Here is a 58,176-nt window from a genome sequence, read left to right on the forward strand (position 1 = left end):
AGTAGGTTGTGGGTTGTAATGGAAGGAAGTGCTCCCTAATAGCATGTCTGCAGATCTCCTGAATTGAAAACAACTGGTATTATGTTATCTGAATCTTTACAGCTGTCAAAAGGATGCATTGTGTGTACTTGTTTGGAAGTACACAAACCATGCATCCTTTCAACATCCACTTCTGCTGCTTGGCTCTAATGAGTTTGAGTGCATAAAAACCCAATGCTAATTAAATTGCTCACTAAAGCCATATCGGATTCATGGAGCAAGAATAAAGGATGCTGAGTTTTTATGGTTTTTTTTGTATAGAGCAGCTGAAATGACACTAAAAGGCAAGTTTAATTTTGTAAAATATTTACTGGAGGAAAGATTTGCCACTCACAGAAAATGCAAGAACTAGGCTGTAACAAAATTGTTTTTGAGTGAACGGAAAACAAACATTTTTGCTTTAAAGATGGTTGATAAAGTTAGCAGGAAAAGCTTTATTTCAAGTGAGATGGTATCTGAAAGATGAGATTAATCTCTGCATTCACAGGGTTGTCTGTTGTGTCCATTACATGTTTGTTCTGCATGTGGCAGCAGAGTTTTGTTTTATTTTTCGCCCTCATCCTTGCCACTCTCCAGTCAAGTATCCTGGGTCTCAGGACGTGTTGTTCTTTGGTGAAAGTAGCATTTTGGAAGCTTCTGTCCTTTTGACAGGTTTACCGGATGGCAGCACAATGAGGGGACCCAGTTGGACAATTTGCTCTGTAAAAACAAATCACATGCCTCAATTAAGAACATGAAAGGTCTCCTTTAGTAGCATAAAACTTCAAATAATGGAAAGAAAAATATCTAGGATAGGATCAAATGAACTGCAGCATCCAGTCAGTTAACCTGTTTGGTGGTCTGTTCCTCTCTTCACTAGCTTAGGTCTGCTGTGTCGGCTCTGGAACGTCCCTGGACGGAAACGGATATACGTGGCTGGACTATGCTCGGCCCTGTTCTGACCTAAGCCTTCTTGTGAAGTGGTGGTGGGCCATGTTCTGGTAATCCCGGTAGTTTTCGGAGATTGTGTGGCTGGAGGCTCCTCATTCCGATAGGACAGATCACAGCTTCTACAAACCTTGTCATTCCCATCGATTGACCGCCATCTGGATAACAAGGAATTAAAAAAAGAAACTGTTAAAAATGGAACTCCATTCTGTGAAATATGTGTGTTATGAGAAGATTTTATATGAGACAAATATTTTTAGATGACATGAGATTCAAAAGGTTCTCATTTTCTGATAACATTAACTACAAGTAAAAGATTTATTATTTTTAAGCAGAGAGGACAGTCCAGGTGAAGCACTCAGGGGATGACTGACCAAGAGAAATTACAGCTCGACTTTTAGTTTTGTTCCAAAAACATTCTGAGAAGCTGTAAAGCTTTTTGAATTGAGTTTTTCCAGTTTCTAGAATCATCTACTTAAAGCCAGGCTAAAGCTCTCGAAGGACAATCTAAAAATATTTCTGAAACCATTTGCTGAAGCTGCTAGTCTTAGTTTACTTTGTTTTTTAAGTTACTCTTTGGCCTTTTTGCCTTTATTGGATAGGTGCAGTGGAGACAGGAAAGGAGGGAGAAGAGTTGGGGGAAGACATGCAAGCAAAGGGCTGTGGGCAAGAATCGAACCCAGGCTGCTTAACCCGTGGAGCTATCCGGACGCCCCATCTTAGTTCACTTTTTACTTAAGAACAATATTTGAAATGAGAAATATTCTTGAACATTACATTTAAATGACATCTTGAAAATGTGTTAGCCAGCATTGTGGGAACATTTTGTGTGCTTTGCTGGGATGTGATTTTGTTACCTTGTTAACACCCCCCCCCCCCCCCCAAATGCCTTCCCGACTGTAATACTTGGAAAAACAGAGCATCACTAAATATAAAATTGCTGCATCATTAGTATAATACCTGTTGTCAATCAAAGAGCAGGCTCTGTTTTGAGAGCTAATAGCCAGCTTGACTGGAACAGCCTTCACGTAGCAGGTTATATAGACCTGCGGAAAAAATATAATCGGATGAAACACAAACATACGACTATTTCTGGTTTCATATAATTATTTAACAGAATCACAATGGAACGTACACTGTAGAAAAGAATCCCTAAAGAATCTGAAATCTGGCAGCAAGGATGTCACATAAAATACGTTAAAGAGTAGAATGCAATGTTTAAAAACTGTAACAGTGAAAATAACTGCAAATATCTTTATAACAATTAGATTTATTAGCCAATTTAATAATAACAAACCAATGTAATTTTACGTTTGTTTTGTTTAACAACCAACATCTCATGTTATGCTTTTTTTGTAATTTTACTAGTTGTTATCTGTAATTTAACATAACATGGAAAATCCATAAATCTTTCAATCTTTTGATTTTGATATCAGTAAAATAATATGTTTTGCCGATTCAAATACACAATAGTGTGATATAGCAGTAAAACATTGTAAAATAACAAATTCTCATTTGCAAAAAATACTGTTTCAGAGAACTACACTTAAAACGGATTAAAATTTTCATTTTTCACATGGTACTTTGCACAGAAACTTAAAATGAAACTCAAAGACAACCTCATTGCTGGGTTCTTGGTAGAACCTGAAGGCATCAAGCTGGAATCTCAGCTTGTGTTCCTCCACTCTTGGTAGGAAACGCGAGTTGGAGTTTGTCAGGTGAGCATCAGCAAGACATCTGTTAGCAGCAAAGGAGGAAAAAAACTGAGCAGTTTCTATGAGTTAAAATGCAAAAGCTATGACTTCACATCAGTTTTCTTTTTATGATTGTTACAGGATGGAAGATTTGATTGTGCAGCTCACCCATGATGCTCAATAAAGTCATATCTTAATGTTGCCTCTGCATCGGGAGTTGCTGTGGCAACACAGTGGTCAACAAACACTCGCAAGGGCATGTGGTTACCAAGAATGGCGGAGACTTCCAAATGAATGGGGTCACCCAGGAAGTATGCATGAGATCCCCTCTCAAACCGCCAATCATCTGCAAAGATGACAAAAATAAAACCGCCAACCATGAAATGAAAACAAAAAAAATAATCTTCGGATGTGCATCCCCCAGTAATGTTGCATATCACTCTTCTGAAGCTGCATGATAACAGAATAAGAAGCTTCATCGATGTCATAGTTTTAATACCGGTCATGAGCAGCAGACTGAAGTCAATCTGATCTTCTGCTGCTGTCATGGAGACAAAAGGAACCCAGGTGGGATGCAGGGACACGCCGTCGACAGAGTACTTCCTGAAAACAGGCACAAACCAGGCTGTTAAACCAGCTCTCAATTCTAAGCACTGATATGCAAAGAACATTAATGCAAATAGGAAAACAGGAAATATAATGTGGCCTCTACACACTTTTAAGAAAAGAAAAAAAATTGTCTCAAAAGTAAATAAAAAGAGTATTGTAAAATAATAGTTTTCTATAATTACAATACAATTTCTAGTCTTTGTGCATCTTAATGGTTATATACATTAAAAAGCAATTGGATAAAGCAATAGATAAATAATATAGTATTAAAACCTGTATTTTGACAGATTAACACATAGATGAATACACTACCAGTCAAAAGTTTGGACACCTTCTCATTTAATGGTTTTTCTTTATTTTCATGACTATTTACACTGTAGATTCTCACTGAAAGCATCAAAACCATGAATGAACATGCATGGAATAATGTAGTAAACAAAAAAGTGTGCAATAAGTCAAAACATATTTTATATTTTAGATTCTTCAAAATAGCCACCCTTTGCTTTGACGACTGCTTTGCACACTCGTAATGAACTTCATGAGGTAGTCACTTGAAATGGTTCCCAACAGTCTTGAAGGAGTTCCAAGAGATGCTGAGCACTTGTTGGTCCTTTTGCTTAAGGAGGCAAGAAAATCCACAAATTAACCTTGACAAGGCACACCTGTGAAGTGAAAACTACTTCAGGTGACTACCTCAAAGTTCATGGAGAGAATGCCAAGAGTGTGCAAAGCAGTAATCAAAGCAAAGGGTGGCTATTTTTGAAAGAATGTAAAATATAAGACAAGTCTTGACTTATTTCACATTTTTGTTTGCTACATAATTCCCTGTGGTCATTCATAGTCTTGATGCCTTCAGTGAGAATCTACAATGCAAATAGTCATGAAAATAAAGAAAAAACATTAAATGAGAAGGTGTGTCTAAACTTCTGACTGGTAGTGTACACTGATGAAAACAATTGTTCAACACCTGTGTTGTGAAAACTTTCATAATTATAGAAAATATGGGGCAAACAAATGCATATGAAAGTACAGGACCACTTCTCCCAGTCGTCATTCACTGAATCTAACTTTGGGGTTAGGTTTGAATTTACAGTAAGTTAGTTGAAATGAACAGTTTTATCTATTGGATTTTTTTTTTTTTAAATAGGGAAACTTGTTCAGTGACAAACTTGCAAACATATTTTAGCAGTCCTTTAATGTCAAAAATATTCTATAAAGTATTACTTTCAAGAATTTACTTTAAAATTATTTCTGAAAAATCTGAAATCCTGATTATTCACAGTTAATGCTTTAAACTATTATTTAACATATAATTCCACTGTCCTTTAAAAAAAAAACATAGATGCTGCCATGCATTAAAAGAAATACTGAAAATTCTTTTCTTTACATTTTTTTTAAAAACACAGTGTACCATGCAAGCCATTTTAAATGTCCAGAACCTACTTTTCATAATGACATTCAACTGGAACAGTGGCTCCATCCAGTCTGAGCAGACCATCAGTCGAAGGTTCAGGTGAGTAGACCAAAACATTGGAATAAATTATCTTCTCCTCTGTCGACTGAAAAAAAAAAGAAAATATTTTAGTCTATAATCAGTTTTACCAACTTAAAAAGACGAAACCCGCAGCAACTACACTTGAGCTGCATCCCTCTAAAACAACCCCATACTTACTGACAGTTCGGTCCCACAGTCGTTGAGCTGGGCCTGGATGGTGAACTCTGCCTCTCCCGACTGAACAGCTCTACATTCACTCCCACCACTCAGAGGACCTGAGCCCAGCCGCAGATGTCCTCCGTCCACCCGGAGGCCTATATAAAACATGTCAGCCTGCACCACCACCTCCATGGAATCAGGATGGCACCGGACCTCCACAGACCGACGACGCACACTGACCTGCGCGCTTGGCTGCTGTTTCAACGCCGTCACCTGAGGCCTGGTGGCATCAGAAATCCCGAAGGAGTTTGTTGGCTGCAGGTTGTAAACCACCCGGCTGTCTGTGAGTCTGCAAACAGAGTAAAACACACAGAAGATAATCCACCAAGGAACGATTCGTTGCCGGTCCATTCTCGTGGCAGGTTTGGAAGGAGTGAGGAGATCCTCCAGCTGCTGGAAATATCACACAGCTGAGAGTGATTGAAGCTCCAACACACCTGGGCGCAGAGTTTGGCTGATAGCAGCTGTTCCTCTGAGCCTGTGGGTTTATTACCTGGAAATGTGTCCACATAAATGCGCCGAGCTGCTTTTAGGTCATGTATTTTATTAACACCATTATGTGGTAACTTCATATGTTTGAGTGTGGTTTATTTTTGGTTTCCCACATTAAATCTCCCACTAGGTGGCACTACAGCTGCATGACTTCAGTAAGTGAACTGGATGAAATAGTTCATGACCCATCCTTAGTTTAGATATATGGGTTCATTTTTGTTTTGACGTTTGTGACAATCACAGCTTTGGCACCTATATTTAGTCATTGCATTTAGGTGGAACCTCTTGGTTTAATAACATTATAAAATGAAATGTTTTAAGTAAATGTAAGCAATCCCTTTTTCTATATCCTAGATAGATAGACATTCTTGCCTACTTTGTAAAGGGTCTTTGAGTGTCTTGAAAAAAAAAAATATATATATATATGTGTGTGTGTGTGTGTGTGTGTGTGTATATATATGTATATATATATATGTGTATATATATATATATATATATATATATATATATATATATATATATATATATATATATATATATATATATATATATATATATATATATATATATACAGGTATGGCATGAATGAACCTATTTAGAGGCAGAGTGGTTTGAAAGCTGTTCTTTCTATTTTGTCTCTGAGGCTACTTTCAGGTTTCTATCTGAAACACTACCAGATCTCTACTAATGAATGTCACTTTTTTCATGCAAATGAAAAGCAACACAAAGTGCTTCACAGAACAAAATGAATTTAAAAAAAACACAATAAAAACAACACTGCACTCCCACCCCAACCCCACTCCACTCGTGCAGACATTATTTTATAAATGAAGAACTGGTTAACAGCAGAGACTGAGGAACTGAGAAAGCATTCATATAAATAAAGAAATGCAATGAGGAAACACCGGAGGCACAATATGTCAAAATTCTGAATAGCAAAGTGAGACAATAATAGAAGAGTGAAGTGATAGAGTCAAGCAAAATGTATGAATGAGTTAAACAAAATGTAAATATAAATACAGAAATTCAAAGGCCATATGAAAAAGTGAATTTACTTTTAAAAACAGCACATGAAGGCATTGATAATATTAACAAATCTTTGTACTCATATGGTGGCTTGAATGGTGTATGCCCACAGATACTCATGTATAATTCTTTCTTTGTTCAAATGATTTGTTATCCCATGTATTCAGGTCTCCTCTTTCTTTCTTGTATTTGTTTCTGGTCCATTTTTGCAGTAAACAGTCTGACATGTTTTTCTGTGAAGTGACTGGTTTTTCTCAACCTCAGCAGCCACAAATGTCAGTTGTACCATTTCCAGCAAACAGGAAGGGAAGCAAATTGAAAGAAAAAGCTAGATTTCACTTTCACTACGGTTTTATGACTAAACAGGACGGTTTACCTGACCTTTCAGGACATCATTACCTGAACAAACCTACGCAACATTCACCTGGCACTGTGGAGCACGAAGAGAGCTGAAGGTGACACAGATGAGTTTGCTCAGTGGAGTCGTAAAATAATGTGTTTACGTGCTCAACAGTATCATGGGTACTTTTTAGATATCGTGTTTATGAGTTGCACATGTAATGCTTGAAACTCAGATAAAAGTTAAAATGTTGATAAGATGCACTTGCAGAATCATGTGCTGACTAAGAAAACTTTATCTGGACATTCCTCAAGGTGGAATATACTGTATGTATGTAGAAATGAATGGCACATGTACTTTACTTCAATCTTTTCTCTATGGGATGCTTTAATTCCGCTACATCTCAGAGAGACATCTGCACTGTTTACTTCACTACATTTATCAGGTAGTTTTACAATTAAAGATTCAGCACACAAAACATTTAAAGAACTTAACTAAGATAACAACTCAGAGCACTTCCAACAGCCTTTCTCACTATAATTTTTTTAATTTCAATTTTTCTTTCTCTTTCTTTTTTTTTTTTTTTTTTTTTTTACAGAACACAATCGAAAATCTGGAAAAATAGTTAATCAATTCTGGAAACAAGTATTAGCTGCAGTTGGATACAAAGTACTTTTAAATTAGTTTCAACTCAACAACGTGCACTAAAAATCAGTTACAGTGCAATAAAATGCCGGTTTGACAGTAATTCAGGAACTTCATGATATAATCCTTTTATTTTTAATAATTAAAGTACATTTTTGTGATAATACTTACATGCTTTTACTAAGGTAATATTTTTAGTTGCAGAGCTTTTACTTGTAACAGAGTACTTTTGCAGTGTGGTATCACTACTTGCTAAAGTAAAGGATGTGAGTATTTCCTCCACCGCTGGATATTCTTCTATTAATTCCTTGCAGGCTGTAAACCTACAGTACAGTGTGAGTTCAGCAGAGTGACTGTGTGCTGCATTTCTATGACTCTAGAGCCAGAGTTCTATGTCAAACCTCAACCAGACAAACATTTCCTGACTGATTTTCACATCCTTCTGAATATCAGAACTCTTTTATTGACATTACTATGGTCAGCCGAGTATTACAGTGGACTTTCCAAATGAAGTGTGAACAAAAACTAGCCACATTCTTGCTGTATTGATCACTTTGCACAGGTTTAATTCAGCAAACTCAGTTTTTCCTGTAAATCACATACTGTATAATGTTATTGTACTTGCTGTTGCTATGAATTGTCTTCAATTGGTACTTCAAACCATCTAATAGTATTTTTTTTTAAATTAAAGTGAAAAAGTAAACAGCCTTGAACAAATAATTGATCAAGCAGCAGGTATTATGCAGGAAAAATGTTTATTTAATGATTCTTAGAACCAAGTAAATTACATCACATATCACAAATAAATAGTTTAAAATAAATAGTCCAGAATAGAACAAATAAATAAATGTCATTTTTGAATACAATTCTTTAAAAAAATGTATTTTTACACATCCACTGGATGTTAAACATTACTTTGGACAGTGACATGAAGATAATAAATATGCACTCTTAAATAATTAGAAAGCAGATTGAAGTGTTTTCTGTCAAAACTAGATTATTTGAACATAGCATGAAGTGTTACTGTAGTTTTTGTCATTTGTATGTAAAGTGGTTCTGCATAGCTTTCAGAAGATTATTGAAAATCATTGTGCTGGAGCTCAGTGTTGATTCACTTAGTGTGTTCACCGGAGTTCATGTATCCAATGACTCGGTTGATGGTAACGGTTCGGACCTGGAAGCCCTTCAGCACCTTGCACAGATTCAGTCTCTGGTCGTAGGTGCTTGCACGGCCTGCAGCAGCCTTGAAAAACCACACAAGCAGATCTGTTCAATTGTCTGTCCTAGTTTTGTTTCTTTCTTTGAAAACTGTTATGAGGAGCATATTTGTTTGTCTCTGTGTGCTACTGTGAAATCAGCCCTCAAAAATCACAAAAAATAATGTAGATTTTAGTAGATCTCTTACCTCCTTTACTTCTCCCGGCAGAGGTAACTGGAAGCAATTCTGTTAAGAGAAAGAAGCATTTTATTTTTTATTAATAATTTAGCAGGATGTGGCAAATGATGGAATTAATTCACTTTTTAAAATATATTACAGATAATTGTACAAGTTCAACATATTTTCATCAGAAATCTAAGCCTGTCGAGTGTGATTTTATTGAAAAGCCGGCGTTCATTTTATTAATACTTGTGTAAATTGTACGAAAATAGCACTGGAGGTAACTGTGTATTGTGACTTACCTCCATGAGTTCTCTGAGGCTGGGCAGAACAGTCTGACCGAGCAAACTGTCTGGGTCTGAATGAGCTGCTAGGAATTTGTAGTAGTGGTTCAAGTCCTTCTTCATGTCTGTCATACATGAATCCTTGATGGAAAAAAACAGCAAAAGCAGCCATTGTTACAACACATGAAAAATGAAAATTAATACAAAACAGGGTACATGTATCCGATGTTGTTTTCAAGATAAGTGGTTTGGCCTGACAGGTTTTTTTCTATGACGTTAAAAACACATTTCGATTGAAATTGTTTGTCATAGAAGCAACAAAATTTACCTCATCAAATTCATGCTTAGTGATTCCAGAGCATGTCGATCCCTGTAGGATGAACACAGTTTAGTAATTAGTGGCACAGCTTCAAAAAATAGAATATTCAGTGTGTGTGGACATAAAATAAGCTGAATGCTGTACTGTTAATTTGTTTTAACAATTTAATTAATGATCTTCCTTTCAGAATATTGGAAATACATCTGGATGAAAAACTTTCAGCGCTTACCTTTGGAAAACACACAGATGGTGTGTTGGTCTCCATGTTCAGCTCCATGTTCTGTGTCATGCAGTCTATTCCACTGAACAGGTTTCTCTGTCATAATGTAAAAGAATGTATGAAAAAAATGTAAGCTGTAAAAAATTCTATCAGTAAAGATATATTCATTAACCCTCATTTAGTTTTGTTTTCTTACCTGGGCATCAGTACTGTTGTGTAGCACTTCAGTGATGCTCCGTAGAAGCGTTTGCGCGTATAAAACACAAGAGTCCGTCATCGGTTCTTTGCCCTTCACTGGCAGAGACTGGCTGAGCTCCCATACAGAGCAGGTGAGCACCACAAGCAGCAGTGCAGGAGCAGAGTCTGGCAACAAAAAGAAAACAAAAACACATAACTTCAGTCTCTTCTACCAAATAACCTCACACAATGATTACATTACAATCATTACGTAAGTTAGTCAGTATGTTACATTATACTCACAGAGCTTGACGAGTGGCATCTTGGATGTCAGGGCTGATTCAGATTCTTTGACTGTGTCTGTCTGAACTCGGACATCCTTAAGTGTTTTATACCCACACTGATGCAGGGATTTCCCTCACAGTGCAGCAATCCGTTGATAACTAACTGTAAACTGAAAGTACACAGTCAAGGTTGAGTAATTTCCTTTTTTTCTCCCCCGATATCGCAAAATGCTTTGGTGAAACTGGAATTAACACAGACATGGTAAAGGTAAAGGCCTGTAGGTGGATCCTGAGGTTACTGTGGTGCATCACATTAATCACTGTTCATTGTTGATATTTCCAAAGAGGGAAAAGTGAAAGATTTTAGGATACTTTATAACTCTAATTCTGTGAAACACTAATTATGACAAACATGTTCAATTTTATCTATCTGTAATATTTATCTGTAAGGATAAAAAATCTTTTGATGGAACACAACATACAGAGTCATCTGGTATTTTTAAAGGATTCTTATTAAATCTTGTATTATACACCAAGGAAAAACATTTGAAATGCTGCATGTTTAATTAGTTACAACATTTGTTGTGATTGTTTTTCAGGTTTGGGCAGGATTTTGGTTTCTAAAAATGTTTTCTCTTTCCTCAGATGTATTTTTATTGTGTTATATAATGTTATTTATTGTGTAACCGTCAGAGGTAAATTATTTAAAACTTCCGAGAAGCTACTGGATATTATTTACTGATTTTACTAGTTCATTGAAGCATGTTTAAAATGTACATTTTAATCAGAATTATCAGATTTTCCCCCCTTTGGTTCTACTACCAGTTCATATTGAAATCTGATACCTGTTATTTTTGTCCCCACACTCAGAGTTGTTTCCCCCTCGCTTGTGGCAGTCCTCCACAAAACTCTAGTTACGTAAGTGTCAATGAGAATCTGAATGCGTGAATGAGCAGAGAAACTCATATGTGCCTTTTGTGCCACAAAAAAAAAGAATATGTTAATAAGACAGAGCTCGGTTATTTGGTTTCAAAGAAAGTGACATCAGTTCATAGAGACTTACGCACAACGTGTACATTTTTGCAGATTCTGAAGAATAAATGCAAATGAAATCAAAGCCAAATATAGGCAAGCTGACACACTTGAAACATTTATTACTGGATTTTTTTTTTTAACAATCATTTTACAGTGCATTTATCAACAAAGCAAAACAATAGAAAAAACAACTTTAACCCTGTGTTAAACAACATTCTTAAAAAGCTGTGAGTGAAAACACTGAAACATAACAAGGCATATTCCTCACCCTTTTAATAAAGTATCTTTTCACATTTACATACTGCATGTCCATAAACCTTTTAAACAGATAAAATAGATATATGCTCAGGCTGTGATTTACTCGTAAATTTGTGTTAGATTTTCTCTGTTTCTCAGCATCAGTAAATTAAGCATAACATAAATGACATTGCATATTTCTATTTAGAGGCTGTTCATGTCGCAACACCTCAGCATTTTCTTTTTCTTTGTGTTAACCCGAAAATAAGTCTGAACTTATATCATTTTGTTTATTGCAATACACTTGATAACGCAAATCTGTCCGAATAAAGTTCAAAATATACTCCACTAAATCTCTAAATATATCTTTAAAGCAGGTGGAAACTGTAGCAGCTACATAGTTCTATCCAATTCTGTCTAAATGATTTTTTATGAGATTTCCGTGAAGCTGCTGCAGCATATTTGTCATTTACTATTACAACAGCCCAGATAATACATGTGTGATAGTGAATACCGACAAGGACACAGTGCTCTTAGTGAAATAAATGATATGCAGGTGAACTGAGATACCCTCTCGATATTATAGAAACAAACTAATTTAACTGTTTATGGAGACAACTTTACCCCTTTGTGATACCAAGGAAAAACAAGGTGAGCTGGTGCTCTCTCCAAACCAGCATTTACATAAATGAGTGTACTGTCCAAAATCACACGGAGGTTGAAACAGATCAGGGGTGAAATAAAGTCAAGAGGATTCCCCTAATTCTATGAAACACGGCATTAATCATAGAAAGAGAAAGTGAAAAACCTGCACAAACTCAACTGCGTCCACACTGAAATCTGTGATCTTTTTCTTTTAGCCGTCTTCTCGGGCAGCCTCACGGTGGTGCAATATAATATGTGCGTGTTGATACTAAATGCTGTGTTCATTTCTCCAGAAACAGTCACCACAGATGGAGTTTCATTAGCAACACTAGTGACAGTGTGTGGTGTGGGAGGTTGGACGGCGTGCAGACAGAAACACGTGTAGACGGGGGTGTTTATTTAGACATAGCCTTCTCTGCCAGGTGCCGCTGATGGCTGTGTGCATGCCTGTCACAACAGAGACAAGAAGCGCATCAAAGTGAGCACAGGACATGCTGTCCAGCTCCAAACGCAGCTGATTTTCACTGCTCCTCTCTGACAGCATTTGAGATAAATTCGACACATATTATGGACAGGAGAGAAAGTGATAGGAGAGAATGGAGATTCACCTGGTGAGGTCCTCTATGTCCACTAGCATAGCGTCCTGCTCCACATGCAGCTCGTCCCTCATCAGCAGCAACTGCACCAGCTCCTCATTTAGACCTGTATTAGATTAGAGATGGAATATACTGCTGAGGGGTTCTGGAAGAGGTGAATTTATGTGCATCATCTGTAAATAATACCTAGAAAATTCTTTTATTTTGAACTGTAACTTTGGTTTGATATTTCATAAAGCCCAGTTTAGAGTTTAAACATGTGACAACCAGTGCACACTATAAGATGACTCTTGAGAAGCATTATCAGCATAGTTGATTTAAAAACATTTTATTTGATTGATGTAGGCCTTGATCGTTGGATTTAACTATTTTGAAAATACTTTGGATAAGTTAAATTGTATTTTCCATTAAACTGGGAGGATGTCCCCATTCTGTTGGACCACCAGGAGTTTTTTTTTTCTTTTGCATTTTCCAAATACTTGCATTGATGCTTGTGTCTCACATGTGCGTACGTGATTTACTCACTCTGAATCTGTGAGTGTAAGTCATTCGTGATGACTTGCAGTTGTCCCAGACTCATGTCTCTCATGTCTCCTTGCCTCAGATTCCTCTTCATTAAGCCTTCGCTGATGTGGGGCAGATGTGGAAGCTGCATATACAAACGTGCACAGACAGGAAATTGCTGCATGTCAAAATGTGCAAAGCATCTTTGAATGTGATTGAAGACTAAAATAGTGTTTTTCTCAACGTTGATCAAAGTGAACTGGATCTGTCTATGTGCATTTGCAGTTGCTGGTTGTGCAATAACAGTGGGACAAACTTGCGATGCTTCTGTTTACCAGTTTCAGGGGCTTTTTCATGGTCTCATACATGAACACACATAAAAACCTCACCACTGACCTTCAGTCACTCCACGTCTCTTACGTAATGTTTATTGTTTTGTGGTTACTGTAACACTGGCTTTCAGTCGTTGTGTTCTAGCTTTATTTTTCCTTCACACTTTGATCTTTTATTGTCCTGAATCCTCTCTTAAATTGCATTTCTTTATAAAATGAAGAATGAAGAGCTTCACACAATAACCCCCCTGTTCTCTGTCTCTCTGACTAACCAGGTCAGCCACAGGGGATCGTCTGTGCAGTTGGATTTGTCTCTCCACCTCCACCTGCATTCGGGCCATAGGTCGAGCCAGAGCCAGCGCCACCCGGGCCTCCTCCTGCAACCTTCGCTGCACCCGCCAAAACCCACCGCAGTCATCTAACGGATCCGAGTCCTCCTCTGCAGTGTCCCGGTCTGATAGCGACGAGCTCTGTTTGCTCTGGAGAGGAAGTGAGGTACAATTATGATGAGTTATGATGCAACAGCCACTGTGGTTCTCTCATGTGATGATTACACATGAGAACAGTGGGACATGACAGAAACACACATTTAACACCTGCACAGCAACACACTGAGACTAGGTCAGGATGCATACCACAGGGGACAGCGGTGTGTCCAGGCTGGTCTCCGTCCTGCTGTCCTCAGCATCACTGTCTTTGTCACTGCTGCTGTCATTAACAAAACACACCTGCAGGTTCACCCCACTCTGCAGCCTGAGAGGAAAAACGTGGCGTTTAGAGTCATTAAAAGTGTTTTTTTGGCAAAATGAAACCTGTGCAGAAAAAAGGGAAATTACTTTTTGTATTACAACACAACATATTGTGTTGTACGGTGTTTTCTTTGCACATAAGTGAAAGAAGTTACAATGTGCAGGAATTTTAGTCATTATATCCTCAGCAAGATGATCCAAGAAAGAAAATTTAAATAACTGTACAGTTCCATTAATGAAAAAAAAATCTAACAGAAGCGGAAATGCCAGGAAACGTTTGGATGAGGAGTTCAAGTAGTTACAGAATTCTCATGATGAACAGTAACTTTAATTCAGGTAACTGATGTTATTCCCACAAAAACGTACAACTATTGTCAAAAAGTTTGAAGGCTGCCTGTAGTGGATTATACATCATGTGTCAGGTTCGCTGGGTTGTCAGTGTAGTTTTTACATCAAAGCACAGGAAAAGCACTGGTGTTTTTTCACGGCAAAAGAATGTTGCCAGCTAAGGAAATTTTAATGCTGTTGCATCTCACATGATTATACGTCATGGTGCCATGGTGTGCTCCCAACTTTCCAAGTTTTACACTCTATGAAGAAGACTCTTCACTGTTCAGGTTCTTAATAAATGGTCTTGTGAGTTGGTGATTAAGAACCTGACTGGCCAGCACAGAGCAGTGACCTTAACTCGATCTAAATTAACCAAACTAATGTTCCTTTCTCTGCAAAGAGGTTACAAAATCTTAGAAATGGCCTTCTGAGAAGAAAGAAAGCAGTAAACTAATGACCGTAGTTTCAAAATCACATGTTAAGAAATTATTTTGGGTGTTCCGTTTAAGTGTCTGTATAGCTGTTTTGATGTCAGTAACATCACAAGCTGTGACATAATTGTGGGAAGCGGAAAGAAAAGTAAATGAAACTTTAAATGGAACAATAAAAGTCAATCAGGCTCCTCACAGCAGTTACAGAAAAACCTTAACCTCAGCTTTTCCAAAAGCTCAAAATGCCATTCATTCAATTCCAGATCATGACTGAAAAAACCTAACAACCCAAAGTGCACTCCCACCTCATGCTAGGAGAACAATTATTACTTGTAAAACATCTCAGTAACTGGACAGAGCGGTGGTGGAATTTCCACCTCAAACTAAACCCCAGAGGGTGCACCTTTACCTCCGGTGGCAGTCATGTGACTCACATTCACCAGTCACAGCTGTGGACTCATATAAGGCCTCACTTCTCCTTTCAGGAGCTGACAGAACTGCACTTCCTCAAACAGCAGCCAGTAGTGAGGGGGCAGCCCCATACTTTGATCTAAGGTAAAGGGCTTTAATTGGAAAATGTTAAAGAGCCAGAAAGCTAGTGAAGGTCAAAGCTGTCATCACAAGAGAGATGTGCAGAGCTGAACGTAGAGTGGCTTTGGTTAACCATCTTGTGTCTGATGTAATGCAATTCTGTTGTATTACAACAAAACAAAACTACACTGACAAATATGAAATATCACTTTCATGAGAACATGTATTTCCTTTTGTTTGCATGTCAAATCTGTGTGACGTATTCTCTCTCTCTCTCTCTCTCTCTCTCTCTCTCTCTCTCTCTCTCTATATATATATATATATATATATATATATATATATAGTAGTTTTTGTATAAATATTTTCAGATTTTCAGATTTAAAAAAAAAACTTAAGTAAAAAATTTGTTACATTTTTTTCTTTTCTTTCTTTACTTGTATTGCCACTTTTATATCAGGTTAGGTAATTAGACAAGGTGATAAAAAGGGGACATAATAACCCACATATTTTAAGACAATCTACCGTAAGAGTTTAAAAAAACAAATCAAAACATTTGAAGATCAGAAGTTGCACATTATATTAACACTTAATGCTTTTCTAAGAAGTCTGGTGTCACAGCTGTAAATGGGATTTATAAGACATTCCCCAAATTTGTCTGACTCATGAAGCTAAGTTTCTGTCTTAGCAACTTGTCATGAAACAGGTTAACCACGGTGCCCCGTCCTTTGTGCCCACTCTTTCCATACATGCTTTGTTGTGCTGCTGATAGTATACAGTATTAGCTAGTATTCAGTCCAACGTCAGACTGACTGTAAACATGACTGTGGCTTTTCTGGAAACCTTTCTCTTTCTTTCTGCATGTCTGTGATTTAAATGACTCACTGTCTTCCTCTGTTTGTAGCCACAACAGCACAAGACACATGATAATTTTATTTATCTACTAGACCTCTTTTATTGCACCATGCAGAATTTGAGTCACTGTCTCTCAATTGACACCTATGAACCAACAAGCCAAAACCAACAGTTCATCTTTATGAAGGTGTTTGTTTAAAGTTACAGTTTACATTTCTTAGCTAAGAGATAATGTAAACTGTCAAACTGCACCGTCTCCTGGCTAATAATGTCTTAACTTCCCATCCTTGAGGTGACTGTTTTCATTTGGGATCTAAAAGCGTTCATTACCTGGAGAACGTTATGTTTTTGTTCTATTAAAAACACGTCTCTATCTAATAAACGCAGTCCATTTTCAGCTTTGTGAGAACTGAGCATTTTTCAGATAAACCAGTTGGTTTTCTTTTTTTTCTTTTTTTTTTTTTTTTAAATTTTAACAATTTAAAAAGAACCAAATTTCCTTAACCCATAACAATTTTTTGTTTGTCTGAAATATCCAAAATCATCAAATAATTTAGGTCCACAGGTTGTCACTATCAGACTGATATTTATACAGTGGTTTGCCAACATCATGGGCAGGTATTGAATTAAATATGTTGTATTTTTCAGTCAACTTCCAGGAGTTAAAGTCTACAACACCTATATTTAGACTTTGCTTTTCAGTTTTGAAATGAGATTCAAAAATAAAACTGTTTTGCATGGAACAATAATTACTTGAATCTAGGGCATATCAATGTTTCGCTCCTACTCATCAAAGAATAAAATCAGAGAAAAGATATAAAGACCTAAACTGCCAGCTGTCAGCAGCTACAGCACCATAATATTGATGTCAGCCTTCAAAAGGCTACATTGATCAAACCCTCTCACACACATATTGAGACCCACCGGGAGGACGAGCCGTTCTTGCTGCAGCTGGTGTAGATGACTGGCTCGTCGTCATAGAAACTGCCAAGGGCAAGTTTCTGCCTGATGGACTCTCTCTCATTCCTCTGGGCCTGCCAGAAAACAAGAAAAATACATGAACACAAAGAGCATTAATAGTGCAGCGCCTGTATTTGCCATCTCTGCTTGATTGATCAAGCAGGTCGCGTATTCGCAGTAAGAATGATTAAACTGAGCATGTGGACTGGTATTCAAATTACAGCCCTAAATACTTGAACTAGCTCAAAAATGAGAGCTCTCTTTGGTTCACAAATCAGTCATTTTCTTCTGTAACTTGAAATAATGTGTACAGCAGACACTCATCTCATAATACTCTTAATAAATACATTTGCAGTCCGAATAAGAAGGCAGATCTGGCAGATTCAGGTGCTCTGATTTCCCCTCACAGTTCAGAGACATACAGAGAAGCTCAACATTTGCTCCCATGTATGAATGTGAGTGTTAATACATTTATTCTGTCTATGTGTCAGCCCTGTTATAGACCGACTACCTGCTGACAACCTGTCCTGGATGGCACCTTATGCATTCTGGCCCCTAAGAGAATACAAAATGGATGTGTGAACAAATCTGCAGCATCTATCCTCATGAGCAGTGCCCAGGTAACACTGTGTTTCAACATGGAAGGAAAGAACAAAGAAGGTTTTTTGGTTTTAACCTTTTAAGTCCATACCACAGACGTAAAAAGACTAAATATCTAAATAGGAAATAGAGATAGCAATTGCATCTTTTTTTTTTACATCTTTTTCTTTTCTTTTAATTACTCCAGTCAGCACGGCCTAGAGGACTTTAATGGCTAAACATCATCAATAATGGCCTTCTTTCGCTATTGTGCTGATTTATATTCCATCATTAAGACTGCTAATATCTGAAATGGTTAAAGATTCCATTCCATCCCTTTTAGTGCTGCTGCTTTAAAATGCCACGTCATTCTGCATCGGTGTTTCACAATTTATCTATAGATGGCTAATGTCTCCTGACCGACATTTTCCCTGTATTCATTACTGTTTGATCAAAAATACTGGTTCCTTTGTCTCGGCATTTTTTGTCCAATTTTCCCCATTCTCTTCCCTTTTTTTTCTTTTCAGTTGACATCCTTCCCTCTATCATCTATCTTCTTTTTCACTTTATCTGAGCTTCCTCTCTGTAGCTACCTTTAGATCTAGTTTCTTCTGTCTGGGGCGCTCACACTTGTGGTCTTATTTTAGAAAAAATATCAAACAAAATGCTTCAGTCTAGCATGATTTTGTACTCTTGCATGATTCAGAAAGTATTTTTACATGATGGGATGGTGCTAAACACTCTCGTCTCCTAAGGCTGCTTACGTTTGTGTGTTCTTGTGACACACAGAGACTCTCAGCACCAACAACCTCCTAAATTAGGGATGTTTCTCTTATGTGTCACTGTTCTTGCTCTAAATAACCACACACACACACACACCCTCTTTTTTTGTGACGCATCAGTAGATGACGCTGTGATGTAAGAGCATAAATCAGTTGATTGCCTTCAATCTCCAAACCAACACTCCGCCTCCTGCTACGCCACTTCAGACAACCGGATGTCCTCCTTATGTGCAGACTGTCTACACACACACACACAAATTCACACAAAACCTGTTTTAGGTATGTGGTACAGGAAATGAAGATCAGAGTCGCTGCAAATGATCTGGAGTGATTTAATTTCTGAAAATCTTAACACAGCATATTATATGATTATACGGATATTAACCGTATGAGATGATAAATTATTTCAAATTTCACTGAAGATATGTAAAGGAACACAGAGATGTACAGGTAGGAATCGCATAGGAACACACCCACTCCCTTTACAATCACACATCCTCTCATCCAGTATGGCTGATTTGTCTACGACAGCACACCCATGATGGACACCTATCATGCATACCTGCCAACATCACACCGCATATTCTCCTCAGAGTAACATGACGGCACAGAGAAACACAAATCCACACACCTGGTAAACGCGTTTCTCCTGGTGCACCATCCTTCAGCGCATCGTACTAAAACAGCCGTCCTGCCCTCCTCTACACTGCAGTGAAGCTAGACCCAGGAGACCCTCTCATATACCGCAGCTCCGTGCAGGAGAGTGAGGGTGGGAGGGAGGGAGGAGAGAGCAGGGATGGAGAGGAGGGGAGAGGCAGCAGTAGATAAATGGAGAGAGAGAGAGAGAGGGAGGAGGAGGGAGAATGTGGGAGCAGGAGAGGAAAGAGTGGGAAGAGACGGAAGCAGAGGAGGAGAGAGGAACGATGGAGGGAGGGCAGAGAGAGCTGCTCAGTGCTGCCACTGCTTCCCTGATCTGCTATCTGTTCCTCCATCTTCCTCTTGGCTGCTCCTCTTCGTCTTTAGTTTGTTGGAGGTAAAGGAGCAAATGCTATGAATCTTTCTCTGATAGTAGTAAACAGACGTTATGTATTTACATGAATAAGAGGTAAAGGCAAGGTGAGCAATAAGGCCAGGCCAAATGTAGCCCAATGAATGAGAATACAACACCAGAATATGAAACACTCAGCGAGGGCAGGGCTGATTTGTAAAATCTCCTCTAATAAATGTCAGCACTTGTAAGCAGCATGGCACGGCGTCTGCATCTGGTCCCTAAGCAGTGATGGGAATTCTTAATTACACATTTTCTGTTTGTTTTGTCTCCTGAAGGAGTCTCCCCCAGCCTCATTCCACATCACAGATTTAAGTGTGATGAGCCGTTAGAGAGGCGAGGAAGCACATGGTGCATGTGCCCACACGTGCATACGCAAACACACACACACGTAAATACAAGCACACATGCTCGCGGTTAGTTCCCACAGTGCCGTGTCACAATGCAGCAATGGGCTGATTAAACAACACTACATTCTGAGTCATCTTTCATCAGCGTCAGCATCAGCATCCCGGACAAATATACTCAGCCTTTCCGTGCCAGGAACTTCTCTCAGGGCCAATGCCAATATAATAGTTTTTAACTAACAAGGGCCACACCATCAATGACACTTCTGAACTTCAGATATAATTATTGTTTTACCTCCATTTATTCAGAAAAACTTGGATTTGTGTAGAATGGCACAACCTCGTATACCTTGGGGGAATTAGTAGCCTAAATATTCCCAGAAGGAGACTCGTGGCTCATAAACTTCAGGTTATGAATCCTAGACCGGGAGAAAGATATGGATGGGTAAGTAGTAATTCCTCCTTCCACTAATTAATAATTAATGAACAGTTTGAATTCACGCTTATAGTCTTTGTGTAAAGGGATCATTTGATTCTTCCCCGCTGTTTTATTGTGGTTCAAGGGCCCTTAATATGCTAAAAAAAAAAAAAAAATTCATTATCTGTGAGTCGCAGTGTATCTAAAGAGCTAGAAAATATGAGAAAAGATCAAATCCTTATTATCTATTATTTCTCCAAAGATCAGAAAGTGTGTGTAAGTGAAGTGTTTAGGTTTTCAGCCTGTTGTGATGCCACAACGGGATAAGCACCACCCCCATCTGACTCCTCCTCCTATAGGCTGCTCTCTGCCAATCGCTGAACAGAGTAGATCCAAAGAGAGGTGTGCCTACTGCCCTACTCCTGAAAGAGGTGTCAACACCAGCAGCTCAGTTTGATTTAAAGCTACAGACACTGAAACAGCCAATCGACAACAGGGCTTAAACCAGGAGTTTTATGGGCATGTCAGAATTAACAATCTGCAAAATATTTCAAGCTGAACCTTGAAATGCTCCTTCTAGAGTCACGTGAGATTGACACTAACCTGTTAGAACTGAGTGTAATATGGGACCTTTAAAAGATTTAGTGGGAATCATCGGCAAAAAATGTGCTCATTCAATTACTGTACAGTTTAAACAAGACAGAAAGTCAACTACTCACAGAGATGCTGGACAGTCTGGTCCGTCCTCCTCTGCAACAGTCCTCTGATTGGGGTACAAAGATATCCTGGAGCTCCTCGGCCCAACTGCGGCTGTTGACCATGCAGCCTCTTCCCATTTTCTTCTGTTGTATGTCACAGCTGCCATCGCAGTCCTCCCACCAGTGGCCTGTTGTGGCCTTTCTGCTCAATACTACTCCCTCCTCTTCCTCATCCATGTACACATCATAGTCCTCCATAAGGACAAACGGTGGTGGGCGAAGGAAATGTCAGGGATGGAGGAGGGGCTAAGTGCTCTGGCTGGGAATATGGCCAGACAGAGACAGACAGAGGTGGGATATAGATCTCTGCAAAATCAGCTGCTTGAATGACGGTTGTTCCAGTCTGTTTAGTTTACATGGCATCCTTATGTCTCCTGTGATAGCATGGATGGAAGAAAGAGGTTTAATTTTTTTTTTTAAAGAGGGCACATGAAATCACTGCAACATTCTTTGTCATAATATTTCACATGTAGATACTATGCTCCGATATGAATATCAGCGTCACATCCTAAATGCGTCACCTGTAAATCAAAAGGTCAAATCTTATTTACCACATGTATACGTAAGACTCACCTTTATTGTAGAGGTGCAACTGCTCCTTAAGATGGAATAAAAATTCAAAATAGCAACTGTTACAAAACAGACAAGAGCACAGCGTTCCATGAACGGTCAATTTTAGGATTTCTTGCCATCGTAAAGAACATCTTTGGAGTTCAGTGCCCTGTACAATCCCACCAGTACAAGTGACAGTCCAGAATAGTAAATGAACAGGGCAAAAACATAGACGAGCATCTCTTATTCCAGAGAGAGCAGCGTTACATGGCTCTCAGTTGTCACGTGCGTGAGTTTCAGTGATGTGTGTAGATCTGTTTGTGCACAAGCGCATCATCATAGGGTGCCCAAGGGTGAGAGAGCGCACCATGTGGAAATATAGGAACAGACAGAATGGGGTGTATGTGTGTGCATGCATTGGACAAGTGTATGCAGAAGTGGGAGAATAAGAAAATGGGTATAGAAGCTAAGACTGTAAAAAAGGCAAATGTTGATGTGGGTCACTTTATTCTAGAAAAGTCAAATCGAAGACTTTTCTTCATGCGTCTATGGTATAGAACGCATTCCAAGATGGTAGAAAAAAAAACAGCTTAAAAATAGAGAATGAGGCAACCAATAGTAACAACTAGAATTAAAATTGATCTTAAAGGAGTCATCCAAGGACATAATTTTGATGAAATCCCCCGTTTCCTGCATGACAAGAGATCCAAGATAAACATTTGCAGAACAGATGAAGCAAAAAATGAGGCCAAGTTCTAAATAAAAATGTTTATTTTGCGTTATAAACACCACAGGACACTTGAAAGAAAGACAGGTATGGTTTACAAATTTTGCACTTCATATCAGTTTAACCAGTCACAGTTAACAGGTGATCCTTACCACTTGAGGTTTGACATCAGGTTGTGGATGTTTTTAGTCAAATTGATAATTGCCTTGATCTGCTGACTGAGGAAACCAGGGAACAGACTCCCAGTGAAAGCCTGAAAGTACTGGATCCTGGAATCCAGATTCAGGCATATATTTTTGGTTCTCCAGGAATTGGCCAGCCCTCGGAAAATGTGATATTGGTACAGGAAAGGGAAGCTTGTGAAAAGAAGTGTCTTGACGAATTTGGCCTGGATACTCAGTAATGGCGGGTTTTCCACGGGAGCACTTTTTAGTTGTAGTAGCAGGTGTAGTAGCAGGTGTAGTGGGGGAAGCTGTGGTACTGCAAGGCCGGGCAGGTTTCAACGGTGTCGATGGGAAAGGTTTGTAGGGGTAGTTGGGGCTATTAATGTAATATGGATTGTACGGATAATAGGGAGGAGGCGCAGGAGTGTTGGGTTTTGAGAACTCTGCCACATATATGTAGTACGGACAGGAATAATATGACAGATAATGAGGGTCACAGATGGGAGGCCATCCTATATGTCGTTTAGAACGACGACGGCTATTGGACCCAGGAGAAAAAGAAACTTCCCAGGGCTGTTGCAAAGGCTCAGAGGCAGTTGAACCAGGTGTTGAATCAGGACTTGGCAACATGGGGCAGGCAAATTTAACTGGAGTCTCTTGCAATCTCATTTGCAACACGTATCGTCCATTCTGAAACAAGATTGAACAAGCAGCCAAGCTGGTTATACCCTGATTTCAACCTGGTTTTAAACATTTCTGACTTAGACGAGACAAAATTTTAAACTACCATGAAAGAGGTTACCTTCAGAATTCTAATGGTTTGTTCATTTGCAATCATGAAACTCCCTTTACCCAGTTCATTTATTAGTAGCAAAGACATACCTCTTGTATCACATTGCAGCCATCATAAGGAACAATTAAATCAAGGCCCAGCTCATTCTGCTGCATCAAGTAGTCACAAGTTTCCAGCACCTGCATCAGAGGCAAGGGAGGTGCATTGCCTGAGAGAGGGACAAAAAGACCAATATTCAATGACAAATACTGTCATGTGCTTACAGCTTTAATACAATCTTAGAGTTGAACTTTGGAGAAGTTACACTAGATTTTCCTACCCATGTCCAGTTGTAAGTCAGCAGCACCAAGTCCTGTGAACATTAGCTTCATCTTGTCAAGACCACAGTGTAGTGAAGAGGTCAAGCGCTTCCATTCTGCTTTATTAGAGAAGTCCTTCTCCAGCTCCAACATCTCTTTAGGAATAAAGATGTTCCAACATAGAGTCAATTGCAACATCCTTGGGTTTTGTATCATACTGTACATAACATATCAAATAAGTAGATAATCAAACAAGTCTTACCTGTGCTGTCTGATGGATCCAAGTCAACACGTAGCAGTTCATTTCCTGGAGCAGAAGCAGATCCTGACTGGAAGTTAAGCTCTTTCCCATTAATGCCAATGCTTCCTGTCTTTACATCAATGGCTGGTGCTTCATTACCTCCCTTGTCTTCTTTAACTGCTTTGCTCAACCCTTGCAAGCTAAGAGAAGTGGAATTTGGGACTAAAGAGCACAGGAGCAAAATGACGGCCACAATGTGACGTGCTCTACGTCTCCCTCCAGCTTCACATTCCATAATGGAGATGCACACCTGAACCAGATGGAAAGCACTGTGCTATGAAGCAGAGCAACTGAATCGCAGCCTTTAATACTGGCATTTCAGCTACCACTTGCACATGTGTTAATTAGGGTCACAACAGGTGAGCTCATTAAGATCCTTTGTCGTCTCATTCCAGGTTTGTACTCAAGCAAAATAAGTCAACTCTGACCATCTATCACATGGCATTAAACAATACACATGCTGTTTTTGCCAGCTATTTTTGCTGTCAAGTTTTATTTTAACTAATAAGTGCTTGGTTGATTACTCCTCGTGAGCAGCAGAACCTACAGACAAGAATAATAAAGACCCACCTGAGATATGCATGGTCTGCCCATAGCACAAACAAGCTTCCATAACGTGCCCCTTTGTAACAAATTAATGCAAGTTTCACATGTCATCACAGTGGGTTTTCAATGGTACAGCTTAAAATACTGCAAAGATGGGTTTTTTCAACATGACTGCATGACCTCTGATTTCAGCTGTTTTAAACGGGCCCCTTCCTAAAGAACCATGTCTCTGCAGCTGTGACTGATAGCTGAGCAAAACATTTGCCCAGATGGCTTCTGACAATAGGAAGCGTATGTGAGAACATGTCTAACACTTCTATCTGAGTGATATTTTTCCAAGGACATATTGTCAAATTCACAGCACAGCTATTGTTGTATAGGGAGTTTGCCAAATGGCACAGGTATAAAATTTGTAGTTTAGCAGTGCGCAGTAGCAACTTGGAAATTAATCTGAAGTGACAATCCGTTAACGTGGTTTAACTTGACTGTGTTTCAGTCAATACTTCATACTTGTTCTGACAACAGAAACACATGCAAATGAAAACAGCTGTATTATAATGCAGCACAGATGTAAACAGCATCTGAGTTTAGCTTGCACTGACGGACAAGCAACATGAAAACACAATAACCCAGTCCTTGTTTGTTGGTCTCAAAATCAGTCTTAAAGTTTTTACCATCCGAGTGTCTCAAGAGCTCTGATGTGTGGGCAGTCAAAGCTAATTGTAGTGTACTGTGGATGTTATCTTCTCAGAATGAGGAGGTTGTTCTCACTTTCAAAAACACTTTGTTGCAACTTCTGCTAGTATTAAACCATAATTGAAGACAGCTGCCAGTCAGTTCAATCACCAGTCCCTCCACATGCCAAAGTGTCCCTGGGCAAGACTGTGAACCCCAAGTTGCGCCCAACGGCAGGTCTATCACCACCGGTGTGTGAATGCAAAACACTTAACATAACTAGGTAAAATGGTGTCATTTAAATCCTTTTACAAGCAACCATGTTGGCAGATGGTTACAAATAAAAGTGTTACATCAAAATCAAAAATAGCCAGAAAAGATACATGTAGCTGTGGTGAGTTTCCTTTTGTATTCAAGTTGTTTTGACCTTTTCACTGGGAAAGCAAGGGAAAGAAAAAAATACAAAAGTTGCACACTTTAAAATTAGAAAGTTTATTGTAGTTTGAGAACAGAATATTTCCTCATGTAGATCATTTACCGCTGCTACACAGTCACCTTCACTGCTTCATAAATCCAAGAGTGCCAAACTTTTTATGTTTAACAGCCAAACTCAAAGAACTTCAACAACTGACAGTCACTTATTTAAACCATTTATTACAACAGTTTCAGCAGACTAGCGTTAAGGAAGGGGGAATTGCGTCAATTGAATGTGGTCGCCATGTGAATGGGGTTTCTGGCCATGTGGAGGATAGTGCGGATGGCCGTGTGGATGGCCATGTGGAGGATAGTGTGGATGGTCATGTGGAGGATAGTGTGGATGGTCATGTGGAGGATAGTGCGGATGGCCATGTGGATGGCCATGTGGAGGATAGTGTGGATGGCCATGTGGAGGATAGTACAGGTGTGGAGGAGTCACCGTGGGTTCCACTGGTGCCTCAGTTGTAGTAGTCACATCCAGCACAGGATGTTTTGGATACTGTGGCTGGTAAAAGTGAGGAAAATGAGGCAACATAGGAATGTCGAGCACCTGGGGTTTGGCTGGGACAGTAAGGTGACCAGCTGATTGCTGAGACCCATGGTAATGCTGGGGATAATGTAGAGGGACGTTTTGATAGAGAGGAAAAGGAAACAAATGGGAATGAGCAAAGTTATGCACACTGGCAGTGGGCAAAGCTGTTTTTGGAGGGTGAGGCAAGTACTGATAATAGGGAGTCCAATGGTGGTATAGTGGGTATTTAGGCAATTCTGGCTTGTGTACATGATCTGGCAGAACTACTGGGTACTTTGGATATGGAAAGAAATACAGTGGGGGGAGTTTGAGGTTGGGATGGCTTGGAGGGTGTCCAGGTACAATGTATTGTGGGGCAGGAGTTGTATAAGCAGGTTTGGGACACAAGAGTGACACTGGATAGCCTTTCCAGCTCATTGGCACCACATAACTTCCACCCTTCGGACAAGAAAGCAAAAAAAAATAAAAAATCAGAACAAGGCCTCATGAAGCAAAAGTTGCATTTAAAATGACTGTCCAGTTGCTGTGTAAATTAGGTCAATAGTCAGGTAAGGGTTAAATGTTTTGTTTGGTCATATCCAAAGAGTCCAAAAACAGGGGCTCTACAATTCCAGACAATAAAAAGCATAAAATTCTCATGCAGCCGATGTTTGGCTTTTTGCTCAAACAATTGGATCAGTCATTTGATTTTGAGAAGTCATTTGCAATCAGATCTTGGCTGCATGACAACCTTAAAAAAATGTACTACCAATTATCAAATTTTTACTCTTCCCATCACTCTAAAATGCAAAATGCTGCATTTCTGTAACTAAAGTTACCTTCTGATACACATTGCAGCCATTAAAAGGGATCAACATAACAAGTGCCATGGAGTTCTTCTGCACATTGTAGCCACAGCTGGGAGGGATGTGGGACAGTGGTATTGGTGGTGCATATCCTGTGTGTTTAGGGCAGAAATTTCTCAGTCACAATGCAAGCACTGGTGTAAAGGCATTATAAAAAGCATAACATTGCTTTACCTCGGTCCAACAAAAGCTGTGAAGCTGCTGGGCCAACAGCTCTGAACTTCATCTGATCCTTCAGACACTGCAGGGTAGGTGACAAGCGCTTCCATTCTGCTTCTTTGGAACCGATATCGTGTATATGCCCTTTTTCCCAGCCTGACAAGAAACCATAGGAGTACCAATCACCATCCATATTGTTGCAGTTGTCTCTTTGTGTCATTTGTGATTGTTACAACAATGCTTGCTGCTCTCTTGGTCACATTGCTCTTGAAAAACATTTTCCAGGCTACATAAAGCATAAAATCAAACATGTGAGAACATTTAAATTAAGAGATTTTAAACTTACCAATAAAGTCTGCTTGATAAGAAGTTTCATCCTCCACAGAGCCATTCGAAGAAGCCCTCCTGGTCCCATCGACGATGTATGACTCAAGGCCTGACCCTATCTGAAACGCTTTCCCAAACACAATTATCCCCTCCGGAACACCTGTCGTCGTGGCTGCTTCGGCTTCGTGCCGTGTTTCTGTTTTCTTCAGTCGATAACAGTCTGTCGTTTGGACTAAACAACACGTCAGAAGAACAGCTTCAGCTAAGCGAACAGTAGCACTCTTCCTTTTTTTACACATTTTTTTGTTCTGTGTGACTCCTGGAAACGTTAAGAGCTGTGAACTGCTGTTCAGTCTAGGCTATTTGTGTTGTAAAGTTGTCTGGCAGCAAGTAAATCAGGTGCTGCAACAACCAATCAGGAGGGGCAGCAGGTAGAGTAGCTGATAGTTCTCTAATTACCTGTGATTGGTGACAGCTGGGCAAAATTGAAAGGTTACTGAAAGGTCAGGAGACAGAGCAGGAAGATTTTATCGTCACTGGAGGAGTTTTTCAATTCAGAACAAGACTAATTTCAAGGATAAAATTTGGAGACACCCAAACCTGTTTCTGATTAAATACTGAAGCTTGTCTTTATTAACTAATCAAAGCAGCCTCTCAGAGACGCTCATCATGACCCAGATAACCACATAAAAGAATGCACAACCACTGTGCCATTTTATGGAGAGAAGGCATTAGAACATATTACTGGACAGCAAAAATGAGTGTAAAATAAATTGGTTTAAAAAGACATACAATTTTAATACACAGACAACTACTACACTTTTATTCTATGAATTTTACACTGTATTTAGGGTAATCACTACATCAATGTTTATTCTTTACCCATGAAAACCCAGTAACAGCTACAAAATGGGCCTTAAAGGACAACTGTTTTGGCAACTGCTTTTTCCAAAGTTAGGAATAAACTTTGGAGCTCAGAAAATGTTTTAAATTCAAACATCTACAATTCCATGACAACTGGGCAAACTCCATCTGTTGATGAGGCTCCAGAAAACCTTAAGGTGAGACTGTTGTCAATTTTATGGTTTATTTCTTGTTTCCAAATTTCACAAACTCTGTCCTTTAGATCTTTTGCATCATCTAGACTATTTATACAAGAACTGCTGGATTAGCAAATGCACATATTAAAAGAATTCAGAAATATTCAAAAATAAGCCCAGATTCAGTCTATCATGGTTTGGCAATTTGAAATTGTATCTTTTTTAAAATACTGGAGCCTTGACATAACATGTACATCAGATTTTAGGACATTCAATCCTGGAGTCAAGTTTGCACAATATTATACGAATATTAGAAATGTATATCATAATGTTTGTGTGCATTATAACTAGTGGGCCGGCAGCATAAAATTAGGCAGGCTGTTATGTTTGCACATCGCCATACAACTGTTTCATCTCCTAGGTTACTAACAACACCAGCAAGTGTGAAGCACTGCTAAATACGTGACTGCTGCTCTGGTGAGTGCATTACATTGTGTTTTTTTGTAAATATGCCATTTTCATTATAATATATTCCAGTTAAATTAAAATTACAGTCATTTATTAACCTTATTACTTTACCATGCTGCACTAAATCAATTCAACTTGACTGTAATTGTGTGTGATAGACTGTACTGTCTATTCTCTGTGCTTTATATATTTATTAAACAGCAGAGAAGCTGAGAGCATACAGCAGTGACTGTGCTGTTTCATCCTGGGAGAAATGCACTGAACACCTACTACGGTCAACAGGATGGACATAAAGAGGAAGTCCAGCTTTTCCTGTGAGTGTGTTTCAAACCCATTCAAAATGCTTCAAAAAAGTAAATATATTAAACTGCAATTTGACCTTCAAATGTTTCTTTTGTTTACGCCTAAAATGACTCAAATCACTGACTTTTGTTTGACATTAGATGCTGCTGCTCCACTAAAACACAATCCGCTGTGTATCCTGGATGACCATGTAAGGCAGATGATGTAGTGGACAGAAAATGCATCTATTTTAATCAGATAATGTCTCACTCTCAGATCTTCGAATAGTGACTTATTTCCTTTGTATGTATTTTTTCTCTCTGGTAAGAGTGTACAAGAGGAATATCCTCCACAGTGTGTCAGTGACCCATCCACCTATTGTACCATAGCTGCAGGAGTTCTGACGTACAATCGCGAGTCTGACAACCACAGGCTGAACCTAACAACCATTCTCCCAGTGGTACCAAGCTCAAATGTCTACCTACGGTGTAAAATTTCCATCTACAACTACATTATGTTACTGATTAGTCTAATGTTGTCCAGTCGCAGCCTCCAATTGAATTCCCAGTCAAATGTGAGCACTGTGGGAAACAGGCCACACCTTCACTGGATACAACATGGATACAGGAGCTTGAGGTGCGGCGGATAACAAATAATCAAAACCAAATTCTCCACATGTAGCTTTTGCACGACTGACCTCCTTGCATCCTGTTTTGTATTCATTGTAGAAAACTCCAACCTTCTGTTGTCTCCAGCGACAGCAGCTGTGTGAGACGCTGCTGAAGCAAAGAGTTTTGTTTGGGGGGAGATGGAGGCACAGAAATCAGACATCAGTGAAAGACACACCAGCGAAACAGACAGACGAGGTGCTCGTGCAAGGCAGGGAGTTGAAAGATCACAAGAAGTTTGTAATGGACTTATCAAGTGGGCTTGGGTACATATTTGCACTTTAAAATGCTTGTATTTATGAAGACTGAATGATAGAAAAGCATTGAAACATGATAAGTAGAAGAGTGACAGTAGTATTAATGTTAAAAGGAATGTTATTTGTATTTTTAACAGAACACAATCAGAACAGAGAACCTACAAGGATTACTCTATTAATCTACAGGCAGCAGCGACCTGTGAGTAACTCCTCAGCAAGCGACAAATTCACTGACAACATTAAATCTGTAAATCTGTCACACATGTCTGTGCTACTTTTGTGTTTCTGTTCAACTAATTTGTGAAAAACAGCATTTTGACTGAAAGCGACTGGTTTGTTGTGTGCTATTTTTTAGTTTCCTCATCATCACAAGCCCTCATTTTCCAGCTCTCTTGTGCTCCAGCAAAAGGATTCTGGACAGTACATTCCAGTAGCACAACTGAAAACTGCTTGAAAATAAAGGAGGAAGAGGAGCAGGTGTCGCTCCCCTTTTGTGATCACGAGCCAATTCACTTTGGAATATGTCATCATCAGGTACCCACAAATGACTACTACTGTTTTTGTTGTTTTATTAGATTACAAATATCTGAATAGTTTTTTTCTTGCCAAGGTACACTGTATCATATACAGTTTGTAAATTATTTTTGTAGAAGCCAAAGAAATCTGCATCATACTGTGTCTTAATCTTTGTACAAGTATATATAGTGCCACCATGTGGTCACACTGTGGGTAATTAATGCATAAAACCTTGGTATCACTTAACAAATGTAAGATTTTTGTTAAATATTGGCAAAATGTCCATGATTATCATATTGCAACTGAAATGTTACTTCACTGATTTAAGATTGTGCTTAAAGCAGAATATCGGAGGACAGGTTAGGTGACAGGAGACACTTTAAAGAACGACACAGCAGGTCATATTTAGTCCCGTTTATACATCAGGCCCTAAAATTATCTAAATGCAGAGTCTGCAATTTCCATAATGCAACTCTCAAAAATAATGTTTCCTAGTCTTTTCCTCATAAACACCCACATCGGTTCATTAAGGAGGCAGAGTTATGAATATTTAATCTCCAAACTCCAACCAATCACCAAGGTTACTTTTTCTGACTTCACACCCCAAGAAAACATTATAAAAGCATTTTTTCAGACTGCATAGTGGTTGTAATGATGAGTGATTTGTACAGTTGTTGGGGCATTCTTGCAACATGCAACATGAGATGTATATATGCACTCAAATTCATTTAATCAATATTTTTGACATTATTAATCTCCTATGCATTCACAGAAGGAGAGTGGATTTCTACAGAAGTATTATTCTGATGGTGTGAGGTTTCTTACTGTGTTCCCTGATGGCTCTGCTGAGGTCTTGTATCCACTCAGATGGAATTTATTGTGAATGGATTTTTATTATGTTATGAGGTTTTCTCTGGAGTTGTGACATGGAGACCAATAAAAGTACAGTACAGTTTATTCACACTGCACGAGAAATGCAATATGGACGCTACAGTGGGTATTCCCATCCTTATCGTCATGGTTACAGTTATCCCTCAGGCCACTTGGCTCTCATTGTTGTGGTAACTGAACGAAATGGACGAGTCTGTATCGTGTATGATGACAGCGGTGCTCCCAAACAGCCAATCAGAGCCGTGTTCCAGTCTGATGGCAGGGCGGCATGTTATCACAGCAATGGAAACATATGGTAAAAAAAAAAAACTATGTGTTTATCAAATATTAAATTAATAATTATTCTAATAATTATTATTCTAGTTGTGATAAATACTTTTTAGTAGAGATAATTTAATAGTTAATCCTGAAATGTAAATCTGGCTACCAAATGTCTTCATATGTCTTCTTATTAATAGCAGCATGCTCATGTATGGTATAAAGATAAAGGGGCTGAAATATAATAATTTCATATATCCACGGACTGGTGCTGAAAATCAGTGACAATGAGCTATAATGTGTGTATGTGTATATATGTGAGTATGTGTTCACGTTGCAGGTTGGTCGTAAACAAATCAGGTGGCCAGTGTTTAAATGATGCAGGTGCCAGGACTTGTGGATGGAGCTGGGGCAGTCTGAGTGTGACTCCCACTCCCCTGCACCCCATCTTCCTGTCCCTCAACAAAGCCATCGGAGTCCGAGTGCTCGGGAACAAACAAGTGTTTGTCTCCTTCTTGGCGAGAGGCCAACAGGCCAAGCTCAGTGTGGGTGCCTGCTGTGCTCAGGTAAAACTGAAGCATTGTTTCCTATTTTTAACCAACATATTTCTTCAAAGCAGAATAGAAATAATAAACCCCGAGAGATTGTTGTTGCGTATCTTCACAAGCACTTGGTTTATTTTTTTCTGTCCACGTCCTTATCAGATGGAAGAACTTCCGTCTCTGCAGTACAAACAGAAATCCTATTTTATTCTTTTTTTATGGTTTCTAGAGAGGAATATGTAGGCAATGTGCCTTAAACCTCTTAAACATATGTTCTTACTAGTGCCAGTTAATGTCTGCTTGTTCAAATACTTCGCTTCAGCTTGATTATATTCATATTTACTGTAACAATAAATTCTGAGATGCTGTTTCTTATGATGCATTACATGAGACCGGTGTTATCGTTGACATTTTACATTTGCTATCTGTAGAAACTATGGCATCTTGACACAAACGAAAGCAAACATTTAATCAAATCAAAATGTAAAGTGCTTTATTAATGTGAGCAAAAACATTTTTTCTTTTTAGTGTGAATATAAAACACCTACTTCAAGATCATCAGCATCGAAAGAGGAGCTGTTGGTGTCGGCAGCGAAGATAAGGATCAACCAGGCCGTCCAGCATCTTCACCAGAACCTGATGAAGACGTCTCACCACCAACCACCAACCACCACAGTCGCCCCTCGACTCCAAGCAGCTGCCCAAAGGATTCTGGACAACAGTGCTGATGTAGTGATGAGTGAGAGTGATAGAGCCTTCATCCATAGGTGCCTTAAGGACTGTTTAATGTGCCTGCAATAAAGAATACTGACACAAAGGCAGAATCAAACTCTACTTATCTGATTTTACCAATTAAAAATGCACTCAAAGCAGGAATTTTAAAGACAGCGCTCCAAAACCACGCCCAAATTTAACTGAGGCTTTCTGTGACCTTTAACCACCTGTTGACCCAGTCTGATGGAATTTCTGAAACCGTTTCCTCAAGTGTAGCTTATCTTGGTGAAGAATTAAACTATCAAATGTGGGTGTTACATAAGAACTCCTAATGAAATGTGACCTTTGTCATCATGGAGTATACAAAACTCAAACATGTTGTTCAAGCTGTATATTTACACTGCACTGTACTCAAATCTCATCAATTTAGCTTCATCGGATCAGTGTAGAGCCTGAAGACTTCCTAATGACATTAGGTTGAACAGATGGCAAAAAGACCTGCACTCATAACCTGACTGCTGTCCGTTTAGGTTTTCTTTACCTAAAGTGACTGCAACCTGGTTGACGACAGCTGATAATGGTTATAAACTATGGGCGGAAATTTGCTCAACTTTAACATTTGTATTAAAACATTTAATCTTATTTGAATTTATTAGATTGAAACTGTATTGCATTTAACTTGAAATTGAATGTATATTTTCAAACTGAATTCAGTTGCTTGATTCTCACAGAAATTCAACTCTCCACATTTAGTTTACACAATTCTATTACTGATAAGCTCACAAAACACAAACTTACCCAAAAAACTGCAATGGTCCTTCAGTCTCAGCGAAGAACTCAGTACTACAGCTCAGTCAGCAGCAACTGGATCCAGGAGATTTCGGCTTCACTTCTGTGAAGGTGCTGGATGATCAAACAAATCTTTTTCCGGGATCTGCTACCGACTACTCTTCCTTAATGACCTCCGATGTTGTGCACGGTAACTGAATCTGAATTCTAACAACTGAATTTGAATTGTGAAAACTCAACACCAAGTGCTGACTTTTCTTATGAGGATCAAATTTAATTTCACAGCAACTGAAATCAATTTCAAAATATTACATTCAGTTCCAACTTCACTGGATTACAGTTTCGATTAAATAAATTCCAATTATAAGTTTTAAATTCAAGTTACAATTATTTAAATTCAGCAAATTCAGATTCAGTTTGCAGTGGCACAACTTTCTGCCGATCATCAACACTATATTCCATAACATCAGTCAGGAAACCTCAACAACAGACAGCAGCTTCACAGAAAAATAGTTACAATATGTTTTATTAATCTTCTTAGCTTCCTCCAAGGTATGTAAATATAAAAATTATTCAGAAATCATACCAAGAAACACTTTCCCAATAGTAATTTCCACAACAGTGATGACAGATTTTAAGTGTTGCATTTTTCTACTTGATGAACTACTTTTGGAACAATAAACTTAAAATTTTACATATGGCTCAGTGGTACAAATGACACGTTTGTTTTTTTTAATTCACATAGATCAATTATATGTAACAAGTTAAAGACTACAAGAATCAATGTTAAATCTCTTGTCATGGGACCACTAATATCACCTGGATGAAATCTGCAGTAGTATGAATAGTACAAGAAAATGACAGAATGGCCAGGACTGTTGCCATGGATCCCACTCTGGCGTCGGGGGCAGGATATCTCTAAGTGGCATGGTGAAGAGTGATGAGGGCATCCAGTCTGTGCTAGCAGTCTCCCTGCCTTCAGCGCAGACGTTCATAAACATCACTTCACAGCCCAGTGAGAAACCCACCTCAAACCTAGACAGCAAGACCACATTAAACGGCATGAACATTTACACTGGGCAGAACGGCTTCGAAGAAAGAAAAAGAAAGTCTTTGGTGTATTTGATTTGGTGAAACCAGTGCTATGAACGCTACTGCACTTACATGGAGGGACTTTAAGCTCCAGCCAGGAATGGAATAATAGGGTTAAGAGTGGTGGTGTGGTCTTGTGCTCATGTGAACGTTCATCTTCATCTCATTGTCCAGGATTTGCACAAGCTGCTGCATGGAGGGCAGGTGACCTGACTCCAGCTTTGACCACACTGGCACATCTATGAAAAAGACAATACTTCCACTTAACTTACTGGATTATCTTCCACTGCCTCTCAACTTTATTAATATTGCAAGGATTTTTTTTCGTTATGATGTAATATAATATTACAAGTTGTTCTAAATACTATAACTATCGAGAAAAAAAGCACTGGTCTCCAAAACATGAAATGGCGGCCAAATGAAATCAAACTGACACCAAAACCACTGGGTTCAGTTAGTAAGTTCATGCTGTTGAACCAGAGACTCACCGTTTAACGTGATTTCAAATGCTCCTGTTGACATTAACTGGTTTTCAATCATATTACTGAGGAAGAACACCATCATGCAGGCATATATCTGAAAGAACAATGACAGAAATTTGAGTCAGATGTTCTGCACCTTTTTTTTTTTTTTTTTTTTACAGTCATTAATGTTTCCACACAACAAAAAGGACAAAAGCCTGTAGGATAAATGTGGAACACTTCTGACAGGTGGAATGTTGGGGAAACAGCTGCTAATTAGGTTTGGGCATAGCTGATACACTACATGCATTCAGTTAATACACAAATCTGGTAATTCCATTCAGCAGTCACATGCGTCATCACATTTCAGCGACTGCAGATAAGCCGTTACTAGAACTTACTTGGTGTAGAAACGGGTGACTACTATGAGAATGTTTATATACACCGTTATCAGATTTTTTTCTTTTCTCTCAATACAGATATCTGCCTAGAGTAATACATACTGCTTGGGAATTATTTGTTCAAATATTTTTCTTCACACAGATTAGACGCTACTGAAGGAACACTTCTGTTACCAAACCCTGGTTAACCTACTGACCTTGATGAATGAGTAAATAAATTAAGTCACTTATAAACAAGTTTTCAGTGTCTGTGTTGCACCTCTTTCAAGTTTGTCTTTCTCTCTGCACTTGTGAAGAATTGTGCATGTGTGACATAGGGACATCCTCTTATACCGAGCTCTCCTTATTGGGGGATAAGATTAGCGTAGTAAGATTACACACTAGTAAATTGAAGTCATTGGTGCAGACAGTGAAACCGGATGTCTTATTTCAAGGGTTTTGACTTACTGACAGAAGTCAAGATAGAAGGAATTTATCATTACCACAAACAGAATTACTGCAGGTTTAAGCACATACACATTGCTGGAGACCCTGAGGCTCTCTATTATCAGTCAGATGCTGCTTAGGTAATATTTTACAAACAGCACATTTACTAGCAAAACATGGCCAAATGCTGAATCTTTATCTAGTCTGTACACAAATGCAAGGTTTTCTGGTAATTATCAGTTTGCCACAAAACGTTACTTATGAGCCTCTTCTTGAGCTTTTGTTAAACATAAGAATATTCATTAATGAAAGAGTGTATTTGCACATAGTTCATGTCTGAAGTCAACCGCCTTTCTCCCTCTGAGTCTTTAGCAGGTTTGTAACCCTGGGGATAGTGGATCCAAGCCAAACAATACTTAACACATCCTTAAGCCTGTGAATGAGCACCTAATGAAATCCTGTGGGTTTGACCTGTTCTGAGCAGTGTGTACATGTACGTGTGCACACAAATGTCTTAGAAACACACCCAAGTACAGCGCATCTTCCTCCATTTCTGTATTCTACCCATGCTTTTGTGTGATATCTGTGATAACCTGCAAAAACAAATGTGCAGCAGCAGCATACAGACAATCCTGACTCCAGCCTTTAACACACTGTTACACATGAACACTACAGTGGAAACTCTGGATCAAAGCTTGAAAACATTTTTAATTCCAGGAAACCTTACCTTATTTCCCTGGCCCCACTCCCAGATGCCTGGGGCTTGCATACCAAAGAGTGCGAAAGGGTCCCTGCCGATAATAATCAGCCCAATCACCAGTAGTTTGAACACAGACAGGAAGGAAGCAATGTGTCTGAAGAAGGAAAACAAACAAAACAAAAATAACAGATTTTTGAAACGGTTGCTACTTATGGCAACATGAAGCAGACAAGCTTTATTATAGATGTCAAATCTGTCCAAAAATGTAAAAATGATCATGACAGAGTTAAAGCCTGCACACAGTTTATCTAAGTTAACATGTAATGCTTGGGTATCAAAATATGCATTTTATTTGAGGTTTAATAAAATAAAGAATATTTTCACATGTGCAATGTCAAAATAAAATTCATCTTAACATGTTTTTTTAATATGACCAACAGGGCCTATATTCTATTTACTCCTGTGTGTAACATGTGGAACAGGTCGAGCTGCAACCCATGAGTGGACATATATTGGTCCAGTGACTGAGCAAGAGACAAACATTGCAAGAATTCAAGCATAACACTGGATGAAGAATCTGAAACCCAGGGTGTGATACTGTCTCCTGCCTTGATGGGGCTACTCTCTGGTGTATTCATTAAGCGTTCACAAGATGAGGACCTGAGAGTCGCAGTAGTGCCACTCCTTTAACTACACCCGGGACTGCTGCACAAACCAGAGTCACACTGAGGCTAGCGATGCAAATATATCCTAATTCCCAGGGCAATTAGGATTAACAACCTGACTGACGTAATTAGACAAAAATAAGACAATTACAGTTTAATAAGAATCCAAATTATCATTAACAGCACACAAAACAGAAACAGTTAATGGACAATTCCAGACTGGGGTGAGAAATACACTGAAGAATAGTTTTTAACAGATATATATTAGTCTGTGTATAATCAGTCATTGTGTTGATCGTTTGTGTCTAAAAAATGCCAGATAGGTGAAATGCTTTCCATAACCCAGGTAAAAACTTCAGTCAGGATATTTTCAAAGTAAAAGTCCTGAAACCAAATACATTTAAGACATGATCGAAGCTGTATCCAACAACATCTATGAAATGTTGCTTTCCCTAAATTGCTAATAATTATTTAAACAGCTACTAGTTAACACAACAGTGAAGGTAAAATTTGCAGCAGTACTACTGCTGTACAGCGATAAGTTTTAACTAGGCACACCTAATAAACTGGTAAATCCCCCATTACATGAAATGAAATCAAAATATGGACAGGAAATTGGTGGTAGCTCAAATATTTCACTTCAAAGCATGCAAATATTTATTCTGATATTCCACACTAAATACCATGATGCACTTTTGCCTCTTAAAAGGGCAAACACTTTAATCTACGTCTGCTAAACATTTAACTACCAAAAACTAGAAGGCAGAAAAGCCTGTGGATGAGAATTCCACTTCTTTGGTCAAATCACAGCTAATCCCAGGGAGATTTCAGGCTGCTTTAATAAAGCTGGACATAATCCACTTGTAACAAGGCGGACAATCTCTCCCTCTTACCGATAGATGGGTATAGGAAGATAGTTCTCCCCTTCAATGCGGATGTCTGGGTACCGCTGGTACAAGGCCTGCGTGTACTCCTCAAACACCCGCTTGTACCCTCAGGAAATGCTGTGTGAGGACAAACACAATGTTAGGAAGACATACAGAGTGTACAGTTGCAAGAAAAAAAAAAGACAGTCACAAAAGCACAGTGTCTGACAACTTAGCCTTGAGATCTGAATTTCCAAACTTATCTGTAGGCTGCTTGCTGACAGGTGTGAAATTCCATTTAGCTGCAGCAAATTCAATATGTTGTACTCCAACAAACATATGCCCGTTTGTGGCAAATATCATGTTATTGTTTATCTCAGTCATATTTACCAGCTAATGACACTGTATAACCATGAGACATTATTATTTGCGAAACACATTAAAGATGAATGTGTGATCTTGTCAACATTTTCAATCAGCGATGTTGGGATTCAAAAGACCAGACTGAGAGGCGCATCAGGTTTGTCTGGTTTATACACATCTCAGCTGCTTTTATCAGGATCAGAGTCGAAACGTCCAAACACACCTTATGTGGCATGTCTTTTCCTATAACCAAATAATTGGAGTTTACAGTGTAATGACGCATAACATTCAGGATGATTACAGTCAAAATATTGCATTGTTTCCAGTGTTTAGGCTGTGTGTGTTTGGCAAATTTGCCATTAGTTTGTTTTAAGATAGGGTTTTATATACTAAATAAAGAAATGATGTCTTCTGCAATCAGACTAGGGGGTATAATCTTTAAATTATGACCCTCAAGAATGTAGTCATTATGATGTATAAATAAGATTTCACTTGCAATATAAAAGCTACATTGCAGGTGTAAAACTGCATTATCTGAGTTGAATTGCTCCTTTTAAACTATTACAACTGATAAAATGTAATGGATTTCATGCAGGACACGAAGCAGATATCTTATCTGCTTCGTGTTCTGCATTAAATCCAATACAGTTATGAGGATAATTTAATTGTGGCAAAGCACCAGATTAACTATAAAACTAAAGGCAAACTGTTTAAACAGCATTCAATGGTATCCTTTGCAGGGATCTGAAATAATCCGCTCATCAGTACGATACAACGAACAAGTTAATCTAATTTACGGACGCTCCTGAAGGCTTTAATATCATCCGCATGTTTGACAGCGGAAGTGAGGCCATATTTCGACTAAATGTTTACGAAAACTGGCAAATATCACTAACTTCCATTAGATGTTTTCTCTCTATGAATTCTGGCGTCAGTTTATTACTTTCCCTGATAAATTAAAACAGCAAGTTTCTTCCCCCGAGACTTGTTAACGTAAACTGACAAACCGCTAGCTAGCTAGCTTATATCGATTTTCGGCCTACGACGCCGTTAGCCAGGGAGTTTAGCGTGCAATGACTCGCCAGATTTTCGCCCGTTTTTACCTACCAAATCTGAAACTTGAGCAGAGGTCCCGTCGCAAACTGCATCTTCATCTTCTTCACGCCGCTGCTGTCACCAGACGTGGCGCAGCAAAGCGAGAAAACCCCCAAGACGAGGAGCGAAAACCGAAGCCACTTCATCGCCATCCGTTCCGGGGTTAGTTTCCTCACTCGGTCGTAGAGAGGCAGGTTAATCTGTACACTTCCTCACTGGTTGGTCCCTCCTTTTCCTCTCGCTTCAAACTGGGATTTTAAACACGGCCGCCACCTCCATCGGCGTCCCCTACCGGCCTGGATGTTCAACTGAATAACAGCGCACCGTGAATATTTTGGTGATTCATTTAAGACAACTCTTAAACACGCTCATTTGTGTTCAAAAGTTAACTGACTCAGTGTTAACAGTTTTAAACATGACTTTTTGCTACTAGTTTTGTTCATGCAAGTGGATATGTTGACATTTGCTAGTTAACTAGTAAACATTTTGAGCCTCACTAGTGAGCTAATAAGGTCAAAATAGACTTAATAGTTAAGTAGTCTGGGTTTCTGCATTCACTAGTCAACATGTAGCCTATAATAGGCAGCTTCTAGTTAAGTTACTGCAATTCCTCAGGGCAACTTGTCAACTAGCGTAAAACATGCAAATGAATTAGGTGGGATAATGACAAAATCTGAATCTGATTGGTGTATTTTAACTGAAGAGCCAATAGGAATCCTGGATGCACGCATTCTCCCCCACTTCCCTCATTAGTTTTTTGTATAACTAGTTAACTAGTGAGCACTTTGACATTCACTAGTTCTTCTAGTGAACAATTTGGACTTCACTAGTTGAACTAGTTCAGTCAAATTGTCTTACTAGTGTAACTAGTGGATATTTGGGGCATCACTAGTTAACTAGTACAACTTTTGAGCCTCACAAGTTAAATATTTAGACTTCAAGAGGCTTTCACGAGTTAACTAGTCAGTATTTTGGCCTCCACTAGTTAACTAGTGGGGGTTTTGGTTCTTACTAGTTCACTAGTGAAGGAAATCATAGGTCACTAGTTAACTAGTGAGGAGAATCCATGTTTGTTTAGTTAACATGTTGCTGAAAATGAGTGACTAGTCAGATTTTTTGTGCAACTAGTACGGCAAAGTGCATAACTAGTGTGGCTGAATGTCCAACTAGTGCTGACAAAGACCGAACTACTGAAGAAAGCCAATGTCCGATATCAAGGAGATGGAATAAATGCTCAAAGGGCTTTCCATAAAACACTGCAGGTCAAGCACCAGGGATCCAGGTGGCTTCTTTTTTTGGACAATATTTCTCTAGCTCCTTGGAACACAACAGACACTTCACCTTTTAAAATACCAGAAAAAAAAATTAGAACAAGCGGTGTGTGGTGTTTTCGTAGTTATTCATATTACACTTCACTTGTTATGTGCCTACTTTATTAGGAGAAATCAGGTCAAAGTGTTCCCTAGTGATGGTCCTCTGATACCCGAGGCTTCGACACATGCGCTGTAGCTCATGAAGCAAACGTATCGAGCCACTGTGCCGAGGCGTGGTTTGGTCACGTGACTCGTGACGTTTGAATCACTTCAGTGACGTTTGAAGCACTCAACTGGTTCGAATCACCTGATTGGTTCGGTTTGTTATGTGAATCACTCAGCGGGATCGAGTGTTCCGGGATAGGAGATCCCTATTTAGTGTTGTTCATTTGAATTGTTTTTCGCAGAATAGATTGTTTTTTTTGCTGTTGTTTTTGCTTTGAGAGTTAGTAGTATGTCAGATTTCACATTTCGTAGAGAATAGATAGATAGATAGATAGATTATATATATATATATATATATATATATATATATATATATATATATATATATTCCCAACTCACCACCCCCATGCCACAACACCTGGCACAGAACCTTGTCAGGTGCTTAGCTGACAGACTACAAACCAAAGAAAAGAACAGTTCACTGACTGTTGCTACACTTGTGGCTCTGCAGTTCAAAACTTTTGGATTCACCAATCAGAGTGGCAGCCAGTGTGAAAGAACGTTTAATAACAGAATGCACAACAATTAACATAAAGAATACCAAGCAGCAGTCATCTACATCACAAGCACCACCGCAGCCTCGTCCTCCACCACCAGCAGCACCTTCCACAGGTATTTTTTTTTCTCTTCTGAATAGGGAATGACTGACATTTCTGGTGATGATGATGATGATGATCTTCAATATTTTTCAGTTCAACTGTGGAGCCTATTAGACGAAGACGCAAGTAGAGCCTGGCAAATGCAAAGCGCCTCAGCGAATGCAATTGTAGAAAGAACGGCAGACCCACTGGCTTACTGGGCAACCCACAAAACTGTTTACCCAAACTTGTACAATGGAGCCAAACATTTCCTGTGTACCTCAGCCTCATCTGTGCCGTGTGAACAGGTTTTTTTTTCTAAGGCTGGGGAGATAGTGAGTAAAAGAAGGAACTGCTTGAGTCCCAAACAATGTTCCCTGTAATTTTTCCTGAGTCTGAGCAAACACACAAACTCCCTGAGCGTCCCTTGGACCACTGTGAGCAACATCAGACGTGTGCACTGTGGTCACACCAGCATCACATCCATTCAAGTTACATGGTTCATTAAAAGAATCAAATTACAGCATTTACATTTCTGTTAAAACACTTTGTCAACAGGAGCCAGTTGAAGGCTGCAGTGATTTTAGTGACACTACAATGTATAAGAGTGAAGTTATTGAATATTTGTCTCTCTTTACTGTTGCAGTGGTTTTGCAAATTGCAGACGGACCCTGTTCACTCCACAGACACCATGTTATTCCTGTAGCTTGAAAGACAGCTACTTTTGATAAAACTGGGCTTGTAGCACATTGTCTGCCTTGCAACAATGGGAAAGAGGCACTGTTTATGTTTTGACAACCTATAGCTAATGAGTTATTGATGCTGGAAGCCCGAATCTGTGAATATCTTTCCAACTTTACTGAACTTGGGGCCACTACCACCTAAGGAGTGATATATTAATTTTGAAAAAAGCATTTAGCCATACTTAAAGCTTTAAGTGCTTTATTAACACGGACCTAAAAATTTTGTATTGTTTTATTATCACAGGTTCTGTCTGAAAAGAGGTGGCATCATTTTAAACAGTGAAATCAAACTAATAAAATGTAACGACCAACCAGTGAGTAATACTGGATTCTGCAAAAACATAAACAACTTTTTTAAAATCTAAATCTCATCTTAACACAGTTAATGTATTAACTTATTTTTGTGTGTATGCATGTATTTATTGATTTATTTAGTACTGTTAACATATCAGAGTTCTGAGTGAATTTTTCTTAAGATAGGCAAAGGCCATTTATTGATTACATATAGGCTGTTAAATGTTTATTAAAAACTAAAAAGCATTTTAAAAAAAAACAACTTAGGCATTTATTGAGTCACTAAAATACTGTAGAGTACAGACCACATCAGCATGATTATAAGCATCCTCTGGTAAATGAACAACCAGATACTGATGTCTCTCACCATATGGACTTCAGGAGATGACTGGGGGATGATAAACTGTGACCTACTGGTTGGGTTCTCTCTGTTCTCATGTTTCTTACATGTTTGTCCCCTGACAGCCGGGTCCTAATGTTTTTTGAGCAACACACCATACTATGACATTTTTACAATGATGGTTCTACTATGGAACCAGTTTGACATGTTCAGGCGTTCTTTGTGTGAAAACTCAGAGATTTCAGGTATCAGAAGGTGGTTTTCAACTTTCTGTTAGCTTTCTGCTTCAACTTTAAATTAAATTTCCTTCACTAACCCAGCCCTCTGGACTTCCAGGAAGCTGTGTTCCTATTGGCTGTCCAGGTGGCTGCTTGGTGTTATCAGGAACACCTGAGCAGCTTGGTGTTATCAGGAACACCTGAGCAGCTCAGTATCTTCCTGCTTTATTTAGCTGCAGACAAACATTTCCTCTGCTTCTCTCCACTGAACCGGGTTTGACTCTGTTGCTGTAGTTTGTTCTTTAGGCGTTGGCTTGCAGCTTCCAGCAGTAAAATCGTCTTTAATGTGTTTCTTTGTGTGTTTTAGGGCTTTGTACTGGATTGTTGTCTTGGTAAATGTGGTTCTTTAGCCACAGTTAGCACATGGTGCTAATATGTGCAATGATTAGTGGATTTGGTGCAGCTGAGTTGTGTCTTTATCTTGGCTGTAGTGAGTCTTTAGAGGTTTTTGGTCAGACACAATCTGTATTCTTGTTTGAGAACCAATGTTTGTTGTCCAGAAGGTAAGAGTTCCTGTCCTGATTCTCTGTTCTCAGAGGTTCTCTGGTAGGCTGCAGGAGACTTTAGCGTTTGGGTTGTGCTAGTTTGGTTTTTGTATGGTTTCATTTGGACGACTATCTTGAGGCCCCTCCATGTGGTTTAGTGAGGTTTTCTGGAACAGTTCTACAAAGCAATCTGCAGCAGAAGAGACTTTGAGAGTTTTTAGGAAGTTCTAGAGATCAGACTTTAGAGCAGCAGCAACATTTGTCAGCAGTTTGAGCAAGAGAAGGTGAGCTTCAGAGTAGAAATGAGACAGAAACCTTCTTGACCCGTGTGGTGAGGTCCTGTACCAAGAGTTTGAGCAGGTTGTGAAGAGTCTGTAGTTCTTTGGTCTGAAAGCACAAAAAGAGTCGACTCATTAAAGGAGAAAACAGGAGATATTGTTGGTTCTTCTGTCGCTCTGCAGTTTCCTTAGACTGAATATCAAGTTTATATTTTAAATGATTTCCCATGTGAGCCCAAGAAGACTTCAATAAACTCCTTCCATCCCCTGGACACAACATATTTTATTACCATGTTCAATGTTTTTTTTTTTTTTTTTAATGTTTGTGAGTTTTAATCATATTTTTTTTCTCTTTGCTTGTTTAGTTTTGTCATCTGTGTAAAAGGTGCTAAACAAATAAAGTTGAATTGATAAACTGAATAATTGACTAACTCATGATTGTGACAACAGAAGTATTTTCATTGTGATTTAAGGGTTTATTTCATTTTTAAGGTTGGGGTTAAAGTCTTGACAGAAAAAGAAGATTAAAGAAATAAACCACATAACAAAAAGCAATTAAATCACAGGAAAAAATTAATACAATAAAACTTTTAAAAAGTTTGATTATTAAAAAGATTTAAGAAATTTAAGATGTAATTTTCTAATTAATTAATTAGTTTTGTCTTTTTAAAGGTTTAATAATCTAATTAAATATTTAGCATTTTTAAAAAATGTTTAATATTCTTGTTTAATTGTATTTTTTAAATGTTTAACGATGGAAAATATTTTATCTGTAATTTTTAATATTTGTATTTTCAAAATTTTGTTTACTTTCATAATGACATGCATTGTATCTTGTTGAATTATCTAATTCAATATTTTGTCTTTAATAGAGTTAAACATTAATTACAATTAAATTATATATACATATACCACCTTTTAATGTTTAGTTTTCTTTTTAAATGCTTCATTGTATTTTCTGTTTAATTCCTATTTGAAGTTTTATTGTCTTTAAGATGTAATTTTCTATGTAAACATTTAATTTTTTAATTAAATGTTTGTCTTCTTAGAGGTTTAATAATCTAATTAAGAAATTTAAGATGTAATTTTCTAATTAAACATTTAATTTTGTAATTAAATGTTTTGTCTTTTTAAAGGTTTAATGATCTAATTAAATGTTTTGCTTTTTTTAAAAATGTTCAATGGTGTTCTTGTTTAATTGTATTTTTTTTTAAATGTTTCATGATGGAAAGTATTTCATCTGTAATTTGTAATATTTGTATATTAAAAATTTTGTTTAATTTCATACTGACATGTATTGTATCGTGTTGAATGATCTCATTCAATATTTTGTCTGTTTAATAGAGTAAACATTAAATTACATTAAATTATATTAAACAGACAAAATATTGAATGAGATCATTCAACACGATACAATACATGTCAGTATGAAATTAAACAAAATTTTTAATATACAAATATTACAAATTACAGATGAAATACTTTCCATCATGAAACATTTAAAAAAAAATACAATTAAACAAGAACACCATTGAACATTTTTAAAAAAAGCAAAACATTTAATTAGATCATTAAACCTTTAAAAAGACAAAACGTGGGTGCCCGTATAGCTCAACGGGTTAAGTGGGTGACCCATGTACAGGGGCTGGTCCCCGACGCAGCGGCCTGGGTTCGAGTCCCGCTAGTGGCCCTTTTCTGCATGTATTCCCATGACTCTTCTCCCCCGTTTCCTGTCTGTCTCTCACTACGCCTATCCAATAAAAAGCTGGAAAAGGCCAAAAAAGAAAAAACAAAACATTTAATTAAAAAATTTTATGTTTAATTAGAAAATTACATCTTAAAGACAATAAAACTTCAAATAGGAATTACACAGAAAATACAATGAAGCATTTAAAAAGAAAATTAAACATTAAAAGGTGGTAAAACATTTAAAAAGAAAAACCTTAAAGATTTAATCGAAACATTAAATATTACGAAAGAAAAAGAAACTCAAACAAGCCGATAAAACATTTGCAAAAACAATTAAACATTAAAAAGACAAAACATTTGGAAATCAAATCAGACATTAGACAAGAATAAAAGGTGAGAAAAGAGCAAAACTAAACATTTAAGAAGAATCAAACTAAAGAGGAAACATTTCAAAAGACACCAGTTAGACTTTAGAAGATCAAGTTAAACAGAAGAGACAATAAAACGATCAAAAAGAGCAAAAACAGATAAAGGTCTGAAAACGTTTTCTAGTCTGAAACGAAAACATCAAGTTGTTTCTTCAAACATTTCCTCTTTCTATGTTCTTGGTTTGATTGTGGACAGATTTATTAAGAACTCATTTCAGAAAACTGCTTTCCAGATAAAGTCTACTAGTAGTTGAAGGCATGGATCAAACTAATGTTACCTTCTGATCTCCACAAACTTTACTGTTCAGTGAAGAGAATCACAGTTTTTTCCGGATTTCTAAAAAACCCACAGGTGAAGGTCTGAGAAGAACTCAGATGGATGGTCTAAATGTGAAGTCAAGACTCATGGTCACAAGTTTTAAGGCTTCTGTTAACCAGAAAGTTCAAACTAACAGAGAAGTACTGAGAAACTTTTAAAATTTCAGTCCTCAGACTGTCTGAAGGTTCAAACTAACAGAGAACTACTCAAGAACTTTTAAGATTTCAGTCCTCAGACTGTCTGAAGGTTCAAACTAACAGAGAAGTACTCAGGAACTTAGAAGATATCAGTCCTTGGACTGTCTGGAAGTTCAATCTAACAGAGAACTACTGTGGGACTTAGAAAATTTCAGCCCTCAGACTGTGTGAAAGCTCAGGTCCTGAGGACTCGGGAGGTCTGGAGGCTTTGAAAGTCTTGGAACTGAGGGTTCAACCCTCCAGCACAAAGGCTAAAGTCCAACCTCCTGAGAAAAACGATCGAGTCGAGATTCAAGTTAAAAAAAACTCGAAAATGGCAAAAAAAAATAGATGATAAATGCGCAAAAAAAAAAAAAAAAAGTATCTGAGTGAGTAGCTCAGGGGGTAAGAAGAGAAACGTGCTCTTCAATAGTTATTGTCATTATTATTACTAGTAATATTATTTTTGTGTCCACTACAACCCATACAATCATCTAGTGTAGTCAAACAGGAATGTGTGCATTAGGGTGATGACTTTTTGACTTTTTTTTCTCAAAAATTATTTCCTGTAGCACTAATGAATTAACTTTTTATTAATGATTAAAATGACATTTATTCTGTTGAAATATTGAAAAAGGTCACGTACAAACCACTTTGAAAAAATCACTATTACTATCAATGGGACTAAATTCGTTAAGCCCAATGACATTAATGTGACCAACTGACTTCTTTTTGTGTTTGGTGACCCTATGTAAAGTTAAATATATCACTTGTGTTCAATTTTTACTTTGCTTCCAGTGACTTCAAATTCTGGCCAAAAAGCTGATAATTAAAATTTTTAAAATCATTTTGTGCGTGAGGTTTTTTTTTATCAAATCACCTTAAAAGTAAGATTTTATCTAATCTTTAATAAAAGTTCATCAAATTATGATACAGGGATATGAGGTTGTAAAAAAGTCATCACCCTAGTGTGCATGGCGAATCAAATCCAAAACAATCCATGAACCAACGACCACGTCTTGATTGCACTTCATATTATTGACCACTAGATGTCCTACTCGAGCACTGTGTGTCATTGAGGCCTCGAGTAATGAACCATGTTTTGAATGAAGTGTCGAAGCTTCAACAAAGCCTCAATCAGCCATCACTAGTGTTCCCAGACAGGGGAGAATCTTCTCTTTCTGGCTGGTTCTATAAAAAAAAAAGAGTCTCAAACCGATTGAATGCAAAGATACAGCAGGTAAAAATCCAACAAATGTGAACGGGGAATCCATTGCGTTTCGCTGCACCTTATATTTTGAATTGCACGTCAAACCTGCGAACCACTTCCTGAACCAGTCACGCGGCACGACCGGCTTGCGAGGATTCGAACGTCATCATTTTGGCTCCTCCCCTAAATGAAGCAAGCCTCGATACGCGCTTCGTGGACACACCCCCTCCATTACTCTACACACGCTTCGAAGCCTCGGCAGATCTCGTAACATCACTATCTGGTAGCATCTCTGGCTGCTGTTGACATTGTTTTTGGAGTAAAACACGGTAAGAAGATAAATACTTCTAACCTGTAGCGTTATTTTGCTGTACGTTAAGTCAGCGACTTGTGATAAGTTGTGTTTTGTCGTGTTTGAGCAGTTGGTCCGGACGCGTTAGCTAGCTAAGCGGCTAAGTTAGCTAGCGGGCTAATTAACACAGGTGGCTAACTTACCTCTGAACACCTGTGTTAGTTGCTGCCACAGCTGTCCATTATAAGAAGGAACTTCTCAACCTGTATTTCTCTGCTGTGTATTTTAGCTTTTAAAAAAGTTGTTTCACTTTAAGGTTAACTGAAACCCGTTGAGCTGCTTTTGTTTAACATTCAGCTGGTTTGAATTAAACCGCGCTTAACTTAACATTGCGCAACATTACCTCTCTGAATCGCCATAATTTCATTAAATTCCTTCTCTCTTCCACTGCTCAAGTTCAATCCAGTATATACAATGACATTAATAGTGAATAAACTAACAACCAGCCATTGTATTTATTTATTACTGCATGTATTTGTAGTAAAACATGAGTTGAAACATCCTACTTTTGGATCTAGAACTGCACAAGCCGTTCATTTTCAGTCACCTGATGAGTTAAACTCCCCTTTTTATGTGAGGTTGAAGCAGAAAGTCTGAGTTAACAAAGAAACTTCTTTATAATTTGCGATACCTGTTATCTGTGACTGAGGCTTTAGTTTTTGTTGAGCTGATTTACACGTAGAAACTTTGTTCAGGAAAATTTCTCAGTAGCTCAGAGGACAGGCTGCTTTTTACACAACCTTGTAAGAGAATGTCTGTCAGTGCTTTCAGCAGAATTTAGAAACACAACACTTCCTAAACAGATATTTTGAGGCTGTGAGGTTGAATGTTTGAGAGTATATCAGTGTGTTTGTTTGTGGTGTTTCTGTTTCTAGGTGGAAGCTGAATTAGTGAGGATGACTCCTGCTCCTGTCATCTCTAAGCTCCTCACACATCTTTACCTGCACATGAGGAAAATTACTGCTGTAGAATGCAGGTATATTTGTCATTATTATAAAAAGATGTTGCCTGGTGACCTGTCAGAAACCCATTATACAGAGTCAGCCAAAATAATGTTTACACACATCAGGAAAAGAAAAACTTGCATAAATATTTCAATTCCAAATTTATTCAGACATCACGAGATTAATAAAAGTTATCTTTGGTCTCTACAATTACAAGAGGTGCTCAAAGTGGTGGCCACTGGCTTCCAGACATTTCTGTTGTGTTGTAGACGTTACTTGTTGATGCTCCATTCATGAGGGTAGCGCCATCTGTTGGGAAAACATCGTACAACAGGACACAGAGTTATCGTGATGTGATCAAACTTAGAAAGAGGTATCTATATGTATAGAAGTACTTATACAAATGAAATATTTATAAAAGTTTTTCTTTTCCTGATGTATGTACATTATTTTGGCTGACTCTGAACTTAATGAGAACAAAACTGTCATTTAATTGTTGCTTTGAAAGCTTCTTTAGTGAAAACCAGCTGGTGTTCTGCTTTGAAACAAACTGCTGTTGAGGTCTGTGTTTTTAGGTTTAACCCCACAGTTTCTGAATGAACTGATAGTTTTTTTTTTTCCTGATCAATGTGGACGTTATAATTGATGGTAACATTTACTGATCATATAATCAGCATGACAATATGACAGTATAACATTATGACCACCTGAATAATACTGTGTTGGTCCCTTTATGCTGCTAAAACTCCTCTGACCCAGTGGTTCATCAGAACCTCTGGGGATGTCCTGTGGATTCTGTGGATCCTGTGGGTTGCAGGGTGGGTCCTACCGAGACCAGGCTGATCCTGGACCATCCCACAGATGCTCCATCAGATCTGGATGTGGGGAGTGTGGAACTCAGGTGAACAGCTTAGCTCTGTCGTGTTCCTCGGACCACTCCTGAGCTGTTTTAATTTGTCCTGCTGAGGGAGGCAGCTGGCATCAAGGACTGCTGTTGCCATGGAGACTAGGGGGTTGTTTGTCCTGCAGTGTTTAGGTGGTGGTTCATGTCAAACACCCACATGAACATCAAGGTTTCCCAGCAGAACGTTGCATTAGAACAAGATGATGGATGTTGTTCTCTTCAGCTGTCAGTGGTCAGAATGTTGTGGCTGATCGGTGGATCTGTCTGCCTTTACTCTGACATCCAGAGTTATACAAAAGTGTAGTATGTGTGCAGTGCAGAAGAGACTTACTTTATTGTATGCATTTTAAGGGAGAGCATTTTTTTTATCCACCTGAAGAAGACCTAATCTTTCCCTTCAAAGGATAGTTAATAGTTACTACGGCTTCCATAGAGGTCCCATCAGAGAAAATCATATCCATATACAGATTTTTATTAATTCTAGGGCTGGTTCAGTAAAGATTATAGTAATAACTACATCACATCATCATTGGTCACAGTTGGAATTTTGCAGCCTGAGAGACGGTTGAGAAGGTTTGTTGTTTTAGCAATATGTTATAATAGAAGATCTTTATTGTCATTGTACATGAAATGATCTGCAAACCAGCAAAATGTATCAGTCTGAGGTATCTAAAAATAAATAAGTAAAGAAAAATGCTTCTAAAGCCAATAATAAACAGAATATTTTTGAGGGAATATTCTAAAAAGGAAAGAAAAGCTCCATTCTCACTCCTCTCAGGATAAACTGTCATTAAAATTGACTTTAAATTTAGCTTCAACACAAGATAAAAAACATTTATTTTCATTACTGATGTCAAGTTTTAATAAAGTTCATGCTACTTTTATAAAATGATGAAAGTGAATAAATTGTATTTCTGTGATCTGTGTTTGATTTCTGTCTTTCCTCCTGTCATCCAGATGTTCAGAGGGAGATGATGCCACATCTGGTTCAGCTGATGGAAGGTCTTGAAGTTCTCTGACTGGCCTCGACTGAAGACGGTCGTCTCACTGGATTTAAGGTTCAGATGCTCAGTAACAAACTCCACCAATGAGCCAACAGGGAAGCTTTAGGTTTATTAAATGTTGCTATGAAGGTATCGCTGTTTTTCTTTGTGAATGCAATGTGCTCCAACTGAAACTTGAATTAGAACTTAGAAGTAAATCCTTCCATCTGAAAGGATTTAGTTGCATTAATAACCTCATAACATTCTAATTTTTATTCCAGTCTTGGTTGAAAATAGAATCTCTGTATCGATTCAGGTAAAAGCTGAACTTCACATCATGTTGAAGCAAAACAACCAGATGAAAACTGTGATGGTGTTGGATTGTCAGACCGTAATGTTGCAGCTCAAAGCAGCTTTTCTAGCTCAGTTCATTCTGACATTCAGCTATAAATCAACACAGCAGATGGTGATCCATGCTGTGGAAGTCTCACATCTCCTGATTTAATGGAGCTGCTTTGCACTTTTTACACTGTTTATTCACCAACACTTTATTTAATAAAAGTCCCATCTAGTTTTTATGAGGAATGTGATGTTTTAAGGGGCTGCATAGTGGTGTAGTGGTTAGCACTTTCGCCTTGCAGCGAGAAGGTCCCTGGTTCGCGTCCCGGCTTTCCCGGGATCTTTCTGCATGGAGTTTGCATGTTCTCCCTGTGCATGCGTGGGTTTTCTCCGGGTACTCCGGCTTCCTCCCACAGTCCAAAAATATGCTGAGGTTAATTGATTATTCTAAATTGCCCGTAGGTGTGAATGTGAGAGTGCTTGTTTGTCTTTGTATGTGGCCCTGCGACAGACTGGCGACCTGTCTAGGGTGTCCCCTGCCTTCACCTGAGTCAGCTGGGATAGGCTCCAGCCCCCCCCGCGACCCTAGTGAGGATTAAGCGGTGTATAGATGATGGGTGATGTTTTAATTTCTCTGTGAATAACTGCAGTCTAATGCAACAGCTGGAGTTGTAACATCTGTCCTGATATTGATCATGAAGTATTGATCAGAATACTTATGGTTAGCAGTCATCCCTGAAGTTTTACATTAAAATCTTTACTTGTGTTGTGAACTTTGGTAAGAAGCAGAAACGTTAGCGTTGCCATGGATACATGAGTGTTAAATTCTGTCCATGTTTTTATTTTGGGAAATGCAGTCCAGTTCCAGAATGTGGAGGAATTTAGTCTCACAATCACAGACAATAAATATTATCTGAAAGTCGGGTTATTGTTGTTTATCAGCACAATACAAAAAGATTAATGTTAGAAATATTCCAGTTAAGACTCTAGAATATCATGATTTATGTAAATTTACCTCAGTAATATGAATATTCAGGTTAAGATTGTACGGTGATATTTATTGTGTAAGTTTAGCTGATTAAAGTTTATGACTCTGCACTAAAATATTATTTAAATTGACATCATTATTATAATATTTAGGGTCAGACCCTACAGTATTGAAATTAAGAAATCAAATATTCTATAAAATGTAAATAAACTGAACTCATTTGGATATATTTAAGTGAGACTCTACAATATTATTTGACACAAATCTATCTAAATCAAAATTTTAATAATTTTCATGCCAAACATTTACTGGACTGATTTAAATATTAAAATCACTCCTTTCTAATCCTCTGCTGTACGTTCAAACCTGAGGCCTGAAATAGAAACACACAAGTATCAGTTTGAAGGAACTTCTGCAGAGTCCTGGTTCCAGAACATGATGATAGAATTATAGACAAACTTTAACAAAAGCTGCCTGAGAGTTTACAGGTTTTTATGCTGGATTTCTTCAGTAATTTAATGAGAGTTATCAGCAAAAAGTCAAGTGTTCATTTGATGACCTTCATTTCCTAAAACATACAGAATTGGAGCTCATATCTTTGGCAGCTGTAAAGTTTCTGCTCCTTCAAAGTTCACAACACAATGAATGAATTCCTAAAACACTCTCAATGCTGGAAAGCGTTTGTGATGCTGAAGCAGTGACCAGTTTTTCTGTTTCTTCTCTGGAGATGCACAATGAGGGACGTCTGCAGAGACTGAGAAAGAGTCTCACCACATCCTTACATGAGGAAAAAGACTTTATTGAAGACTACAATGAGAAAAACTATCAGACAGCAGACGGCTGCATTCAAGGTGAGATCTGAACATTTGATCTGGAACAGGAATTCAATAACGGCAGCATGAGCTTCATTTCAGTCTGTAGCTGCTGAATTCATGGATGAATCATCTGGCACGAGAGAAGAAGACCATCAAACATCCACGTCAGCTGATGGAGGTCCAAGAGTCTCACCAAACAACCAACCTACAGAGTGAAGACCTCAAATCTGATTGGATGGCCTCCTGTTCAGCCACATGTATGAACAAATGCCTCTAAGCTGATTTGTTTTCTAAAATAAATCTAGTTTGAGTCCTAATCTATGCCTGTGTGTTTGCTTCTTTACACCACTGTTAACAGTTTAGGCTGTTAGATTGTTCCAGATAAGACAAGTACAAGATTCTTCAGAGCAGTTCTACCAAGAGCCTGACAGGAAGAACTCCAACAGCTACTGAATGTTCCTGTGGTTCCCTCAAGGCTACAGGAGGAGTCCTACAAGGACAAGCCGGTCCACCTGATGGTGGCCAGTCGCTGCGGTTCAAAGCCAACACCGACTACGTGGACTTCTACTGGACCACACGGAGGCCTTCAAACCGGACCAACAAGTTCACCGACTCCCCGACTCGTGGGTCTGAGGACGCCGCCGAGCCTCGGCCCAGCCGGCCTCCTGTCTGTGGGTGTTTGAGTGCTGAGAGGTTTGTGGATGCATGTGAACATGTCTGTGTTGAAACAGCAGCGTTTGACTCACTAATGCTGGGAAAAACCAAGAGCTCCTTTATTTGTGACTTCCACTAAAAAACTGATGAAAATAAGTTTGCCAATGACTGATAACAGATTACTAAATAATGAAAATAATCATTTAAATATTCCTTTAAACAATCCTTTTATGTCTACATTTCCTTTACATTGACTTCTTGGTATATGTATAAGTATTTTGGGTGGAATATACCATTAAGCCTGATGTTCAAGGGTTCTTCTGGGAATATACCATTAAACCAACCTTTTAGGTAAATGTTCCAGGATGTTGGGTAGAATATACCATCAGATCAACCTTTTAGGTTTACATTGGAAGATATTAGAGTAGAATATTACTCCAAACCACTGTTCCCTCTAAGCTGCGCGCATGCGCAATTTCACACTGCTGACACGGTCTCCGCACACAGAAAATCTGCGCTGCGCACAAAAAAAAAATCCAACCTAAATTGTAAATAAAATAAACATGTAACAATTCATTCTGTGCTATTTTTCAATGTGAGTCAGCGAGTGACCGGTGACTGGCTGCTGCAGCCAATGATGCGATTCACATACGTATTTACCATAGACTGTATATAATGGTATTTACGCAGCTAATCAACGTCAGGCGTCCTTATGTGCAGCTACCGTTGTTCTCATAGATATGAATGAGTAGATAGGACACGCCCCTTTGAACTGCGTGCTACGACGAGCGGTTAGCCACTAGCAAAACACTAAGGCGAGCTAGCAGCTTTGAAAGCAAATACCAGATGATTAATAGTAGCTGTAGTATAGTTGTACAAGCAGTAGTAGTAATACTAAAAGTACAAGCAGTAGTAGTATAAAATAGCTGTTAGAGTCATAGAAGTAGTATCAGCATTTGTAATAATATTACAATTTGTAGTAGCAGTGCCAGTATCAGCAGCAGTAGTGAGTGTAAGACTACTACTACTAGTAGTAGTCACATTGCTATTACTACCACCAATACTACCAATAGTAGTTATAAAGCCTAACTCATATATATCCAGATTACCATCTATGTTCTTCCTCCAAACCCGTTTTATGATTGGGATTACAGGCAGTTCTTTAGGACTGCTCTCAAATAATTGAAATGTTACTAAACAAGGTTATACTTATCAAATTAAATAGCTCTGGTCTCCAGTATATTGGCAAATTCGGTTCTTTGTATTTAATTTATTAGCATGATTTCTTTTTAATATGTTGTGTACAGACTTAATTACTTCTCTGTCTACTTTTCTTACTCTATGTAGGTTTCCCAGAGACTATGGGTTGAGGAGGAATTGGAAGTTTGTCGGCTTAGACCTGGTGTCATTCCATCAGTGTTAAACTTCCCAGCTCATCTTGGAAGAGTACGTGCCAGAAAGACCACGACCAAGCAGCCTTGAGATCTTAGGCAGCGTCTCCCTGAGGTGGGTGTCAACGGTGTTCACGGTCAGGTCTGTGGTAATCCTGTCAAAAAACAAAACAGAAAAAAATCTAGATTATAAATCAACATGTAACCAAAGCACTCTGTGTATAACGCCATAGTATAGGATGTAGTTCAGAAAACATGAAAGTATAGTATGCTTTACTCAAGAATAACATAGTATGGCCTGTAGTTCATAGTACAGCATGTTGGCAAGAAAAACCCCATAGATTATTATGTGGTTCAAAAATTGCAAAATGATAGGATGTTGCCTAAAATTGTCATGTATGATATGTGGTTCAAAAAATGTCATAGTGCAGTATATTGTCAAAATAGTATGTAATTCAAGAAAACATCAGAGTATAATATGTCATCTAAAACATGCCATAGAATAATAATTTCATTGCACAAGTAAAAGTATAGTAAGTTTTAAAACTGTTCAAATTCTTACGTTGCTAAAAAACAACAAAAAGTCAGTAATATGTCAATTAAAAAAGCCTATAGTATAGTGTCGCCCAACAAACATCATAGTATAGCATGTCGCTCTAAAAACGTCACAGTATAGCCTTTAGTCCACAGCTGTCAGTAGGTGAGGAGCAACACAAAAACAGTCCAAACGCTGGTTTTCAGAGGGTTAGACGAGTATTTATTTGAAAGAGGAAGTTTACAACAACACAACATGTGAGGGGGTTAAAAGCAAATGGGTGTTAGTAAAATAAAAATAAATAAACAGAACTAAAAGTGAACTTCATGTTGACATTGATGGGCATTCCAACCAGGAACAAAGTAAAAGATAATCAATACGAAAAAAAACTCTTCCTGTTCACCTCTTAAAACCCAAAAACACACCGCAGTAGCACCCTAAACTAAAACTACCAATGGGTTTCCTGTTTTCCTTTCTGAACAATTCAAAGGTCCCTCTCTATCTCCCCACACATCCACCAACCACTGGAACACATCTCCAAAGTTCTGACGGGCCAGCTCAGCTTCCCCTCAGAAGAAGTGCCGCCACCTGCCAGATGAAGGAGCCTTTTGAGAGGCAGCTGGCATCGTGATTGGACTGTACTTTGGTCTGTTCCAATCCAGCTTCAGCTCCAGAGACGGCAGGCGGGACGAGTCAACGGAGGCCGGGTGGACGAAGGCATGCAGCTGAGTACAATCCAGAAAACAACAGAGGAGGAGTGCAGGGCCAGAACAAGCAGAGTAGCATCGTATGTCTCTTAGAAAACATCATAGTATAGCCTTTGGGATGAAAAAACGGCATAATATACATCGTATATTGTACAAATAACAAGTCAAAGGAAAGAGACATCGACTGTAGAATTGTAGTAATTGTGGGCTGACTGATTTACTGATTATCAATATTTTATTTTTTACTGATTTACAGTAATAAATACATTTAAAAATGGTGCTACTTTGGCTCTGTACCTTTATCTACCTGTGATCGCATTGTCTTCTGGAGTGATTTGATTGGTTATACGTCACGAATAAAACTCCTTTAACATCTGTAAACAAAACAAAAACGTATCAACAAAGTTTTCTGTTAGAGTTTGTGTTCTTCTAAGTTTAACCCCAAGATTTTAAATACTTTCATTTACTGCAAATGAATATCTACTCCAAATGTCTCACTAATAATCATTATCAGCCTTAAAAACCCACAAAACACCCCTCTATACTCGACCACACTTAGTACAGTCTGGTTCCCCCTTCTATAAATCTGCTTGGAATCGTCCACTTCCTGTTTGTCAAAGTGGCCTTCTACCTGGGCAGGTTTTGTTGGAGCTCATGCAGCAAACATTTTGGGTAACTGCACTTTAATATTGATGGATGACACTGAATTAGAGTCAGTTTTAATGAGACTGAGTTAAGATGTGTAGCTGTGTCGTTAAATAGGAAATTATTTCTCAGAATTCACAGAGAAAAGTCTGAAATGTTTGCTTGGTTAGCGTCCCACATGTTCTTTGGCTCAGCTGAAGCTAACTCTCTTCAACTTCTGGATCTCTTGAATTACTTGTTAAAATATCTTGCTATAGGTGCCGAAGCTCAGAAAGTCTGAGATGTTTGTTCAAAATAAGCTCATTCTCAAGTCTCATCTGAACTGTCCTCTTTTGTTTGAACTTTCCCTAAACTTAGGAGTTAATGACAGAGCAGCACATCCAGACTCAG

The 58,176-nt window shown here is 38.4% G+C and overlaps 7 protein-coding genes across 9 annotated transcripts; 1 reads left to right on the plus strand and 6 right to left on the minus strand.

Annotated features, from left to right (window-relative positions):
- Window positions 1-327: 327 nt before the first annotated feature.
- LOC111572750 (zona pellucida sperm-binding protein 3-like) lies at window positions 328-5,384 on the minus strand. Its single transcript, XM_023276553.3, has 8 exons — window positions 4,942-5,384; window positions 4,713-4,828; window positions 3,160-3,263; window positions 2,829-3,006; window positions 2,586-2,703; window positions 1,927-2,012; window positions 868-1,124; window positions 328-738 (listed from the first exon to the last, which is right to left on the minus strand). The coding sequence occupies exons 1-8, from the start codon at window positions 5,332-5,334 to the stop codon at window positions 632-634; spliced, it is 1,359 nt and encodes a 452-aa protein (XP_023132321.2). The 5' UTR covers window positions 5,335-5,384; the 3' UTR covers window positions 328-631.
- A 2,816-nt stretch (window positions 5,385-8,200) lies between these two features.
- On the minus strand, window positions 8,201-11,172 carry zmp:0000001127 (interleukin-12 subunit alpha). Its single transcript, XM_055014880.1, has 6 exons — window positions 9,884-11,172; window positions 9,697-9,783; window positions 9,477-9,518; window positions 9,167-9,289; window positions 8,892-8,930; window positions 8,201-8,729 (listed from the first exon to the last, which is right to left on the minus strand). Exons 1-6 carry the CDS (start codon window positions 9,962-9,964, stop codon window positions 8,598-8,600), a joined length of 504 nt encoding a protein of 167 aa, XP_054870855.1. The 5' UTR covers window positions 9,965-11,172; the 3' UTR covers window positions 8,201-8,597.
- Window positions 11,173-11,285: 113 nt separating this feature from the next.
- On the minus strand, window positions 11,286-21,999 carry zgc:153615 (uncharacterized protein LOC777747 homolog). Of its 2 annotated transcripts, XM_055014879.1 has the most exons (8): window positions 21,856-21,999; window positions 21,244-21,656; window positions 17,315-17,424; window positions 14,133-14,250; window positions 13,770-13,976; window positions 13,187-13,310; window positions 12,674-12,767; window positions 11,286-12,512 (listed from the first exon to the last, which is right to left on the minus strand). In XM_055014879.1, the coding sequence occupies exons 2-8, from the start codon at window positions 21,478-21,480 to the stop codon at window positions 12,461-12,463; spliced, it is 942 nt and encodes a 313-aa protein (XP_054870854.1). In that variant the 5' UTR covers window positions 21,481-21,656; window positions 21,856-21,999; the 3' UTR covers window positions 11,286-12,460. The 2 variants fall into 2 exon arrangements, with proteins under 2 accessions (XP_054870854.1, XP_023132319.1); XM_023276551.3 differs by lacking the exons at window positions 21,244-21,656; window positions 21,856-21,999 and adding an exon at window positions 19,343-19,498.
- A 588-nt stretch (window positions 22,000-22,587) lies between these two features.
- On the minus strand, window positions 22,588-24,410 carry LOC111572755 (uncharacterized). The gene is made up of 4 exons (XM_023276559.3): window positions 24,080-24,410; window positions 23,838-23,972; window positions 23,608-23,726; window positions 22,588-23,415 (listed from the first exon to the last, which is right to left on the minus strand). The coding sequence occupies exons 1-4, from the start codon at window positions 24,351-24,353 to the stop codon at window positions 22,747-22,749; spliced, it is 1,197 nt and encodes a 398-aa protein (XP_023132327.1). The 5' UTR covers window positions 24,354-24,410; the 3' UTR covers window positions 22,588-22,746.
- A 1,563-nt stretch (window positions 24,411-25,973) lies between these two features.
- LOC111572748 (uncharacterized) lies at window positions 25,974-28,018 on the minus strand. The gene is made up of 4 exons (XM_023276550.3): window positions 27,699-28,018; window positions 27,368-27,508; window positions 27,167-27,285; window positions 25,974-26,786 (listed from the first exon to the last, which is right to left on the minus strand). The coding sequence occupies exons 1-4, from the start codon at window positions 27,976-27,978 to the stop codon at window positions 26,019-26,021; spliced, it is 1,308 nt and encodes a 435-aa protein (XP_023132318.1). The 5' UTR covers window positions 27,979-28,018; the 3' UTR covers window positions 25,974-26,018.
- Window positions 28,019-29,080: 1,062 nt separating this feature from the next.
- On the plus strand, window positions 29,081-34,523 carry LOC111572728 (glutamate-rich protein 6). 2 transcript variants are annotated; one of them, XM_035951127.2, is made up of 12 exons: window positions 29,081-29,196; window positions 29,389-29,540; window positions 29,631-29,680; window positions 29,798-29,929; window positions 30,013-30,105; window positions 30,198-30,403; window positions 30,532-30,593; window positions 30,750-30,928; window positions 31,683-31,765; window positions 31,938-32,096; window positions 32,400-32,625; window positions 33,130-34,523. In XM_035951127.2, exons 2-12 carry the CDS (start codon window positions 29,471-29,473, stop codon window positions 33,400-33,402), a joined length of 1,533 nt encoding a protein of 510 aa, XP_035807020.2. In that variant the 5' UTR covers window positions 29,081-29,196; window positions 29,389-29,470; the 3' UTR covers window positions 33,403-34,523. The 2 variants fall into 2 exon arrangements, with proteins under 2 accessions (XP_035807020.2, XP_023132289.2); XM_023276521.3 differs by having other exon boundaries at window positions 29,389-29,501.
- An 89-nt stretch (window positions 34,524-34,612) lies between these two features.
- On the minus strand, window positions 34,613-40,360 carry selenot1a (selenoprotein T, 1a). Its single transcript, XM_023276555.3, has 6 exons — window positions 40,186-40,360; window positions 38,743-38,853; window positions 37,212-37,338; window positions 35,685-35,772; window positions 35,269-35,435; window positions 34,613-35,139 (listed from the first exon to the last, which is right to left on the minus strand). Exons 1-5 carry the CDS (start codon window positions 40,323-40,325, stop codon window positions 35,311-35,313), a joined length of 591 nt encoding a protein of 196 aa, XP_023132323.2. The 5' UTR covers window positions 40,326-40,360; the 3' UTR covers window positions 34,613-35,139; window positions 35,269-35,310.
- Window positions 40,361-58,176: the final 17,816 nt, after the last annotated feature.

The sequence above is a fragment of the Amphiprion ocellaris genome, chromosome 10 (assembly GCF_022539595.1).
Source record: "Amphiprion ocellaris isolate individual 3 ecotype Okinawa chromosome 10, ASM2253959v1, whole genome shotgun sequence".
Taxonomy (NCBI): Eukaryota; Metazoa; Chordata; class Actinopteri; family Pomacentridae; genus Amphiprion; species Amphiprion ocellaris.

Excerpts from the sequence above, each read along its gene's own strand:
- zgc:153615 (XM_055014879.1), bottom strand. The coding sequence starts at position 21,480 with ATGGAGGACTATGATGTGTACATGGATGAGGAAGAGGAGGGAGTAGTA. Across the intron at positions 17,425-21,243 it reads CCAGACTGTCCAGCATCTCT|GCCCAGAGGAATGAGAGAGA; the intron begins GTGAGTAGTTGA and ends GTTTTCTGGCAG. Across the intron at positions 13,977-14,132 it reads ACACACCGCTGTCCCCTGTG|AGCAAACAGAGCTCGTCGCT; the intron begins GTATGCATCCTG and ends CTTCCTCTCCAG.
- LOC111572728 (XM_035951127.2), top strand. The coding sequence starts at position 29,471 with ATGGACATAAAGAGGAAGTCCAGCTTTTCCTGTGAGTGTGTTTCAAAC. Across the intron at positions 29,681-29,797 it reads TGTGTATCCTGGATGACCAT|AGTGTACAAGAGGAATATCC; the intron begins GTAAGGCAGATG and ends CTCTCTGGTAAG. Across the intron at positions 32,626-33,129 it reads TGGGTGCCTGCTGTGCTCAG|TGTGAATATAAAACACCTAC; the intron begins GTAAAACTGAAG and ends TTTTCTTTTTAG.
- zmp:0000001127 (XM_055014880.1), bottom strand. The coding sequence starts at position 9,964 with ATGACGGACTCTTGTGTTTTATACGCGCAAACGCTTCTACGGAGCATC. Across the intron at positions 9,290-9,476 it reads CTAAGCATGAATTTGATGAG|GATTCATGTATGACAGACAT; the intron begins GTAAATTTTGTT and ends TTTTCCATCAAG. Across the intron at positions 8,931-9,166 it reads GCCTCAGAGAACTCATGGAG|AATTGCTTCCAGTTACCTCT; the intron begins GTAAGTCACAAT and ends TTCTCTTAACAG.
- LOC111572755 (XM_023276559.3), bottom strand. The coding sequence starts at position 24,353 with ATGGAATGTGAAGCTGGAGGGAGACGTAGAGCACGTCACATTGTGGCC. Across the intron at positions 23,973-24,079 it reads GGATCCATCAGACAGCACAG|AGATGTTGGAGCTGGAGAAG; the intron begins GTAAGACTTGTT and ends TTATTCCTAAAG. Across the intron at positions 23,416-23,607 it reads GCTGCAATGTGATACAAGAG|AATGGACGATACGTGTTGCA; the intron begins GTATGTCTTTGC and ends ATCTTGTTTCAG.
- LOC111572750 (XM_023276553.3), bottom strand. The coding sequence starts at position 5,334 with ATGGACCGGCAACGAATCGTTCCTTGGTGGATTATCTTCTGTGTGTTT. Across the intron at positions 3,007-3,159 it reads CAGTCTGCTGCTCATGACCG|ATGATTGGCGGTTTGAGAGG; the intron begins GTATTAAAACTA and ends TCATCTTTGCAG. Across the intron at positions 739-867 it reads AGGAACAGACCACCAAACAG|AGCAAATTGTCCAACTGGGT; the intron begins GTTAACTGACTG and ends TTGTTTTTACAG.
- LOC111572748 (XM_023276550.3), bottom strand. The coding sequence starts at position 27,978 with ATGTGTAAAAAAAGGAAGAGTGCTACTGTTCGCTTAGCTGAAGCTGTT. Across the intron at positions 27,509-27,698 it reads TTATCAAGCAGACTTTATTG|GCTGGGAAAAAGGGCATATA; the intron begins GTAAGTTTAAAA and ends GTTTCTTGTCAG. Across the intron at positions 27,286-27,367 it reads ACAGCTTTTGTTGGACCGAG|GATATGCACCACCAATACCA; the intron begins GTAAAGCAATGT and ends CTAAACACACAG.